The sequence below is a fragment of the Punica granatum genome, chromosome 3 (genome assembly GCF_007655135.1).
Source record: "Punica granatum isolate Tunisia-2019 chromosome 3, ASM765513v2, whole genome shotgun sequence".
Taxonomy (NCBI): Eukaryota; Viridiplantae; Streptophyta; class Magnoliopsida; order Myrtales; family Lythraceae; genus Punica; species Punica granatum.
Window position 1 is genome coordinate 29,140,743 of NC_045129.1, and position 72,089 is coordinate 29,212,831.

A 72,089-nucleotide genomic window follows, 5' to 3' on the forward strand; every position below is an offset into this window, starting at 1 on the left:
TAACATCATCCCCAGGCCGCGATGGAATTGGTAATGGCATATACAACCTAGCATTGGTAGCCGTCCCTTTGGACACGTTGCAAACCCGACACCTTTGCACGTATTTCTCCACCTTTTTACGTATGGTAGGTCATAAATATGAGCCTTGCACTAATTGTAACATCCGATCTCATCCAACATGGCCTTCTCCATGCAATTCCTTAATAATTTGCCAACGGAGGCTGCAATATACATAATTGATTGCCCTTCAATAGAAACCCATCATGCAGCAAAAATTCTGATTTCTCTCCAGCACGAATTTTCCCTAAAACATTAGAGAAATAAGGATCAGTCTCAAGCAAATTACGAAAACAATCAAAACCAGGTACCTCAATACGCTGGTTAATTAAGAAATTGCTCATGCGGCTCAATGCGTCAACCACCCAATTTGTCACCCCCGCCTTGTGCTTCACCGCGAAGGTAAAACGCTATAAATAAGCAATCCATGAGGCATACCGTGGAGACACCTTATCTTGGCAGTGAAGGTGTTTTAATGCTGTGTGGTCAGTATAAAGCACGAACTCCCGATGGAACAAATAATGCCACCAATGCTTGACTGCTTGTACCACCACATAGAACTCCACATCATAGGTGCTGTAATTTAACTTGGCTCTGGACAGCTTCTCACTAAAATATGCGACAAGCCTGTGGTTTTGGCTTAAGACTACTCAAATGCCCACTTTAGAAAGTATCACTGTGTAATTCAAAGGGTTAGGCAAAATCAGGCAAGACTAATATTGGGGCAGTCGTAAGACGCATTTTGATAAGCTGAAATGCCTTCTCCGCTTCCTCCGTCCACGCAAACTTTCCACCCTTCATGCAATCTGTTATAAGCGCTATAATTGTGCTGAAATGAGGGCGACTCGCTCCGCTACTACCACCACCACCTCCAGAACGATTCGCACCACTACTACTCCTTACATTAAAGGAATTCCCGAAATTGCTATTGCATCGGGACTGCTTCTCAATTTGTAGAGCCCTTTGATGTGCTGCCGAGACACTGAGTGGATCAAACATATTAACGGTGTCTTGAATCTGCACCCGTAACCATTCAATATACCTCGCCACCAATTGGTCTTCAGTCTCATGTACCTCATTTCGAACTATAAGTTGGAAAAACTCTGTGGTATACTCATCCGCCGTTCGAGTTCCTTGCCATAAGTTTTGCAGTCGCTGGTACATCAATCTCTAAAAATTGTATGGCAAAAAACTGGCTCGCAAGTGTTTTTTCATCTTCTCCCACGTCTCAATTTTTGGCTTGCCCAATCTGCTTCATGGTTAATTTGACCTGCTGTTACCCTGCCGTGGCTCTGTCTCACAATCTAATTGCTACCAAAGGTACACGTTTATCTTCGGACACTCCTTTAAATTCCAAGATCTCCTTGACTGTGGCCAGCCAATCAAGAAACTCCTTGGGTTTAAGGCTATCATGAAATTCTAGAATTTCAGTTCGCATCCCAAACTCCCAACGCCTCCTATCATCCTCAATAGGACGCCTTTTGTCATCCTCGATAGGACCCCTTTGCTGCCTACGTAGAATATTCGCAAAATAATTATCTCCCCCCGAATCCTCGTCAGATTCATCTTGATCAGGGTTAAGGTTAGGGTTAGGGTTAGGGTTAGGGTTCGGGTTCAGGTTCGGGTTCGGGTTCGGGTTAGGGTTTCTTTGATTCTGGTTCCCCATAAGTGCAGTCATCCTCTTCGTTAGCTGTTCCATCATACGATCCATCCTATGATCCACGATTTGGTCCAGCCTCTGTTCTAGGTGTCACAGGTTGTCACGATCAAGAACATCGTCCACGCGATCCCTTCTCCTAGGTGGCATGGTTGTTCAAGATCAAACCGTAAGCTCTGATACCAACTAATGCAGCGTACACACGAGCAACTGTCATAGATCCGTTGATTTCGCGGAATACCGGAACTACAACCTTCTATCTCCTATTGATTCTTCAAATTCCTAGGAACCGACATCAAACTAAAATCGAATCCAAGAATGGGTGAAAGAGCACGGTAACTCCAAAACTTTATTGATAATAAAAAAAATTGTCATTAGCCCTAGGGCGTACATCGCTTAAATAGAAAAAAAAATTATAACAAAGGAAATAAAATATTTCCTAAAATAAACTATTTCTAAAAATTGTAAAAAAAGACCTAAATAATATAAAGGGTAAAATGCACTTTGCCCCCCGACCTACGCTGGGAGTTTGGGTTTACACCCCGACCTTCAAATTTTTGCAAAATACCTCCTGACCTTACCGGAAAATAAGCAAGATGCCCCCTCAATCAATTTTCGATTAAAATTTCAGCAAAAAAAGGGTAAAATTGTCTCCCTAAAATAATAAATTGGAAAAAGAAAAAAGAAAAAAGAAAGCAGCTCAGCAATTGGAATTAGGGCATCATCTCCTCCAACCTCCCGCGCCTTCTCCAACCTAGCGTCGATTCCTCCACCTCGCACCTGCACCATCTCCGGCGGCGGCGACCCATCCTTCTCGTCAACGAGCAAAGAAGATTGTAGAGTCGACCGTCTCCACGAACCCATCCCATGCGACCCATCTCCCAGCGGCGATAGTCTCCTCTCCCCGACGCAGTCTCCTACCAAGCTTCAGTGCAGTAGCCGCGAGCCATCTCCCCGCTAGACTTCACTGCAGACAACGGGTATGTGCTGATTATCCTGCGATTTCAGTAGTTCCTCTCTGTGTTGAACCAGTGAAGGCAGCTCTGTAACTGTGTTGAACGTGATATGAATAAAAAAAATGGAGAATTTTGCTCCTTCTAAGGAACTTGGGTTATTGAGAAAGGACCTGCTATTGAGAAAGAACCTGTTATTGATTATCCTGCGGTTTTGGCAGTTCCTCTCTGTGTTGAACCGGTGGAGATGGCTCTGCAACTGTGTTGAACTTGATTTGAATCATAAAAATGGAGAATTTTGCTCCATCTAAGGAACTTGCGTGGGTTATTGAGAAAGGACCTGCTATTAAATGAATGGACAACAAGAAGGAATATTTACTGTAGTTCTTCTTCTTGTAGGCACATACCAAGACTCAATCGACAGATTGCGATGGTTTGGAAGTTGAGAAATGGAAAACATGAAAAATCAACTCCCCAATATGGTCAGTTTAATCTTCTTGAAGCTTCCCTTTTTCGTAGAATGGAATAGAAGATGAGAGAGAATATCCATCTCTTATATAAAAAAGAATAACAAAGCTTGTGGTCCTACAAGCTTCCAAAACATAGTAGAAAAAGTGGTTGCGTTGATTTTTTTTTGCTTATCATGGTCATTGAAAAAGACAATGTGCAGGTTTTTTAAATTTTTTTATTGTCATGGTCATTAAAAAGGACAATGTACCTATACTATAATATAGAAAAGGAGAAAGACACTTACTGATCTGTTATTTAGACCATCTTTAATAAATGCATTTTTTTTGGTTGTTGAAATGGGGACTCTGACATAATTGTAATGCTTTACAGCTTATGCAACATGACCATGATGTAATGAAATTGTCCGACTTTGCCGATTCAGAGAGGGTTGTTGGGATTTTTATTGAACATCAAAAGGTAGATAGTAATATTAGTGAAGGTGCATCGGATTTGAAGGGTTGTCATGCTAGTTTTTCTGAGTCATATGAACCCACTGCTGCTGAAGAAATTAATCTGGGAATTGATGCTTCTGATTTACATGAAGAGCCCCTTAGAAATATGACTATGGATGAAATTGAGGATGTTGTTTTGGACAATAATGATAGTGGGGAGGATGATGAAGCTTCCATTGGAGATGATTCAGAGTACTCTGAAGAGCTAGTTGATAGTGATTGGGAACAGACAGATGACGTTGGCTTTATGAACAATATAGACTTTGAGGTAGAATGGGTTGGGTTGGATAGTCAATCAGTTGAAAGAGAAATGAAAGGGAAAAATGCCATGAGAGTTTATGAGAAGATCGACCAAGAGAATACAAAAGCAACTTACAATGGATACAAAGTGTTTAATCCAAAGCTGGACATGGATGATCCAAAATTTGAAGTAGAGTTGTGCTTCACAGATACTGACATACTGAGGGCTGCTATCAGACAACACTCCAGGGTGCATGGAAGGGACATCAAGTTTACTAAGAATGACAGGTTTAAGGTACAAGCTAAGTGCAAAACCGAGACATGTCCTTGGAAGTTATATGCCTCTAAGCTTCCAAATGACGATACGATGATGATTAAGACTCTACACGGAGTCCATAAATGCTACAGAAAGCATAAAGTGATTGCTGCAAACTCTACGTGGCTAGCGAACAAGTATCATGACAGGATAAAAACTGATCCTGATTGGAAGGTGAATTCAATGATGGTGGTGATGAAAAAAGAATGCAGGCTATCATTTAGCAAGTATCAAATTTACAGGGCTAAAAATAAAGTCAGACATATGGGGATCGGTTCAGATGCCCAACAGTATGGTCTTCTATGGAGGTATGCAGCAGAGATCAAAAGACAAGATCCCGAGACAACTGTGAGAATCAATACCAAAATTGTAGGGGATAAAATGAAGTTTAAGCGATTTTACGTGTGTTGGGCAGCTCTAAGAAAAGGTTTTCTCGATGGCTGCAGACCTGTGATTTTTCTTGATGGCTGCCACTTGAAAACATATCTTGGAGGCATACTTCTATGTGCTGTGGGAATTGATGCTAACAATGGCATATACCCCTTTGCATATGCAGTGGTTGAAAAGGAAAAGAAGAACTCTTGGCTCTGGTTTTTACAGCTCTTGATACGAGATCTCGGCATAGAGGAAAGTGGTTTGTGGACTGTAATGTCTGATAAGCAGAAGGGACTAATTGATGCAGTTGAAACTTTGATGCCCAACTCTGAACATAGATTCTGTGTGATGCATTTGTATAGCAACTTTAAGCAGGCACACAAGGGGTTAGCATTGAAAAATATACTTTGGAAAGCAGCCAGGGCTTCTAGGATTTCTGATTTTGAAGCAGTAATGAGGGAGCTAAGAGACAGAGACAAAGCTGCCTTCTCGTGGCTTGCTAAAAGACCAGCTGCAAATTGGTCTAGATCATACTTTTCCACTCAATCAAAATGTGATGTATTGTTAAATAACATGTGCGAGTGTTTTAATGCAATGATTCTTGGTGCAAGAGGTCTACCAATACTTGACATGTTGGAGACTGTGAGACTAATATTAATGAAGAGAATTCATGTTAGGAGGGACCAAATGAAGAAGTATTCAGGGGAGATTTGTCCTGCTATTCAGAAATTTTTGGAGAATCTCAAGGAGAAATCAAATGACTTCATTGTTCATTGGAATGGAGATGCCGAGTTTGAAGCTGAGGATTCTTATGGTGATAGGCTGAATGTCAATTTGAAGATGCGAACATGTTCTTGTAGAAGATGGCAGCTTAATGGTATTCCTTGTGCACATGCAATTGCAGCCATTTTTTACATGGGAGAAGAGCCTGAAGCATATGTTGATGAGTGCTATCACAAAGAAACCTACTTGAGGATCTACAGTCATCTTATGACTACTCTTGATGGATCCGATAGTTGGCCAAACTCTGAGATGCCACCTTTGCTCCCTCCAGAACATGAGAAGTTACCTGGTAGGCCCAAGAAGAATAATAGAAGAAAGCAACCTGATGAAATTGACTTGGGAGGCAAGAAGGTAGTAGATACAGCTAAGGGTAAGTCCATTGCGAATATTGGGAAGATAGGGAGGAAGGGGATTGTCATGACCTGCAGTGTTTGTAAGCAGAAGAAGCACAATTTGAGGACTTGTCCCTCGCTGAAGCACAGTAAGACAGATGAACCAAGCTTGGACATCCCTGCATCATGTCGTGACCATACGGAGAAGAAGAAAAAAAAGGTTGGTTTAACTTTTAATTTTGCTTGCCTAAATTTAGTGTATCTTTTGCCTATAAATATTTTTTTAATTTTTCAGGGAACACAACAGTCTGTTACCGAACCTGTAAGTGAGAGAACAGTGGAATTAACAACCATTGCAGTTAATGAATCGGAGCCAACATCACATGCAAGGAAGAAATTGAAGGTCCGAAGAAATTGGATGGCTTCACAGTCTTCAGTAGCAAGCTGTTACCCAAAGTGAATTTGGAGAACAAAGTGATTTTTCTTTTTGGTTGAATGGATGAATGACCTCATTTTGTTGATGTGAAGAATGAATGATGTAAATGGTGGATGATTTGGAGAACAAAGTGATTTTTCTTTTTTTTGGTTGAATGGATGAATGACCTCATTTTGTTGATGTGAAGAATGAATGATGTAAATGGTGGATGATTGATGTAAATATTGATCTATCTAGCGAATCTGAAATCATTTTGAGTGGTGAGTATTCTGACTTATTTTCTTGATTTTGACTTAAAACCTGCTAATTCTAATTCTTTTGCCAAACAAAATGTTGATAGAATCTGAAGTTCAGATAATCTCATTAGGCAATACTGTTTAATCTCAACGAGTTCAGCATGTTTCTTTCATATAATTTGCACTCAGTGTCATAACTCATAAATGATGAAAATCTCGTAGCTGATACAATTTCATCAACTCCATGGTTGCTCATTAAGAACTCAAAATTCGGGGTTCCTCCTTATACATAACCTATTGCTTAAGCAAGACAAAATAGTACAGCAGTTGAGCTCATAGGCAACCAAGGCGACTAATCTTAACTAATCATTCATAATCTAATAATTCACAGAATGAGTGCAGTAATAAACCCAGAAACACCAGTGACAATGGTAGGGTCACTCATCCCCAACTCAAGATGCAGTTGCTGCAGGATAGGCATCATCTCCAACCTGGCAAAATTCATCAATATGGAGCCCCAGTTTTTGCGCTTCAGGCAAAGTACTCATTGCAAGTAGATTATAGCCTCCAACTCCTGCTCATTCCATTCATTTACTTGCAGGTCCCTTCGCAATAACTCATGTGAGTTTCTCAGAAGGAGCAAATTTAACTCCTGCTCATTCCATTCATTTACTTGCGGGTCCCTTCGCAATAACTCATGTGAGTTCCTCAGAAGGAGCAAATTTCTCCATTTTTTTGATCCAAGTCATGTTCTTCAGTTCGGTAAATTTTTCTTCTGCAGATAAAGTGTAAATTTTCAGCCCCAAATAAACAACTGAGACTGAACGGAATAACTTGCAGAGCTACCTTCACAGTTAGTTTAACGTAGAAAGAAACTACCAAAATCGCAGGATCAACACCTACCCATCAAGCAAGATAATTGTAACAGCAATTTGACATTGAATTGCATAACGATTACATCAAATTGCAGATTGAAGGGGAGGGGGTGCAGGGGGAATAGGATAAATTCAGCAAAGAAATGGGCCAATTAAGGTAGACACCCACCGAAGTTTGGCCGTGCAGGGAGATGGGTCGTCGTGGCTGCTAGGGGAGCTCGCGGGGAGATGGGTCGCACGGGATGGGTTCGTGGAGACAGTCGACTCTGCAGTCTTCCTTTTCTCGTCGACGAGAAGGATGGCTCGCTACCGCCGAAGATGGTGCAGGCGCGGGTTGGAGGAATGGACGCTGGGTTAGAGAAAGCGTGGGTTGGAGGAATCGACGCTGGGTTGGAGAAGGCGCGGGGGGTTGGAGGAGATGATGCCCTAATTCCAATCGCTGAGCTGCTTTCTTTTTTCTTTTTTCTTTTTCCAATTTATTATTTTAGGGAGACAATTTTACCCTTTTTTTGCCGGAATTTTAATCGAAAATTGATTGAGGGGGCATCTTGCTTATTTTCCGGTAAGGTCAGGAGGTATTCTGTAAAAATTTGAAGGTCGGGGTGTAAACCCAAACTCTCATCGTAGGTCGGGGGGCAAAGTGCATTTTTCTCTAATATAAAATTGCCTGTTTGAGGCCATAAACGATGAAATTCAGCCTAAATCTCGTCTTTTCACAGCCAAAAGCTGTGAGTTGTGCTTTGGAGGCCATTTCCCTAGACTTGTCAGAGCATATTTTTCTCGAGGTACCGATTTGCCACTTCTTCTGCCGCATCATTGGTCCTCTACTGAAAAAAATAGATTATGACGGGTCTGTCTAAAGGGAAACGGCCTCCGGAGCACGGCTCAGAGCATTTGGCTGTGAAAAGACGAGATTTAGACCGAATTCCATCGTTTAGGGCCTCAAACATGCAATTTTATGTTATTTGGGCGTTTTTACAATTTTTAGGAATAGTTTATTTTATAGAATATTTTATTTCTTTTGTTATAATTTCATTTTTTTTATATATATATTTAAGCAATGTAAACTCTAGGACTAAAGATAGTTTTTTTTCTAATGATGCGACATAAAAAGTGGCAAATTGGTACATCGAGAAAAATAGGTTATGATGGATTTGTCTAAAGGGAAATAGCATCCGGAGCACAACTCACGGCCTTTGACTGTGAAAAGACAAGATTTAAGCCGAATTCTATCGTTTATGGCCTCAAACAGGTAATTTTATGTTATTTGGACACTTTTGCAATTTTTAAGAATAGTTTATTTTAAATAATATTTTATTTCCTTCGTTATAATTTCGTTTTTTTTCTCTATTTAAACGATGTAAGCTCTATGGCTAAAGACAATGTTTTTTGCATTATCAATAAAGTTTTAGAGCTACTGTGCTCTTTCGAAAAAAAACTATTTTTAGCCCTAGGGCTTATATCGTTTAAATAGAAAAAAATGAAATTATAACGAAAGAAATAAAATATTCTCTTAAATAAACTATTCCTAAAAATTACAAAAACGTTCAAATAACATAAAATTGCATGTTTGAGTCCCTAAACGATGAAATTCGGCCTACATCTCATCTTTTCACAGTCAAAGGCTGTGGGTTGTGTCGCAGAGGCCGTTTCCCTTGAGACAGACTTGTCAGAACCTATTTTTCTTAAAGTACCGATTTTCTACTTCTTCTACCGCATCATTGGTCCTCTACTGAAAAAAATAGGTTATGAAAGGTCTGTCTAAAGGGAAACAGCCTCCGGAGCACGGCTCAGAGCATTTGGCGGTGAAAAGACGAGATTTAAACCGAATTTCATCATTTAGGGCCTCAAACATGCAATTTTATGTTATTTGAGCGTTTTTACAATTTTTAGGAATAGTTTATTTTATAGAATATTTTATTTCCTTTATTATAATTTTTATATATATATATATTTATGCAATGTAAACCCTAGGACTAAAGATAGTTTTTTTTCTAATGATGCGGCATAAGAAGTGGCAAATCGGTACATCGAGAAAAATAAGTTCCGATGGATCTGTCTCAAGGGAAACGGCATCCGGAGCACAACTCACGACCTTCGACTGTGAAAAGACAAGATTTAAGCCGAATTCTATCGTTTATGGTCTCAAACAGGCAATTTTATGTTATTTGGACGTTTTTGCAATTTTTAAGAATAGTTTATTTTAAATAATATTTTATTTCATTCGTTATAATTTCGTTTTTTTCCCTATTTAAACGATGTAAGCCCTATGGCTAAAGACAGTATTTTTTGCATTATCAATAAAGTTTTGGAGCTACTGTGCTCTTTCAAAAAAAAATATTTTTAACTCTAGGGCTTACATCGTTTAAATAGAAAAAAAATGAAATTATAACGAAAGAAATAAAATATTCTCTTAAATAAACTATTCCTAAAAATTATAAAAATGTCTAAATAACATAAAATTGCCCGTTTGAGGCCCTAAACGATGAAATTCGACCTAAATCTCGTCTTTTCATAGTCAAAGGTTGTGGGTTGTGCCCCAGAGACCGTTTTCCTTGAGACAGACCTGTCAGAACTTATTTTTCTCAAGGTACCAATTTACCACTTCTTCTGCCGCATCACTTAGTAACCTCGCGAGTGGGTCTTATATCTTCTCGAGCCTCTTCCTTTCTTCTCTTACTCATTATGACATGCAGGAAATACAAGAAAGAAAGACGAGGAGATGGAACGAGAACCAGAGTACAAACAATTCAATAAAGTCAAGAAGTCATGACATATTTATCAATCTCATCACACAACCACCACTAGCCGCAAGAAAGGGTGGCTTAAGGGTTTATGAATACTAAGAGGGCCTTATTACCCCATATGGAAGACCAAAATGAGTCAACGCCTCCAAACTACATCTGACCAGAGATCAAAAGTATCATAAATCGACCTAAAACAAGATCGGAACAACATAAAGGGCAAGGAAGAGTGGCCCTAAGGCGTCTAGACATGAGAAAGACTTGTTCCATTAAGTAATGGTAACCAAAACAAACATCCAAGGTCCTTATTCATCAATGACCAGCATGCGAAGACACTCTTTAGACGTACATAGTATCATAGTTCATGCTCCAAAGTCGAGAAATTCAAGACAAACGATAACCAACCAAACAAGCGCCATAATTTGACCTGAAGTCACTCGAATGGCTGTCCCATTTCTGAGCCATTCTCCCATGTTATTCATTCGTAAAAATCAAGCAATCGCGATTCTCCAATTATCATGCAATTCCGCCCACTATATAAGCATATTCCCGTCAAACCAAACACACTCAAATCGATTAAAACACCATCAACCAACTCAGCTACGTGCCTCAAACATAATCTTGAGTCATCAAAATCACGTGAAACCATCCGAAATTGTACGAGGAAAGCATCATTCGACTCGGCCCATACAACAAACATGACGTTAATCAGTAAAATCAAGCGCAACATGAGCGAATCCAACAAAGAATCCTCATACAAGTCAAGTTAACCCAAGCATGAACAACTAAGTTAGGGAGGAGGAAGTTCATCTAGCCCTCACTTAGTTTTGCCCTGAGCTGAAAACGATACTGCTCAGGGTGACGGAGTGCTCGATCGGGAAGCAGACCCACTAGGAGGCAGAGGAGCTAGTGGCAGTGGTTCGGAGGTGTATGGCCCGATTTCATCGAGAGTGCTAAGCAGATGAGCTGAGGCTTAGGTCAGTTGTTGTGACGAGGTCTCGGGGTTGAGGGCGATAAGGAACGAACTGCTGGATTTGAGTAGGAGGTCGAGTGGCTGACGCGCCGAGGAGAGAGGTGAAGCTTGACGGAAACAGGGAGGTCGAGGAAGAGCCGAGCCTTGTCTGCTGGTCCTAACCTTGGTGGGTAGTCACCGGAGCTTCGATGGGTTGCAAAAGATAGCCAACGACAGAGCAGAGCCGATACAGCCGGAAAGAGAGTGAAAAAAAAAAGATTGTCTTAATCCGACCAGTTTTAAACTTATTGGCAAAGAAATGAAAAAAGAAAAAAAAAAAAAAAAAAAAGAAGGAACACTTGGCCATTTTCCAAAAGAGATATAAAATCAGTTTGGAATTTATTCTAGTAAAATCAAAATGACCAATCAAGGGCTAATTTATTGGAATGTTTTATTAAATAAGAATAAATTTCTTAGAAATAAAATTATGAATCACTCCAAATTTATTTCCCTCACTCTCTGAGTTTTTCTTGGATGAGAGATTGAATACACAAAAGATAATCTAAATAATTAAAGGAAGCACGGTAAAGGGAAAATATAATTGTGTGAAATATCCATATATATGCACATATATACATACATATATATATATATATATATATATTTGGGATCAAGATCCAGCGTTACTCTTATGAATCAACATCTGAAATGTCCATATAATTTTATATAACCGAGTAAGGGAAACTATCTAGTAGAATTTGGACATATAAAGGCAAGTATGTTTATCCATAAAAATAAAAATTTATTATTTAAGATAAAAAAGAAGGTGTAACACTGTGGCTCATGTCCTTGTCTCTTGACCTAGAGTATTAGTTATTTATGATTTTTTTTTCGTTATATTAGGCCTTGGGCCTCCTTCGTAGTTGAGAAAAGAAAATTAGTCAAGCTTTATTAAGACTTAACAAAAATCACATAAATTTGTTTGTATACAAATCCTGCCATAATGAAGAAAATGAAAAAATTATTATTCAAGCTTTATTAAGACTTAACAAAAATCACATAAATTTATATGAATACAAATCCTGCCATAATGAAGAAAATGAGAAAATTATTATTCGAGCTTTATTAAGACTTAACAAAAATCACATAAATTTATATGTATACAAATCCTGCCATAATGAAGAAAACAGGATATTATTACGAGGGGCAACTCTATGCTCTTCGAGTTCCTCTTAAATATTTTTTTAGATGAGCTCTAGTTTATTCTCTTTTCCATGATTATATAAAATGTCATGCCTGACTAAGAGTTCAAAAATTAAATAATTACAAAAAAATTTCTCTTCTAGTTTTCTTACTTGGTCGCTAGGCGATCTCAGAGACATGCAGGCTAACAAATCGGACTTATCTCATGGTCCAATTCGGAGGTCCAGCCAAATATCTCCGTAATCTTCATTATGGATGATGTTGACGATCTGAATACACAGGCTTGCTCTCCTCCATATAGAGCGGATCAACCCAACATCCATTAACTAAGCTGACAGTTTGAGATAAGGAAATTCCTACTTGAATTGATTCGAACTCCATATTTTCATCACGCACAATGTGACTCGAAACTCTCTAGTCGGAGAGGCAATGAACTGCTGCTTTCTACATTTAAAGAATGCAATTCCTCTAACTGAATGCGCGGAGGGGAAAAAAAGCATGGCCTCGGGGGCATTTTTATGTCTTCAACACTACCACTTAACATCTCCAGCACCAATGGCATCGATGGTCGGTCTCTAGGATTCACTTGAATGCACCAGATACCGACCATTAACATCTTCCTCGATACTAAACTGTTCTCCTCCACCAGGGAATCAGAACACTCGGTATTGATTTTCTCTTGGTTGAGTCTATCGTAGATCCACTCTGGGAAATAAGATTCGCTAGATGATGCATTTGCCTTTATCTCTGCTTGGCTAGTTCTCGCCCCAGCCATCTCCAATAGTAGCATGCCAAAGCTGTAGACGTCAGACTTGTGAGAAGGGTTCCCAAGGTTCCGCATGAATATCTCGGGAGCAATAAATCCATAAGTCCCCCTCGGGCCAGTCACCGTGATGGCACTTCTGTGACGAGAATAAATCTTTGCCAGGCCGAAGTCAGAGATCTTAGGGATGAGGTTCTGGTCGAGCAATATATTTTGGGGCTTTATATCGAGATGCAAGATCCGGGACTCACAACCTCCATGCAAGTATGCTATTCCATGAGCGACCCCTATGGCAATCTCGAGTAATTTCTCCATTCCCAGTTGAAGGCTTGCCCCTTTCTTGCCTAGTAAGTCCGCAAGAGACCCATTGGGCATGTACTCATACACAAGAGCTTGCTTGGGTCCTTGCAAGCAAAACCCAAACAAATTAATGATGTTGAGATGGTGGATCCTACCTATAGTGGCAACCTCATTAATAAAGTCCTGACCTTCACTACCGGACTTATCAAGCACTTTGACAGCAACAACACGCCCATCCAATAGTTTCCCCTTGTAGACGTTGCCATAGCCTCCTTCCCCAAGTTTCTCCTTGAAGCCATTCGCCATCTTCTTTAAGTCCCTGTATGAGTAACCAGTTAACAGGGTCGACCGATAAGTTCTAATGAAGTTCTCTGCATCTACTCTCTCTTTCGAGGGCTGCTCTTTGGCAAAGTACGACTTCCTTGGAACTAATGGAACTTTCTTGTATATGAGCAGATACAACGCTATGATGACCAACAGAGAAGAACTTCCCGATGCAATACCTGCAAACAGGAAACAGCTCAATGAGATTGATATTGGTCGCATAAATCGCAACCTGACTTGCTTTGCAAAAGGAGGGAGTCAAAACACATGGAATCCACCGGAGCCTCATTTTATTGTGTGCTGTATAAACGAAGGAATATACTTTGTTCTAACTTTAGCCAATCCAACATCAGTACAAGAATACATACCAATGATAATTGGTCGCTTACTGGACTTCTTCTGCCTGCACGTTCATTTAAGAGATATGAATAATTCCGCACATATAGCGATTTCATATCAGATCAGCACTAGGAAAATGATGATCACCACAATCGACATGCTACCGGCTGGTCCAACACTGGGGCTTTTGGATCTTTAGATTCTAGCTTCTATTTGAAAATATTTTTAGTTGATATTTTTCAAGAATCTTTTACATTTCATAGCGAGGTCGAATGGATATTTCAAAAATCTGCCCAATGCCCACATATATCCCGCTTTCATGAGTTGTCCATGCCGATTGATCCTTGATGTAAATAGAGGCAATATCTGTGTAATTTCCAGGATAAGTAACACCGATTTGCACGCCACAATGTTAGTGTGACTCCATTTGCTTCGGTCGAGTTGCTGTCAAGTCGTTGGATGACGTTACAGATTTATGCTAATTAAGGAAAATATATATATCCTTTTACCATAAAGGTCATCCTATCCGGGTGAAGGAATTAGGATTTATGTCAACTACATAAAGCAAATTAAATGGTCCAGAAATGTCAGTCTCTATTGTGCATATTTAAGACTTGCAAATTTTAGGTGTAAAATGATTAGAATGAGAAAATTAGGTTTGAGATAATTTTACACTTTCAATATAATAATGTACATGCAAATCTTAAATAATCATAACTCACAATAATGTCACAAGTAAGAACCAATAAATTCGTTACAATTAAATAACAAAATTAGTGATTAACACTCATTCACTTATTGTAATTTAATTGGTATTTTCTCACGTTATATCTAAATGCATTGAAAATTTCTAAGTTTCAAAGCATGTTTATATCTCAATAAAGACTCTCCGTTAATTTCAGCCGAAAGAGTATAAACTTGACTCTGCCGCCTTTCTTTAATGCTATATAAATATATATATTATAATCAGGAAAATATCGAAACAATGCTACTTTTTCAAAATTTAGTTCAGATTATATTGGAATGTATACTTAATATAAAAATAAAAAATGAGAATAATAAGATATTAATGCTACATTTGGTTTCAAAGTAGGATTTTAAAATCAGATTTTGATTTTGAAAAAGTGTGGTATAAATGAAACCCACTCTTTAATTTTGTATGAATTATTTTATTTTGTTGTTGAAAAATAGTGGTATAAATGGGACCCACTCTTTGACTTTGTATGAGTTATTTTATTTTATTGTGGGTAGAATTAGGTTAAAATTATGATTTTAAAATCACACTGGAAAACCAAACGAACCATAATTTTCCTAATACTATCAAAACTTGAAATGTATTGCGACGTTGCTTTCCTAAGCGTATAATATTTAAGATGGAAAGGATCAATCTTCTCACGGAGGATACTTGTGCTGCAAAGAGACAAAAATATATGATATTTACTTTTACTAAGAGAAAGAGCAAGACATTTCGAAAAGAAAAGTAAAACTTGGCGGCTCAAATAGGGAGGTATATGGTATCTATGCATCTATATCATAGCAGTAGGAGTTACAAATTTTAGATATAAAAAATTTCAAAAGTGACAATGGGGTTTTGAAATTGAATTTATAATCTATTTATATTTATATACAAGTAAAATTAATTTGGATGAATAATAAATTAGTTTAGGTGCATAATAAATGTGACTCCGTTATGCATTAAATAGTATCATAGTTGAGTTAAAATGTCCAATTTATAATTATATAATAATAATAATATTTAATTGGATATTATTATATAACTTATATTGAAAAGCAATTAATTGATCATATATATGACTAAATCATAAATTTATGCTAATTTTAGGAGAGGCTTGAGAAGTGCAATAAGATTAACAACCTAGGGCTTGAAGAAGCCGAAGCCATGCCCTTTAGCGAGCCTCAACGCCATTTCTCAACAAATGCTTAAGCACGAGCTCCGTTTCAACTCCTCAGGCCCTAAACTGTCAATACTACTAATTCACTAGAATTACCTTGGATCGCATCTGAGCAATGTTTTTTGATATGCAAGATACTCATAAAAGGCAAGCACGTAGCATGCTTAGGTCACCACCAGCACGGTGGTCTAGTGGTTAAGCATCAAGCGCTCCACTTGAACATCACGAGTTCGAACCTCACTGAGGACGTAGAGCTCACCACTATGTGGGTGTATTATGGGATGGCGGTGGCCTGCCCATAATGCTTGATCCAGTGGGCCTTGGATTTAATTCACTAGTGTGTTGGTAGGGCTACGGTGATCAAGTTGGACTAAAGTCTCAGTGAGCTATGGTGAAATGAACATTCCGTGGTGGTTAGGTTCCCTTAGTTGGGGCAGACATAGCGGGCTAGTAACTCGACCTAGCCTTTTATTCAGCGAAAAAAAAAACATAGCATACTTAGGTCAACTCCTAGTATTGAAGAACTACTTAGAATCCTAAACCCTTAGCCCAGAATGAGAAAACATAGAAAATCATTGAAAGAGAATGTATTTGACATGTTTTTTCTCTTGTCTTCGATTGATTCATTACAATGGAGGAGCTGTCTTTAAATAGGCGAAATTATGTAGAACAAGACGATTTGATATTTACAATTGACCGACAAACGTGGCCAACATCTATGGCCCGTTATTATGACTGAGGCCAACCTAACACATCTTAACATATTAATAGCCTGACATAATGGCTGACACTTATTACTAATAACCTGATGAAACAAACTTAAAACAACTAGTTGAGATAATGGCGAATCTCTACTATTTGCGAAATGACTTATGAGATGGTGACGAGTTGGGATCAGAGTCGCTGTCCGAAGAGTACCACTATGGTTTATTCCATGGCCTCTATTCTTCGGGAACCACATCAAGAGCCTGATTGAGTTCTTCCTCAATCAGACTTTTCCACCAGTTTTCATCATCAGGAGTGTTGGTGGAGGCAAGTTAACAGGGTCCCGCAGATAATTATTGTAAGAGCTTGGTCCTTCTTGGTCTTCAAGGGGGACTGGTTGTTGAGCCGTTGTGTCTATTGGCAAGTTCATGTCCTTGTTGTAGTCTTCAAGGGCCCGTTGGATGATAAGTCTGGTTAGCAAGTAATCTCATCGATACTCCCAAGGGACTTGCATGGTAGCGGGTGGCCAAATAACCCAAGGGATTACTCCATTCCCTTCACAGATCATCCTCTGGAATTCTCGGTATTGGTCCTCGAGGTCTAGGATGTCTTTGGTGAAGGTTCTCCACACCTTAGAGGAATAGGTTCGTTAGAACCCTACAGGTTCTCCCTGTACTCGAGGTATTCTTCCACGCCTTGGAACTATACTTTATGGCTGCTTAAACAGAATGATGGCATGTTTGTGCAGCTAAGGTTGAGAGGGCACACTTCTTGCTTCCTACTCAAAGAGCTCTTTCCATTGAAGAATTGATCGAAACCATTCTAGGAATTGGATGAAATGGGTATCTGAGTTCCTGTTTTCAGTAGGATAGCTAAGTGTTTCCCTTTCTAAGAGACTGCAGCTGAGGAAATTGAGCATCAATTGTAGATGAAATTGAATCTCAATGGTATAACTATGACATAAATACCAAAACAACCATTTTATGTCCTCAGGATATGGGAAGCTGCATGAGTGCCAGAATGGATGGATGAATGGGTACTGAGGATGCATTCTGAAAGTTTGAGGGTGAGACCTCTATGGTGCCGAAAGATCCTATACTGATATTCCTAGATGAAGCTCTTGGCCTTGACTAGGAATGTCTTGTCCTAACTAAGTTTGAGACTTCAGGGGAAATGTCATCCCTAAACTTTCCAGGTGATCCTGACCTCCAGGTATGCTCCTGCAGCTTGGTTTTAGCCCGCAGGGTTGTGAACATGCAGATGACAGGCAAGACTTATGATGACTGCCCTATCTGTTCTTGCTCCTTCCTTGACAAGAAATCAGCGAAAGTATCATGCCTTCCCTTTATATGCACATCAAACTCAAACTTAGAGAACCATTTGGCCTATCTAAGAAGTTGAGGTTGAGGCACTTATTTTTGCTTGAATTGGATCAACTTAAGAAAAGAGGACATATCCATGTCGACTATGAACTTGTGCCCGATCAAATGGAACTCGAATTTCTTTATCTCATTCATAACCGCTAGGATTTCCTTAAAAGTGTTGTTTCGACGGTTTGAACCTGCCACTCCTATATCCACAGATGTAGCGTCTACCATGAAGTTCTTCTAATAAGACGACACCCTAGTATTTATCATTTGCATCTGCCTGGAGTATCCTTTTTCCTGTAGAAGGGATCTGGAGTGGAGGTAGGGACTGCAATTGAGTTTTGAGCCCTTTTACTGCCTTAGTTTGAGTTAGCCCCCATGTTGAGGCGTCATTCTTTAGCATTTTTTCAAGTGGTCGAGTGAGTCGTACGATCTTAGGAAGGAAATCCCTAAGGTAATTCACTGGTTCAAAAAACTGTTGAATTTACTTCTTAGTGCGTAATCCTTGGGGAACTTTAGCAACTCCTGGGCCACATAAGGCTCTGGTTGGTACTGGCCATTTATAAGCTTCATTCCAAGGAACTCGATCTCATTCTGGCCAATGACCATCTTTTTCTTGGAGAGCATGATACCATAATTGGATACTAAGTCCGAGAACTATTGGAATAGGTGAACATGGACCTATTTCGTTGGGTTAAACAAACAAGACTGAAGATACGATAAATAGCTATATGGAATAGCAATGGAGCTATTTTAAGACCAAAAGGCATGACCTTCTACTGGTAATGGACATTCAAGATGCGGAACCTAGTCTTGGGTCTGTCTTCGAGATGAATTCCTAATTGGCAGAACCCAGCTTTTAGGTCAAACTTTGAAAACACCTTGGCCTCGGACATGTTGATGAACAAGGCTTGCTTGTTAGGTTGAATAGGAATGGATTAATCCCTCGGGTTATTTGGCCACCCGCTATCGTCCAAGTCCCTTAGGACTATCCATGAGATTACTTGCTAACCAAGCTTATCATCTAACGGGCTCTTGAAAACTACAGCAGGGACCAAGGTTTTCAGAATCGCGATTCTACCTAGAATCGGTCGAGAGTCATAGAATCGTGAATCGTAGAATCGTATGTGAATCGTAAGATTCTACCTATAATTAAAAAAAGTATATATATATATATATGTATTATACTTTCATGAGAAAAAAAAATCAATCCTTGATTCCTTATATTTAAAAAAGGATCAAAAATCAACAAACCAACAAAAAATCATAAAAACACAAAATATCATTACAAATTATCGAAATTCAAAGTCCAAATCATAATTCAAACTCTCAAAATAAACAGTTAACAATATTAAGTCATAACATAGAATGCCCCTAATTATTTGTGTTTAATTCGAATTACCGTTATTCAATTTAATGGTCAAATTGAATTCTTGAATTTAACTCATTGAAACATGATTTAATTTAATTACTTACCGTTAGAAGTGTAGGCCATTAATTTGATTTAATTAATTCTTTTAGTAATAATAATGGTCATTAAAAATGAATGCATTCCTTGCTGTATAAAATGGACGAACGGAAGTGGTTGTTCTAATTAGCAAATATTCAGAGAGACCATTGATGTAATCATTCAATGCGGAATAATATTTTACTTTCCTCGTATTGCAAACCAAAGTTCAGAAACAAAAGAAAACTCCTGAACATAAGTTAGGCATTTCAACAAACACGTTGGGTGCTGTAAATGGAAGATCAAAAAATAGGAAAGTCGTATTGAAGCCGTATCTCAGCGCTGCTTCGCGTATTACGAAAGTCGTATCGCCCGAACGGGGCATGCTACAAGAGCGTAGGTGAGTGGTAAGCGTAGGAGGCGTGCCCGAACGGCAGCGGCAGCAGTGTGGTTTTAAGAGTAAAAATTGATCAAATAGGCAATTAAGCCAGCGATTTAAGCAGCAAAGAGAACAGAGCAGAAAGGAGAAGAAGAGAGAGGAAGGGAGAAAGAGAGAGAATACCAGTAAATTGCAACGTTCGACTGATGTCACAAATGGGTGATGGAATTGGGATCTGCGGAGCAGCCGGAGCTTCAAGCTCGTCGGAGTCGGAAGTCGGAACAACCGAACAAGAGAACCCGGCACGAAGAATTTAAAGAAATTGTTGAAGCTTGGTGGAGAGTCGGAGGTCCGGTGGATTAGGGCATAGAAATGTCTAGACTGTCAGGACTCGGGAGAAAGTAGGAGCACTGGAGAAGAAAGGGAAAGGAGGGGAGAAGAGAGGGGAAAAAAAAAAAAGGTTGTCGGGCTCAAGGCCAATGGGCTGGGCTTCGGCCCACTCTGGCCTCGCCTTCGCCCAAGGGCCCGAATCAGGCCTGCCCTTCGCCCTAGTCTGGGCTGAATCCAGAATCGTAGAATCGACCCGATTCCGCAATTCCGCGATTCACGGCCCGATTCAGATGCGATTCTACAGTTTCCGATTCGGCCCATTGTATCGAAATTGCATGACCTCCCTTGAATCGTAGAATCGTACGATTTTACGATTCGAATCATGATTCTAAGAACCATGGCAGGGACAACCCAATCCCCCCATTAGACTCCCGAGATCCAAACTCACCAGATCCAAAAGCTTTCATGCAACTGGACCAGAACTCGCCAGTAGACATAATGGCTCAAGATCCAATCCCGCATGAAGACAAATCAGGACCAAGTTCTTGCAATAATTATTTGCGGGACCCTACCAACTAGCCTCAGCCAACACTGCCTGATGATGAAGACTGGTGGAAAAGTCTGACTGAGGAAGAACTCAATCAGGCTCTAGATGTGGTTCTCAAAGAATAGTGGCCACGGAAAAAATCGTGGTGGTACTCTTTGGACAGCGACTCTAATCCCAACATGTCACTATTTCATGAGCCATTTCGCAAATAATGGAGATTCGCCATTATCTCCACCGACTGTTTGAAGATTGTTTTATTAGGCTATTTTTAATAAATGTCGGCCGTTATGTCAGGCCAATAATATGTTAAGTTGTGTTAAATTGGCCTCAATCATAATAACGGGCTATAAATGTTAGCCACATTTGTCTGCCAATTGAAAATATCAAATTGTCTTGTTCCTTTGAGCTTTGCCTATATAAAGGTAGCTCCTCCATTTTAATGGATCAATCGAAGGCAAGAGAAGAAACATCTCCAATACATTTCTCTCTCAATGATCTTCTAAGCTTTCTCGTTCATGGCTAATTTAAGATCTTAAGTAGTTCTTCAATATCAGGAACTGGCCTAATATGCTCTATGCTTGGCTCTTATGAGGATCCTGCACATCAGGAAAAGGTTGCTCAGATGCGATCCGAGGTAATTATAGAGAATCAATAGTATTAATAGTTTAGGGCCTGGGGAATTAAAACGGAGCTCATACTTGAGCATTTGCCGAGGAATGGCGTTGAGGCTTGCTAAATGGCGTGATTTCGGCTTCTTGGAGCCCTAGGTTGTTTGCACTTTTCTAACCTCACCTAGAATTGGTAAGAAATTAAAATATATGAAATTGAGTTAAAATTGTATTAATAAGATTTTTAAGAGAAATTAAAAGGGTTAATTTCATCAAAAAGCATGAACTTCCACATTTTTTCCAAATCTAGCGGAAATTGTTTTCCCTAAATCTAGCAGAAACTAACCGAAATTAGTTCAAATCTACATCCATCCTCTAGTCCGTCAATTTTTTTGACGTGGCAAGGTAACGGCAGGTGACGTGACTAATGATTTTTAAGCTCCAATAAAACGACATGTAGACTTGTAGTCCCACTCACTTTTTTAAAAAGACCCAAATAGCCAGGTCGACCCCCCCTCCCCTCTCCTCCTGTTTTTCAATCAGCTAAGGGTTGAGAGTTGGTGGGGGAGCCCCCAATCAGATCGGCCCCCCTCCTCTCTCCCTCTGTTTCATTGATTGATTTTATGTGGGGGTTCTATAAGAAAATGTTGATTCTTGGTGTGTTTTTCGTGTTTGATTGGAATTGGGTGTTTGATAAGGCGAGCGGAGTGTGCAGGAAATAGAAGTTGGAGGTGAAGCTGCCTTTCGGGCATAGGGAGAGTCTCAACTTTGCGAGTTGGAAGATGGATGATGACTCCACTACCCGTATCGTAGGAAGTGATGGTGATGTGAATGAGGATGGGAGATGGGTGGGGGGATGCGTGAAGAACAGAGGACGAGCATAAAAGGAAGAAGAAGAAGAAAAGAAGAATGTGAATGGGGAAGATGGTGATGGAAGTGACTGGAAGGAGAGGGAGTAGCCATGACTGCTAGTTTGTAGGCTGTGGAGGAGAGAGATATGGCAGGAACTACCATGTTGAATTCCATTAGCACATCATTGCCGTTATCTTGCCACCTTGAAAAAATTGACGGACTTGGGAACGGATGTTACAGTTGGACTAATGTTGGCAAGTTGATGCTAGATGTGGGGGAAAAAAATCATGATAGATTTGGAAAAAAAGGCGAAAGTTCATGATTTTTTATAAATTAACCCAATTAAAAGAATACTGAATAAGTTAATTAGTCAAATTTCATCGAATGTTATTATTGAAAGATTATTGTGTGATATTTTAAACTATTTTTTGTTATATTTATGATTTTTAAGAAGTAAATTATTTTTACATAATTATTTTAAAAAGAAGAATTCGCTTATAATACAAAGAGAGGACCTCAAAAATGAATTAGATTTTCATATAAAAATTCCCCAAAAAAATGATAACAAATCACTAGTTCTACGAACTTATAGTCATATAACAAAAATTGATTCTTATTTTAATAAATGATCTCTCGTTAGTTAGCAAAATTTTAAAAAAAAATTAAGAGAGTCGATTTAATCATGTGAAATTCAATTATTTAATTGGATGTTAACCTAATTTCTATTATAAGATTAAAATTGTTATTATTATTTATGAACTTATGATAATATAAATAATTAAACAAGGATGTCACAAAATTTGCATATTTAAAAAATGAGTAATGAAGTAAATATATATGAACTTATCATAATGATGTAAATATATAATATAATGCTTACTAATTGGGATTGTTTGTTGCAAAATATATATTCAACTATGCAAAATTAGTCTAATTTTATCATCTAATTATCATATGAAACTTTACGTTAATTATTAAAAATATTTTATGGTATTAATAAGCCAATATATTATTCAAATTCAGAATAATTATTATAAAAATGACATATAAATGTTTTAAGCTCATAAATAAAAAATATAATTTTCAAAAAAATTATGGTCTTATAAATGAAAAATATTATGATATAGTGCTATGAGCTTCAACTCATATAAAAAGAAAAAATAAAATTTTAAAAATAAGAATCTCATAGATATTGTTTAAAAAGATGAGCGAAATGAAGTTTTACTCTAATTACTAGACTTCATATGTGTCAATCTATTTATGATGTGCATATCAATTGAAATAATAGTTTCAAAATGTTATTATGATAATTAACTTGCTATGTGGCAAAAAAAATAATTAGCTTACTTTAATTTTTAACAAAAAAATGTTAAGATAAATATTTGAAATTAGAATTAATATTGAAATCTTTATTATTTTTAATTAGAATATTTTTGCTCCAAAACGTAGATAATTACAATAAGAAATGGTATATAGGAATATTTTCATTACTCTTTACTATATCTTACATTCTTTTCATCTATTACTGGAAATAATTATTCTAAATAATAATATCTATTATACAATAACTTGTGCAACGCACAGATAATATAACTAGTTTCTTCGTAAAATTACCTGCTACAGCCGCGTGAGCTTTTTCTTTCCCCTCTAGTGCTCTTTATAAGAGAATACTAGACACTCAGTCACTTTTAACTAGAGCAATACATTTGAAAAATTCATAGATTTGATTCGCATAAAAATTTACCTTAAATAGTAATATAATCAACTACAGTTTAAATAATTTACTCGACCATCCTGTAATTAAATTTAAGAATTCTAGTGAAATGGGGCTCAGTGTGTTACATATGCCATCGCCTATGAATCAATAGAATTCGAGTTTGATTATCATCAATTGGACTATTTGTACATCTTTGTTTAGATTTCTATTTCCTTATAATTATATTAGATTTACAGGTCTCATTTGTAATCAGAAAAGATGAAGGATTTTGTTGAATATAACTTATTTAATGGACTTATAAAAAAATAAATAAAAAATCTTAACAGATCATATAATCAACTTTAATATGATGGCGCTATGACCTTGCAAAACTAGTGGAAGTTTGGAACTTACCCACAGCCGTCCTCACAGAGGCAGACAACCTTCCCCAACTCGTAGCCGCACCGTCCCCCTTTCGACACACAAATCTGGCACTCCTCCTGCTGCGACCATACGAGCTGGAACCCGTTGCTCAGCACAGTCAATAGCTGCTCCCATTGCTCGCTGCTAGTATTAGTACTACTTGTATTCAGCAGCTGGCGGACTGTGTAATTAACGGAAACTGGCAACCCCACGAGTTTGCATCCCTCAGGGGCTGCTACCACGCTTTGGCCCAGCCTTGTGATGTTCACCATTAGGTAGACCTCTCCGCCTTCTCTGCAGCTCTTATTAACCACCACCTGTTAGGAGAGTTGAGGAGGTGCAGAGGAACAATGCATGATTATAACTATGGAGGGCTTGACTGAAGAATCACAAAAGAAAAGGGAGCATCTCGAAAAAGCATGAAAGATTAGGATTAAATGTCAAATCTCACCCCAACGTCCAGAGAAGTTGTACAGTTAATTAAATTATATCAGAGAAGTTCGGAGGCGCGCCTAACCTTATCGAGAAAGTCAGGAGGGGGCGATGACTCATTGGAGCAGCGGAAGAAGGTTAAGTTTACATTCCCCTGGGGAAGGCTGAGATTCGCAACCCTTATCGTAAGGTTTTGGAGCGACTCGCACGAGCCGGCTCTCAGATCACTGATGAGCTGAGTGTCGGTCACGGTGATGACCCTGTCGTCCGGGTCTGGGAAGAAAGTCTTGAGCCGGTAGAACCGGCCGGTAGAGACCTCGAGGCTGGGGCCGGAGTTGGTGTCGCAGGAGATCTGGTACTTGGGCAGGCCGCAGTCGATGGGACTGGAACCGAACGCGGTTGAGTCAGAGAAGGGGAAGGTGAAATTGATGCCCCCACATAGAAACGGGGCGCATAGGTTATAGTAATACGACGGGGATGGGGATGCGGCTCCTGATGAAGATCCGATCAGGCCAAGGAAGGTAAGGAAGACGAAGAACGACGAGTTGAGAGTACTGATGATTGAACACTTGAGGTGAGGAAGGGGATGAAGTATTGGGTCCATGCCATTTGAGCAAATTATTAACGAACAATAACACTTACTATTATTGGATGAGAGTGAACCTCGTTCTCGACATGGGGCAGTGTTTGAAAAGTCCTCTCTATATATATTGAAAAGTCCTCACTATCATCCTCTTAGTCATAAGACAATTCTTTCTTGACTAATGCCTTGTACGAAATATTTTTATATTTGAAGAATAATATTTTGTATAACAAGAAAAATATTTTCCATAGAAATATTAATAGGACATATAAAAAAAATTAAGGCAAAAGTCAAATAATAAAATACTTCAAGGGGGGTTGTTGCTTTTTTAGGGGCAGAAGTGAAGATTTTACAAATTCATATATGAAATTGGAAAAGTCAGGGGAGGGGGGCAATTGCCCCCGCTTGAGCTTTTGTAGTTCCGCACTATCCAATTAAGGGCTTGTTTGGTTTGTGGATGAAATTTTAAAATCACAATTCTAACTTAATTCTACCCACAACAAAACAAAATAATTCATACAAATTCAAAGAGTGAGTCCCATTTATACCACTTTTTTCCACAACAAAACAAAATAATTCATACAAAATCAAATTGTGAGTCCCATTTATACCACTCTTTTTCAAAATCAAAATCTGATTTTAAAATTCTACTATGAAACCAAACGCAGCATAAATATTTAGTCACTGAATTTAAGAATTTTTCCTTAATCATAATCATTTTCTCAGTTGTATATTACATTAAATCCGATCTCAAAAAATTTTTTATATCAAATTGAACCTTGAGAGATTAAGTGTACATTAAATCCGACCTCAAGAAATTTTTTACATCAAAATGAACCTTGAAAGATTAAGTGTATATCAAATTGAACCTTGAAAGATTAAATGTACATCAAATCCGACATCAAGAAATTTTTTACATCAAATTGAACATTGAAAGATTAAGTGTACATTAAATTGAACCTTGCGAGATTAAGTGTACATCAAATTCGACCTCAAAAAATTTTTTACATCAAATTGAATTTTGAAAGATTAAGTGTACATCAAATTCGACCTTCCATCAAAATGCCGTCCAAAAATGAATGGAAAAATCCGATTTGGCATTCAACAGCTGATGTGGTATTGTTTGATTATTTTCTTCCATTTTTTTATTATTCCTTATTTATGTCTGGCTTAAAAAAATATTTCCTATAGTTTTCTCACTTTTTAGTCGAAGGCGGGAAAAACTTCTTCCTCCCGGCGCGTCTTCCTCAATCGCTAATGCTCTCGGCGTAGACTCGCCAATTGTTGTCGCTGTAATTTCTCCGAGAGCAACAGCGTTGAGGAAGATGCACCGAGAGGAGGAAATTTTTTCCCTCTCTAACTTAAAAGTGAGGGGACTATAGGAAATACTTTTTTTAAGCTAAAAAAAAATAGGAAATAATAAAAAAAATAAAAGAAAACAATCAACAATGCCACATCAATTGTTGAATGCCATATCAGATTTTTCCATCCATTTTTTGACGACATTCTGACGGAAGGTCGAATTTGAGGTACATTTAATCTCTCAAGGTTCAATTTGATGTAAAAATTTTCTTGAGGTCAGATTTGATGTACATTTAATATCTCAAGGTTCAATTTGATATACACTTAATCTTTTAATGTTTAATCTGATATAAACAAATATTTGAAGTCGGATTTGATATACACTTAATCTCTCAAGGTTCAACTTGATATATAAAATTTCTTGAAATCAGATTTGATGTATACTTAATCTTTCAAAGTTCAATTTAATGTAAAAAATTTCTTAAAATTAGATTTGATGTAACATGTATTTCTGGAGAACCAATTTATCAATTTACTCCCTTAAAAATGACAATGGCCAAGTCAGGGTGGGTATTTAAAATGTCTGGATCTAGCCTGTGCCCTCAGGCCTCAGGCCCGACCTGGCCTGTGACCTGGCACGTCAAGGTCATGTATACCCGGGCCTGCCCTGTGAGGGTCATACCTGATCTGCTCCGCAAGACATGCATAAATTCATAGTTAATTGAAAAAAAATAAAAAATAAAAACCTGCATCTCAATTTCTCATTCGCTCGGAGAAACACACTAAATTAAAGTACATAGTATAATAATCGATAACAATCACAATACAATACAAACCCAAAGCGAGAGCACCACAACCGGTAGAGATGCACTGATAATAGAGAGCGAGCAGCAGTGAACAACCAGAAGCATGAACAGAAGTATTTGCTCCAAAGACTAATCCTAAGCCCGTCTATAAGTTGTTCAAGACTAGTAGAATAGTTAAATAGTGACGTTGAGGAATGTATTTCAATCATCACCATCTTCAAATAGCAAGAGCACCGAACATTGAGTGTTTCTTACCACAACGGTTAACAGCTTAATGCAGTTAGACGTGCTGGTCGTTTGACACTTTAAGAACCAATCACGGCTTTTTTGTCCCTCATTTCTTCTCCATCAAATCTCCCCATTTCTTCTCAAGCGCCCTAACTTGGATAAGGGCCAGTGTAATCCCCAGCAAGTAGAGCAAAAGCCCCCCCATCTCTTGGCAACTTCTTGCACCTCTTCAATCCTTCGGAGTTCTTGCTTCCATAGGAATCATCTTTGTGGTCAAGTCGGACGATAACATTCTTTCATCAAATATAATGTAAAATTTCCGTTAAGATTATAATCTATTGGGCACATCTTCAATTCAAAAACTCAAGCTCATCGTTTGTAGTAGTCATACTCATGTGAATTAAATTAATCATGAGATCATTTCACAAATAAAAGGGTTAATAACTCAAAAAAGTATGAAGTTTAGTCTCTTTTTCAATTTTGACATAAATTTTATTTTTGGCAAAAAAATGCACGAACTTTGATTTTTTTATCATGTTAGGCATCTATGCAACTTTCCATACATTTTGCTGACGTGGAGAAAAATAATATCTATGTGGCAAACAGTGTCACGCTCCATCAGTAAAAATAATAATAAAAATTTTAAAAAGGGAAAGGCGGGTCACTGGGTACCCGAATTGAGGGGGCAGTGGCTGGCTAGGACCCCCCACCCTTTCTCCGATCAAAGCCTTTCTCTTTTTTCTTTTCTTAATTCTTTTAAAATTATATTTGCTCACGTGGCGTAACACCATTTGCCATATAGGCAACGTTTTTCGCCACGTCAACTAAATGAATGGAAACCGACACATATGCCTTACGTGAGAAGAAAATCAAAATTAATATATTTTTTTACCAGAAAATAAAATTTGTGTCAAAATTTAAAAAAAAGGACCAAAGTTCATATTTTTTTTTGGTCATTAATCCAAAATAAAATGATAGAAAATTTAGACCCTTTCGACATCGTGTTCCCATGACAATTATTGATGTCGTCCTTATATCTCACAATAACTCCAATAGATTTTATTTGTGGTCTGTATTTTTGGGACCAGTTTTAGGATAGGTTGATGGCTACTCCTAGTGGTCACATAATCCAACGCCGATGTTTCATGCACATGGAGCTGTTCGAGATATTATTGGGACTAAACCGTTGGAAAATGAAATGTGAAATAATTGATTTTATTGGCAAAATGGGACCTAGAATCATATATAGTAAAAGAGGAAGTTACTCGAATAATCTCATCCCGAGTGACAAGCTAAGTAGATGCTTCCTTAGCTTTACTATATTGTCAAAAATTATTATTTTGGACCAATATGGATTGGTTCAAGCGGTTCAACACTTGTTCCAATTAATGAAAGTCTCGAGTTCGAGTCATTGTAAATGCATAAAATCCATAATGGAAGAGCATTACTTTTTCGTGGACCGACCCGACTCGACTGGATTAGTCTAGACTCAATTGAGCTTTCAAATATCAAGTTTCACATCTAAAAAAATTATTATTTTGGGAATATTGAGAAGGACAATTCATTTTTTTTTTGAGTAAGGGAGAAGGACAATTCATTTTTTTTGGTGTTAAAAGCAAGTTTTTATTCGTTTATCAAATTGAACCTTGAGAGATTAAGTTTTTATTCGTTTATCAAATTGAATTTTGAAAGATTAAGTGTACATCAAATCCGACCTCAAAAATTTTTTTACATCAAATTGAACTTTGAGAGATTATGTATACATCAAATTCGACCTTCCATCAAAATGCCGTCCAAAAATGAATGGAAAAATCCGATTTGGCATTCAACAGCTGATGTGGTATTGTTTGATTATTTTCTTCCATTTTTTTATTATTCCTTATTTATGTCTGGCTTAAAAAAATATTTCCTATAGTTTTCTCACTTTTTAGTCGAAGGCGGGAAAAACTTCTTCCTCCCGGCGCGTCTTCCTCAATCGCTGATGCTCTCGGCGTAGACTCGCCAATTGTTGTCGCTGTAATTTCTCCGAGAGCAACAGCGTTGAGGAAGATGCACCGAGAGGAGGAAATTTTTTCCGTCTCTAACTTAAAAGTGAGGGGACTATAGGAAATATTTTTTTTAAGCTAAAAAAAATAGGAAATAATAAAAAAAATAAAAGAAAACAATCAACAATGCCACATCAATTGTTGAATGCCATATCAGATTTTTCCATCCATTTTTTGACGACATTCTGACGGAAGGTCGAATTTGAGGTACATTTAATCTCTCAAGGTTCAATTTGATGTAAAAATTTTCTTGAGGTCAGATTTGATGTACATTTAATATCTCAAGGTTCAATTTGATATACACTTAATCTTTTAATGTTTAATCTGATATAAACAAATATTTGAAGTCGGATTTGATGTACACTTAATCTCTCAAGGTTCAACTTGATATATAAAATTTCTTGAAATCAGATTTGATGTATACTTAATCTTTCAAAGTTCAATTTAATGTAAAAAATTTCTTAAAATTAGATTTGATGTAACATGTATTTCTGGAGAACCAATTTATCAATTTACTCCCTTAAAAATGACAATGGCCAAGTCAGGGTGGGTATTTAAAATGTCTGGATCTAGCCTGTGCCCTCAGGCCTCAGGCCCGACCTGGCCTGTGACCTGGCACGTCAAGGTCATGTATACCCGGGCCTGCCCTGTGAGGGTCATACCTGATCTGCTCCGCAAGACATGCATAAATTCATAGTTAATTGAAAAAAAATAAAAAATAAAAACCTGCATCTCAATTTCTCATTCGCTCGGAGAAACACACTAAATTAAAGTACATAGTATAATAATCGATAACAATCACAATACAATACAAACCCAAAGCGAGAGCACCACAACCGGTAGAGATGCACTGATAATAGAGAGCGAGCAGCAGTGAACAACCAGAAGCATGAACAGAAGTATTTGCTCCAAAGACTAATCCTAAGCCCGTCTATAAGTTGTTCAAGACTAGTAGAATAGTTAAATAGTGACGTTGAGGAATGTATTTCAATCATCACCATCTTCAAATAGCAAGAGCACCGAACATTGAGTGTTTCTTACCACAACGGTTAACAGCTTAATGCAGTTAGACGTGCTGGTCGTTTGACACTTTAAGAACCAATCACGGCTTTTTTGTCCCTCATTTCTTCTCCATCAAATCTCCCCATTTCTTCTCAAGCGCCCTAACTTGGATAAGGGCCAGTGTAATCCCCAGCAAGTAGAGCAAAAGCCCCCCCATCTCTTGGCAACTTCTTGCACCTCTTCAATCCTTCGGAGTTCTTGCTTCCATAGGAATCATCTTTGTGGTCAAGTCGGACGATAACATTCTTTCATCAAATATAATGTAAAATTTCCGTTAAGATTATAATCTATTGGGCACATCTTCAATCCAAAAACTCAAGCTCATCGTTTGTAGTAGTCAATTTCTTATAAATCCAAGAATTTGTTTTCAATTTTCCAACGTGGAATTGACTCTTATCATTAACTCAACACAAGTAATATTCTGAAATAAATTGAACCCAATTTTTATTGATCATTCAAACGTATATTTACTTACAGAAGCAATTAGACAAAAACAAGCATCCACAATTCATCAATTGCCACTCAAATATCACATAAAGGAGGAAGATGGGGTCAGCTTCAAAATTAGAGATAAGAAACTACTCAAAAAGTTGTGAAACACTGGAAAGGGTGAGCTGTGTCACGACGCATTCAGCTTCTCTAGCTTTGCTTTGGCTGATTCAAGTTGGTCTGCGAATTTATCAAGCATTAGCATCAGACTAGGATTTTAACATAGGCAACTGTTGCCAATAAATGGGAATGTTGCAAGTTTGAGACTCCTTACTCTGCTCCAATGCTTTTGCCTTTTGAATGTTTGTCCGGAAGTATAGGTTCCCAGTTTTCACGTACACAGCCTAATCCAATGAAAAAAAAAATGTGAATAGACTTTGTGAGCTGTCCAAAAAATAGGCCAACAGCATAGGAAGTATTTGCTAAATGAGCTGACAAAATACCAGATCAGGGTTTTGACAGGAAATATGCTAAGACTCAATTGGCCCAACACTAAATCACTTTGGAAAGCAGGCCAAAGTAATCAACCCAACATGATTGATTTTCAGCAATACTAATCCACTCTGATAAAGGGCATCATATGCAAGATGCTCAGAAGCTGATGTACCAATTGGATGTTAACTAATTCCTAACGATGTATCATTCAATGACCATCCAGGCACTAATCTTTCAGACTAACAAGTCTATAGACCTCAATTCGATGGAAGCTCAGCAGTTTTCCTCTGAGGTATGTTTTTCATTTTGTGCACCTTGGACTATCTCTTGCTTTAAATTTTTTTTTTTTTAAGGGCTTCTAACCAGGGAAAAAAACAAATTTTATTTTGAAAGCCGCTCTAACTTACAAAGAACCCCAAGATTAGTTCTATTATCTCATGTAACATCACATTCCAATGTGCCATTTAACAGTGACTTTTCCAGTTCAAGCCACCGTGTTTACATCTAGTCACAACATACCAAAATTCAACTTGATGTTACTTGAAGTCAAAGTCATTAACAGCAAAAAATTGAAAAAATAAGACGCATATGACAAGAGTCCCTCTTTTTCCTCATTTTTATGATGATAAGGGTCAGCACAAAGAATATAATGCTGTCCTTGAGAACAGTCAATGAGTTTTCAATGCAGTAATCTTGTATCTTATGAAATGCCACTCTAGCCTAGGCCTGCTTTTAAGAGTAAGGTAACTTCGATAGCAAACCATGGCATATTTAGCATTCCAGCCTTCTAGATGAACTAGCAATCCAGTATCACGGTACAATAACTTCAAAACCACATATCAAAAAACCCCCTTTACCAAAAATTCAGTATGCATCTCCACTCTCATTGCAGAAAAGGACTTAATTTTCCCTTTTTAGCCAATAACGATAGAACAGGATCTCTCATTAATAAAGAAATATGGCTATCAAGAGATTAGAAGACATATTTTTGGTGAAAATACTACATTGACATGAACTACAGCATTCACTAATCTCAACATCTCAACACTAATAAAATAGCAAAAGGAATTATTTAGTGCAATTGATAATGGGGCTTTTATACTTACCCGAGAAGAGGAGAGGTTGCTCAACTCCGCAATTGAAACTTCATGGCTTATTACCTAGATCAATTCATACCAGTTGAGTTCACCCATTGCCAATAAGACTCTCCTTCTCTTCAGCAGATTAAAACCTAAAAATATTCATTCTATCTACGAATGGGGATACTACCTGTTTGCTCAGCGCTGTTTTGGGGCCTTTGACATCTGAGGATGGGGCAGTCGACGCCATAAGCAAGCTCAACCTAATGAAATTAAGACGGTTTGACACAGGTTACTGATTGATAACAGAAAAGGGCAGCGGCAACTAATCCTTGCAAGCATTTCAGTGATACAAGCCTCACTTATGGCAACCCACCCTACATTCTATTCTAATAAATTCACCCAAATGTCAATGTAATGACAGAGCTCACTTCGAAGCAACATACTCAGGGGAGAAAACTCCAAATACACCAACATTATCACCATATATCCCTAGTAAATTAATGCCTGAGAGTAGATCATCAAACACGTACACGAGTGATCGCATATTATTTTCTGAAACATTTTGTCTTACCCACAACATTTTGACATCCAACAATCATCCGGGAACAAAATCGTACCCACAACTTCTATCTATAACACGGATGACATGAAAAATGCGATTCAGTTACAGATACTGCCCCAATTACCCCCTATTTCAATTTATTTTCCCCGCTACCAAAACGAGTGATCCCCAAAGAGATTGATCAGCTCCAGAAACTGATTAAAAATTGCCAAGAGTGATAGAACTAAAAAATTATGCCAAAAGAATCATGCGAACTTTTCATAAGCCGCCTGTAATGGAGTAACTTACCGATCAAAATCGAACAATTTTCTGGGTTACTCTTTCATCAAACTCATCACAAGCATGTTTGGAGTAACCAAATTGAGCATATGCATATCAACAGACACATCCAAATCAAATCGCATGAACTCCTCATCTCATCCAACAACTCATATTTGCGGGGAGGGATTCGTTACAAAATGAAAGAAAAGAGCGAGCAAACTCACTACCGAGTGAAGAAGAAGATCGAAGAAAGAGGCTGAGACGAGAGCCCTAGGGAAGAAGTAGAAGGGCCAGCTCGAGTCGAGGCCGCAAGACGAGAGGATTCCGCGTCGTCGTCGCTCGAATGAAAGCTCACCCCCTGAAGGAACCGGCGAAGTTGAGCACGGCCGGCCGATAGCAAAGCAAGTTCCGGCCGTGGAACCGAGAGGCGGAAGCACTCGGAAGGGGACGAGAACGCTTGACACGGTAGGAAGCGGAGGAGACAGAGAGGCTTGCAAGATGGGATCGGGTCGCGCGGGGGTTGCTGCCGTGAAGGGAACAGAGATAGGCTTGATTAAAGCACGGGCGATCGAATCGAAGGGAGCTGCTGCTTACCGTCGAGAGCCGAACCAAAGGGGACGGTGTTTTGAAGAAGAGGAAGAAACAAGAGGGGAGGGAGTCACCCACGAGGCGCAACTCAATTGATAACGCTCTCGTATTCCAAGTATTAAATCGGGATTAGGTCCGGGTGTGCATGGGTACCGATGATATCCGAAATCATTCGGAATCTATCATAACGGATAGATTTCGAATAACTCATATTGAAAATAAGATAGAATTCAAATATTATATCAGTTTCGATTTTTACATAAAAACCTAGAATCGAAATCTAAACCGCAACTTAGATCCAGATAATAAATTTCCCCATTATATATATAGTTATATTTAAAAATATAGTCACTAATTTAAAAAAAAATTTAAATCTATATCAACATTCTATTTTGCGCTATTACTTATTATGGATGACACATTTTCGGTTTTATTTAGCCAAATAAAAAAATTTACAGGTTCCAACATGGTACAAAAAACCTGTGATATAATACAGGTTCCAGGTAACTTCCGGTTCCATGACTCAACATGGTATTGTTCAGTTCCAAAATCTTGGAATATGTTCCTTATAGTATAGGGTTCGAATATCGTGAACAAAACTGGGTATCCAGACCCGCACACCTCTAATTAGGTGTAAATATGGAGGAAATGTTTCCTTATTTGTTATGCAACCAGTTTAGTATAGGGTACTCCTCCAATACGCGGTGCCAAACTTAGGCTCTTGGATTCTCATGCAGCTATGTTTCAAATTAAATATTTCGCTACAAGATTCGAGCCCATATAATTAAGCCCTATGGGTTGCTACGCTAACAGACTCTTATTCCTTTTACTTATTAAAAAAAGGAAAAATTACAAAAATTCCCTTGTGATTTGAGCTTGAGACAAATTGGATCATGTGATTTTTTTAGCTCGCGCATAAGCGCGAGTTTTACATCTAATAATATGTAAAATGATAGATAAATATCGGAAAATAAAGCGAAGAAAGATTATGAATTTGAAAATATTTAAAATGAAAAAGAAAAGTTGAAAACAAATAGTAAATGTCAAAAGCCAATTTCCCCGACATATTTCTATCGAGAAAAAAGCATATGTACATATAAAAATGGGAAAATGACACTGTATATCACAGTTTGAAAACTCATTTTCACGATGCATCATATTTTGAAAAATTAACATGATGCATCACGAAAATTTTGAAAATTTTCACTGTGCATCATTTCCGTCAACTGATGGACGGAAAAATGACGTGGCACGTGAATTGGACGAACGGTGCCAATGTGGTCGTGCCAATGTGGTCGTGCCAACTCAGTTTGTGGGTCCTACTTCCTTATTTTACCCAGCCTTAATTTTTTCTTTCCCGCCCTTCTCTGGAACAGAGTGTCTTTTCATCTCCTCTTACAAATTAAGAGCAGAGTTTATCAAAACCCTAAATGTTTAAGGATCGGAGGAAGGATCGACGGAATTCCGAGAGAGAAAGCAGTCGATCGTTGGCTGACGTGGACTACTTGCGAGAAGAGGAGCAACGACTGGTAATGTAGGAGCAGATACAAGGATCAATAACATGTACTGTCTTATTCCATTTGCATCTGGACGATCTGAGTTGGTGTTGATGATGGCATTATAGTTCATGATGGTACATAAAATCATTTCTTTAGTTGCAAGAGGGGCAAAACTTGGATAAAGTTGGTGACTGGGAGTAGTTGGGGGCCTATCAGTGAATCGTGTCTTTCTTATCCCAACAGAGGAAGATAATGTAAGTTCAAAATCATAACTTGATCAACTAGTTTGGCATGATTTATTTGTCTGATGCTAGAATAAATGGTGTTTGTTGTTGAGTCTATACTGTCAGTGAACTTTCTGTTTTGTTATTATCGGGTGGGAACTAAATTTGGTATGCAACTATACTACGAAGGCCACATGAAACTAACTCCACCAGTTGAGTACATAGGGGGTACATGTTGTATATTAACCGTGGATGTTGATACAATGTTGTAGCATGAGATGAAGTGACATCTAAATGACTTTGGCTACAAAGAACCAAACAAAATGTGGTATTTACTTCCTAAAAGTAGTTTAGATGCTGGTTTGGTTCATATGAACACTGATCCTGAGGTGATGCCTATGGCTGAGGTTGGATTGAAATATGGAATAGTTACTATGTGTACTGAAGCAAATAGGATGGAAGATGGTGGTGATGATGGTATGGAAGCAGGGGTAGCAGGGGATGGTGATGAGGATGACACTGATGATGATGTTTGGGAAGTAGAGGATGGTGAAAAGGATGAGACTGAGATTGATGACTCTGAGTTAGGTGGGTATGAAGGTGTTAGTGATGGAGAAAATAAAGAGCTTACAGATGTTAGGGAGAACAGGCAAGCATTTAAAATGCAAACTAAGCAAGGGATGAAGAGATAGAGAATAAGGTCGACTAAGGAACAAACAGATCACAGTGCAGCAGAAAGTAGTATAGGAAAGGGGAGGAAAAAGTACAGACCATTCAATCCAAATTTTGATATTTTCAATATCACACTAAGTGAAAATGTAATATTTTCCAACGATGATTAGTTCAAGAAAGCTGTGAAGAGTTATGCCATTGTAAATGGCTTTGAGTTAATGTGGAAGAGGAGCTGTAAGATGCATATTGAGGTTCTCTGCAAAGAAAAACACTGTCCATGGAGAATTTATGGTAGTCGGACTCGTAAAAGAGAATGATATACCAATGAGCACACATGTTCTAGAGTTGCAAGGAATAAGGAGGCAATATATGAATGGTTGTGAATACATTTCATAGACAAGGTTATGCAAAATATGAACTAAAGGGTTTTAGACATAATGCGAGAGGTTATTGTCCAATTTGGAATCCAAGTGTCCAAAGTTACTTGCTACAGAGCAAGAGCACATGCAAGAAATCTTATGAGAGAGCACTATAATCTGCTGCCTACATATCTTGCTAAGTTGAAGAAAATTTATAGGGGAAGTACATTTGAATTAGTACTTGATAAGGATGGGCCTGACTGTGCAGCTAGGTTTAAGAGGTTATATGTATGCTTTGAGAGTTTAAGAAAGGGGTTTGTTGATGGTTACAGAGCTGTCATTAGTGTGGATGGATGTTTTTTAAAAACTCAACTTAAGGGGCAGTTATTAAGTGTTGTCGGGAGGGATGGAAATAATCAAATGTTCCTTGGGCTGTGGTAGAGGGTGAGAATGAACATTCGTGGAAGTGATTTTTTTGAACTCTTGATGAATGACTTGGGAATTAGAGATGGATTCGGGTGGACATTGATTGGTGATCAGTAAAATATACTTTTTTTGTTCAGTCATTCACTTGCTTTATACTCTTCCTTATCATTTTGTTTAATGATTGTGACCACTTTGATTTGTAGGGATTAGAAAAAGCTGTGAAGACACTTCTTCCACATGTTGAACATCGAGTTTGTGCGCGGCATGTGTATGCAAATTGGAAGAAGAAGCATAATGGAGTTGCTTTGAAACATCTTTTCTGGAGGTCAGTAATGAGTACAACTGAGGCAACTTATCTTAGGTTAATGAGACAGATGGAAGTTATTTAAAAAAAAAATAGCTGATGCATTTAGACATATTGATGTTATGAAGTTTTGTAGGGCTTATATAAATGACTGGAATGCATGTGAGGTTATTGATAACAACATGAGCGAATGTTTTAATGATTGGCTACTAGAAGCTAGGACTCTTTCCCTTATAGATATGTTGGAGTCTATTCAAACATCAATCATGCAGAGGCTGGTTGAAAAAAAAAAAGAATTGTTTACTAGTTGTAATGAAGATATTTGTCCTAGACCTTTAAAAAAACTTGAAGAGGCTAAGTTACAGAATAGGGTTTGTGTGACACAATATGGGGGTAACAGTAAGTACCAGATTGTTGAATATGGGGATAGATATGTTGTAAACTTAGATAGATGGACATGCTCATACAGAAGGCGGAATCTCACAAGAATTCCTTGTAAACATGCGGTTAGTGCTATCTACCATCGACGTGAACAACTAGAACACTATGTCAATGGGTTTTTGAAAAAACAAATGTACTTAAAGGCATACTAGCATCTTATTGAACCATTGAATGGCCAAAATGAATGGATAATGGTTCAATTTGATACTGTATTTCCTCCTACTGTTAAAAACCTTCCCGGTAGAGCAAAGAAGTCCAAGAATAAGGACCCACATGACAAAGAAGACAGGGAAAAGCAAATAGCTTCATCATCAAGTGGCCAAGTAAATATTGATTTTATTAATTCATGTGTATTTAATGGTACAGATTTTGTCATGCTTACTACGATGTTGAACAAGCTAGGAAAATAATGAAAAAGGGCATGGATGAGCATGTTGTGCAAGAGGCCATGAATGAGCATGTGGATATACCATCAACTGGAGAGCAAGCATCGCCATCTGAACTTGAGGTGATGACAGTGGCGTCCATGCATACTCTTTTCCAATATGTGCAAGAGGACCTGATGATAATAATCTGTGCAAGATGACCTGATGATGGACCCTGCTGTGCAACCACCAACTAGGCAGCCATTATCATCATCCCAGCCCTCATCAGGATCGAAGCCCACAAATTATATCAGACATGGTTCTGTTGAAGGTTGGAGACCACCAAAGATACAGGCAATGGCAACACATCTTAGCTCATACTCCTTTCTATTTTAAGTTTACTGGTTTTATAAGTTATTTTACATGTTCAAAAGGCAAAACAACCTACTATTGAGCAACAGATATTCAAAGAACTTAACGTAGCTCAGAAAGGGGTTGGAGTACTGTATGGAGATAGTGGATGTAAGCATTGTTTAATTGAGATATCATCATTGATTGTCTTTTACCTATAATGATGATGTGCATAAATGTGAATCAAGTGCTTGGGCAGCCATTCAGGACCAGTTATGTTAGCAAGTATAGTGGGCAAATCTCCACAGGAAGAGACGAACAAGTCCATCAACCTAGAAGACCATTGACCATAGCACAAAGAAAGCCATTGGAGTCAGCCTCTACTAAGGATGACCTGTGCAAAGAAAAACATGATTAGCTTCAGTTTGTGTGAGATCATTTTGTGTAACTTATTGTTGTTGTTTATAGGACAAGTGGATGTTTTGATTTAGGCTAATTTGTGTAAGTTTTTTGTGTGGTTTCTGGAACAAGTGGATGGCTTGGTTCTAGCTATTTTGTGTAACTTTTGTTGTACAGTTTATGGGAGTCGTTGATGGATTGGTTTCACCATCTTTTCATGACTGTCTTTGTTGGTATATGAATACTTAATAGATTAATAAAGTCTTTGTTGTGTCCCTTTTCATAACTGTTTGTCTCTCTTAATATGCCAATATTAATACAGTTTTTATCAGTAGTATTGTTTGAGGAATGGATGAAACTTCACAAGTACCTATTGGGCGGACCAATGGTACAAAAAGAGGCATTTTATCCATTACAAATCAATACACAAAGTCATGAACAATAGTACAGAAAATACCAATTTATACATTTTTCCAACAGTACACAAAGTTGTCTTGCCAATATTGGCAGCACATACACCCAAACCAAACCAGTACAATCAAATCAATACAATCTTCACTACATTAGAACAGTACTTTTGTCACGGCAAATATAAGGATTTTTCACTTTTCATGCCTCCATAGACCTAAACCAATACAATCATACACATAAGCATGATCAAAAGTGCAACTTTCATCAATCAAATCTTGTTCCAATTTGACTTTGCATCTTCTAGTTGCAACCTCATTCCCATGATCTCTTTCTCCATGTTGTTATTTCTCCATTTCAATGCTTCCACCTTATCATCAACTGTCGATAACTTAACAAGTAAAATCTCATTCTTTTCTTTTATTAACTTTAGCTTTGTTGCAAGGCCTTCATTCTCTTTAATCAAACACCTACTAACATCATTTGTGTGCTTTGTGTCCTCATGATCATACCATTCGAAATATTTGCAATCATCATGCCAAAACAACCAAACTAGCAAACTCATCATCATATCATGATGCATTAAACCAAACTCACAAACTCACTATCATATCATGATACATTATACATAACCTTCCAGCATAATCGAGCTCGGGAGAAATCGAATCGAGCTAAGGAGAAATTGATAAATCGACAATGCTTACAAACCTTCCAAAATTTGCACTGCAAGAATCTTCTCCCCGGGTTCTTCTCACTCCATGAAGTCAGCATTATAGCTTTAACTCCATGACGACATTCTTTATCACCTCGAGACACACTGGACGATATTGGAGAAGACTCCCTCATCTCAATCGATCCACTTGAGACCATTTCTTTGACAGCAATTATGCTCTGTACTATGCAACAACTAGCAACAGATGAAGCAAAATTAATATTAGAAAACGCAAAGGATCAGTCATCACCACTTCTTTTTCCCAATACCAGATGAGAAAGACAAATGGAGCATCGACCTCAGGATTACCCATCACCACTTCTCTTTACCGATTGCACGTGAAATCAGGGGAAATGGAGATGCAAACAAAGCACTGAAAATGAAATGAACCATATCAGCTGGGGAAGACAAACGAAGCATCGATCTCTTTGTCGCCGATTACCTCTTCCCTGAAATTGGGGGGAATGGGCGATTTGAACTGAAATTTGAGAAAATTGAACCATAATTGGGGGAAATGAACCCTAATTGAAGGAATTGAACCTAATAAGCATTGAAATGAAAATGCACTATACCAACTGAGGAAGACAAACGAAGCATCCATGGATTTGCCGCCGATTATCTCTTCTCTGAAATTGGGGAAAATGGGGGAATTGAAGTTCAATTTGGGGGAATTGAACCCTAAACGAATCGAACCTAAGACCGTTTAATTAGGGCGGGAGAAAGAAGGGATTGGGACCGAGATGCTGAGTTGGTACGACCACATTGATACCGTTTGTCCAATCAACGTGCCACGTCAGCTTTTCGTCCATTAGTCGACGGAAATTATGCATAGTAAAAATTTTCAAATTTTTCGTGATGCATTGTATTAATTTTTGAAAATATTATGCACAGTAATAGTTGTTTTCAAACTTTGATATGTTGTGAAATTTTCCCTATAAAAATTCACATCATCTTTTCCGTCGCGCCCTTCTTCTTTGTTTTTTTTTCCTCCTCCAAATTTCAAAAGCAAAAAAAGGAAAGAAAAAGAAAGGAAACCCTAGCTCGTTCCTCCTCCTCCTCCTCCCTTACACCCCGAAATTCCATCTCCTCGCGTGTTTGATTCTTGTGAATTGTTGCCATTCGTCGATTCTCGCGTTTCTGTGATCCGATGCTTCGAATTGCGTATCCCTCTCAATCCACGTAAAGAATATTATCTTCAATTGAGCCCCGTTCAGCTCGGATTTTTCGCTCCTTTTTTGATCAGCTTCGAATGACGATTCTGCTGGGACCTTGATTGATTCAAGCAATTGGCGAGGTTTTAGAGAGCGGAATTGAGAGAGGGAGATGGGTTCGAAGCTCGAAGGGCCATCCGCTCCGGCGATCCGGCGAGACCCCTACGAGGTGCTGAGTGTGTCGAGGGATTCGACTGACCAAGAGATTAAAACTGCTTATCGGAAGCTCGCTCTCAAGTAAGTGCCTTCCTTTCTTTCATTATTACATGTTCAAATTATTCCTAGTAATTTGTGTCTTTTGATTCAATTGATCGGTCGGAAGTGGGATTCTGAATCTGAATTAGGAGCTTAATCTTTTCAATGTGCGTGTCGGCATTGATTTCGAAATTCAGGGTCCAACTGTTTAGTCTTTAATAGTGTAGTTTACGATAGCAAGCAGTGGCCTTTGTGGTCAATTAGTTGCATTTGGTGTATGAAGCTTTCTGGTGTATATAGTCGATGGGCGGGCACTGCTGATAGAGCAGCAGACTCTTTTCAGCATTATGCTGTCGTTTTGAACTTTCTCATGACAAAATGAGCTTGCATTGCGGGAGGTTCAATCATAGATGCATAGTTAATTGATCCCAAATTTCACAGAATGGTCCCTATAGCTCCACCGCCTTCAGTGAGATTTGGGGATTGTTCTACCACTGCTGTTGCTGCAAAGGCCTTATCTTGTTGGGAGAGATATTTTATCGTCAGGATATTGTTGTAAAGTGAAATAATACAAAATGACATACCACATATTTGCAAATATGAGGAAACGGCTTTCCTTTATTGTCCTTATTGTTTTTTAGGATCTCTAGTTTTTTCATTGATACCCTCTCCAAGAACATTACTTTTTGATACTTAAGCACCAGGTTTTGCTTTTCCTTTTTCCTATCTGGAATTTTTTTCTGTGTGAATTTATTTTTCACAAATATGCTCTTAGCAGGAGATGAACAAGCATTTCTTTACATTTGAAAAACTATAGCAGTTGCATCTAGTGATCTAGTGGTGATTGAGTTTCCGTCGTTGTATACTTTTTATTTTTTTGAAATTCCAATTCAGTACGCAAATGATTGTGACTATTGCGTTGGCACTGTGATATACTTAATAAAGCATGAATAAAATCATAATTTTTCTTTTGGAGAAATGAAGCACGCAATATGTCGTATTATCTGTACGTGTGGTTGTTTTCCATCGCTTGTGAATATGGCGGTTCATAGCACATAAACAAAAGCACAGAAAGTTATGCAGAATCAATATGACTGAATGTTATTTCTTTTCACTAATTTAATGTCATTCCTGAGTTTTGTCCTTTTTACCGCATTAGTCTTACTTATCCGCACTTAGGTTTCCTCAATTTTTGTCCAGTGGAATCTTAAAAAGATTTGATGCAGTTTTTATATATTTTTTGTGGATAGGTATCACCCAGATAAGAATGCCAACAATCCCGAGGCTTCGGAGCATTTTAAGGAGGTTGCGTATTCATATAGTATCTTGTCTGACCCTGAGAAGAGAAGGCAATATGACAGTGCAGGGTTTGAGGTATTCTTTATTTCTGCCCTTCTCTCTTGATAATATATCAGAGTTTGGCACTAGGAGATAGAGCTTTGTAAATGGTTTCTGCTTTTAATGAAAAAATGTCCGGACATTCATATCGATATGTTTGGCTATTGGAGCTTCATATGCATATGGTGTTATATATCCGTTTCCTAATGAAGTATCATAAGACTTCCCTAGGTTTATATGGTGGGGTCTCTATGTAGCTTTCTAGATTTTGCACTTTTTATTAGGGAGAAAAAGGTTGACAGTAAATGTGTTTCAAGTTGCCATGTCTTTCACTTTCTTCAGACCATGTTCTAGTGGGATAAGAAGCATAGAAATTGGGATTAAGGTTTGAGAATCATTCCACAAGCAACTTGTTATCCCAGGACTGATAAGTTGGTAGGATTGCATCTTAAGGGGCTGATAGTTCTCCGACGATGGTTTTATTATCATGACCAATGTGGTCTGTATCTGTATCATTTCCTTAAAGAATGGGATACTTTTTTGTAGTTTACCTAATTAGTATAAGATATTTGATTTGAATGTCATCTTTCTTTTGATAGGGAAAATGTAAATATCTTGCTATGACATGTGTAGTTTTCTTTGCTTAAGAAACCCATCTATTGAATTATGCATGTCTAGTTGCCTAGGAAAATAGCATAATGCTCATTTAGGTTGTTCTTCCTGAACTTGTTATATGAATGACGATTACTAGCATAGTCAACTCCATTGAATGGATGCTAATGGTATGCCATGAATGGAGGGATCCATATTTCAAGCATGTAGTTTCCCACTTGAGCTGTCTAGAGGATGATCTTGGTCTCTGATAAAGTTTAGGAAATTTGCCTCTATTTTGGACATCAACCTCCATTACTTGGAAAGTTAACTCTCTTCTTGCTTAAGGATATCAGCTTTTCTCAATCTTATCAATATTGATGAACTTGATCAGGCTCTTGATGCTGAAGGCATGGATATGGAGATTGACCTATCTAACCTGGGGACTGTCAATACAATGTTTGCGGCATTATTCAGGTAAATTATCTTATGGTATAATTTTGTAGTCTTGTATTTGGTAAAATTGTAAGTTGCACTCCCTTTGATTTGCAGCAAGCTTGGTGTGCCCATCAAAACAACTATATCTGCTAATGTTCTTGAAGAAGCTATGAATGGAACTGTAACCATTCGGCCCCTTCCAATTGGGACATCTGTTAGTGGAAAGGTGCTTGTCCTGTCCTTTGCTGTGTCTGTGAAACGTTTTCTGATGGGTATATAATCTGATTTACCCCTGATTTCTTTTTATTTAGGTTGAGAAACAATGTGCACACTTTTTTGGTGTAACAATCAATGAACAGCAAGCTGAGGCTGGAATAGTGATAAGAGTCGTATCCACAGCTCAGAGCAAATTCAAGGTTGTGCAAATTCGTTCCTTCTCTGCATGTTAAAGCGAAGAAATTTATCAATATTTTTCTCTGAATCTAATGTGGAGTTATCATTTCTTGTATTTTGGCCATTCAGTTGCTCTATTTTGAACAAGATGCCCATGGTGGTTATGGCTTAGCCTTACAGGTACAAAACTTTCAGAAAATTCTCTCTCTCTCTCTCTCTCTCTCTCCCTCCCCTTTTATATGAACTTGCTGGGACATCCATGTACTGCTCTGACTGTTCGAATTGTCTAGTTTGTTGATCGGTAACTTAGAACTCACCTTTATTTTCCCTCAATATATTAACAAACCATATTTGGAACTTTTTGCATCAACTGGAAGTGGGTGTTCCTTGTGGATTTATTATGCAGTTTTCACAGAAACGGTCATTAATTATATGTTGAATTATTTAAAACTGATTGCGTCGCTTATCTATTTAATATCAATGGTGATGCATCTTTCTGTTCTGTAATTCTCTCAACTTTATGCTCCAATTTTTTCGATTGGCATTTGTTGGAATTTATTGTTTCAGTTGGAGTAATATTATCCATGGTGTATATAGGAAGACAGTGAGAAGGCAGGCAAGGTCACATCAGCTGGGATGTATTTCTTGCATTTTCAAGTGTACCGACTCGATTCAACTCTGAATGCAGTGCGTTTCTTCTATTGCCTCTTACTTGTTAAAGTTCCTCAAAAGGAAAGCTGTCTCTTTTGTTTGCTGAAGAAACTCTCTATCATCATTTGGCTCTGCAGTTGGCGATGGCCAAAGACCCTGAAGCTGCCTTCTTTAAAAGGTTGGAAGGTCTTCAACCTTGCGAGATTTCAGAACTGAAAGCTGGAACCCATATTTTTGCTGTTTATGGTCAGTTAAAAAATATATTCATCCGTCCAGAGTTCTAAGTACAGTCATCCAAAATTCTGTCTTTATACTGTCTCTTTTATTGACCTTCAGTGGAAATTTTCAGGAGACAACTTTTTCAAGACCGCCTCCTACACAATCGAGGCTCTTTGTGCAAAATCCTATGAAGATACAAGTCAGAAGCTTAAAGACATTGAAGCTCAGATCTTAAGGAAGAGAACTGAGCTGCGCCAATTTGAAACAGAATATAGAAAGGTTTCTCTTCCTTCCTTCCTTCCTACCTATTCTCGATTTTAGAATAAATTTTGCGCTTATAGTTTGGCGGTACTTATGTTTAGGCGTTGGCACGCTTCCAAGAAGTAACGAATAGATACAGCCAAGAAAAGCAGTCTGTAAGTTTCCTTGCTTCACATATTATTCAGACATCTGATTAGATTGCTTTGCTTCTTGTTCGATGTCTTTTCCTTTGGATAGATATATATTGTTGCGTTTGATTCGCTATCTAGAGTGTTAGACTAAGATTTTGAGCTTCAGAGTATTTTATTCTCTCTTCAATCCAGGACGCCACTTTTTCCCCTTTATACAATGCATGATTTGCATGTGTCACGAACTCGGGGGCTTGGTTTTTATGTTAAGCCGCGTTTTGTTTTTCCTGAAACAAGTTAACAGCTGACCTTGTTAATTATATTTACATTTCATAGTTAAAGGATACAATGTTTCTGGATGGCAATTCCATGCTTAATTCAACCAAAGTTATATCTTTGGTTTAGTAGGTGCTTTGTGCTTCCATTTTTATTGTATTCATTCGAACAAAATGAATATAGGTGGATGAGCTGCTGAAAGAGCGAGACAGTATCCACTCTTCATTCACCGTGGCCAAAATACCCAGCAATAGTGGTCCTGCCAGCCATCTAAGTAATGGAAGTAGTGGTAGTAGCAGCAGTAGTAGGATTCCAGGCGAAGAAAGTCCTGGTGAAGACGGAACTGCTGATGGGAAGGATAAATCAGGCAAGAAGAAATGGTTCAACCTTAATCTCAAGGGATCTGACAAAAAGCTCGGGTGAAGCTTCTTCAAGACATTCTTATAGCATGAGAGCTCCTTATATTACAGCATTCAAAAGGTTGTCGGCCCTCTCTGTCTCTCCAGCTGTTTTGCTGTTTTGAAGCCATGCCTTGTATTTCTGATGCAGTTCCTCTCTCTCGTGCATGCTTTCTTGGTTTGTATTTCCTTTGCCGGTTCTCCATTCTTTGTTCATATATCTCATTGTATCTCGAGCTACCGCTAAAGGTGCTATTCAGTGCTTTGGTTTAGCATGTGCATGAGAAGATAAGGGAATGGTTAGTTTTGTGCCATGAGCATACCGGCTTCAGCATGTAATGTTGCTCACCTTCAAAGTCATTGTAGCATATCCTCAATATGTGGTAATTATTAGACATGTTGCATATTTATTTATTCTAATGCAGATTTTGGTCTAGTGTTTTGCCTTCGTGATGAAAGGATGCAAATATTGCAAACTAAATTTGGTGCAAAGAAAGATAGCGATGTTGAGGATCTGAACTCTGTAGCATTTGCATTTTCTTTGGTGAATGATGTTTCAGGTCGGACTCGGCAGCAGCTTCCGACCATCATTTGGGTTTTGAGTTTTTGAACTTCAATTTCCTGACCTGTACTATTCTAAGAAAACATGATTCGGTTCATTTGGCCTCGGAGATGAAAGTTTACTCCACTTCATTCTAACCTAATAGGGGCAAAAGTATATATTATATAATATATGGGAAAATTTATTATTAAAAGATAATGTAATAATAGTTAGGAAGAAGTAGATAGAAGAAATTATTATTAAATAAGAAAAAAGATAAAATTATATATGTATATATATATATGGATGTAAAAATATATGGAAAGTTTATTATTATAAAATTGATTGTAATAATAATTAGTAAAAAGTATGAGCCTGAATTTTTTTTAGTGGGTTGACTCGACTCGGTTGGATTAGTGGAGATCCAATTGAGTTTCTGGATATTAGGGTTTATATAATAAAAGTACAAGTACAAGTGAGAATTTATTATTAAATGAGAAAAAAGATAAAATGGTAATGATTATATTGTTAAATTGTAGTAATGATAAAATAGAGTAGAATATTGATTGTGAACGCCAACGTCACCTTACATGCTTTCTGTTATATTATAATGTGTACTGGTTATAGACCTATGCTTTGTGCAGAATTTGTGCATATTATTGAAAAATTTAAAATTTATGGGGGAAAAAAATTATATTTAAGACCAATATATTATTTACCCTTCTCATTGAAAAAATGTATCATCATAGAGCCTCTTAAAGCGCATCATCATCATAGAAAATTGAGCATATTTGAGACCCCGTTTGGAGAAAAGGGAAAAATCGGGCTTTGGCCACAATGTTTACCGGAACAAAATGAAGATAAAAGGGCGGGAATTCCCTTGAAGAAATCCAACTATGAGAGAGACGGAGGCATGCAGATGCCTAATGATCAATAACCTCATGATCAATCAATCCGCATACTAATGAGAATATTAATTATTCAAATGAAAATTGAAAGTTGATTATTTTGGTTCTTATAGTGTATAAGGAAGTTAATATCAGCATAATGATAACTTTTTTTCGGGTGATGAAGAATTTGTACATGCCATTAAGGTCAAATTTCTTTACATTTAATCATTTTTTGTATTTTTACCGAAAAATTGTATTCGTATTTTAAAAGGATATTTCATCTCCTTTGTCAAAGATATAAAGTACGACTTTACATCATGGTGATTATTGTTCTTCATATCCTCTTTTGCATTCCACGCTTTCGATTATTTTTTTCCTTCTATTTTTCCACTTTTTCTTCAAAATCCAAGTTCCTTTTTCTTATCCACTTAGAAAAATTACTTTTTCAAAAGTAACTATTCCTCTCCCAAGTACTAAAAATTAGTTCATCTGATTTCTTCTCTAGATTGGCTACCTCAATGCCGGTCCCTTGGGAGACAAAATGGCATTTCTTCTCTAGAGAGCTACCTCATGTCGTTCCTTAAGGGGAAAACGGCAACAAAAAGTTTTTTTTTTAATGTAACAATAATTTCTTAGTTCTAGATTTGAAATTTCAACTTTTACTCACTCTTTTGAAATTTCTTCTCTCAATTTTTGGTTGAAAATCCAAATATTTCTCAGTATGTCGTTCTGTTTTGGATAATGTTTCTCACTAATATATGCAGGTAGCTGAGCATATTCTAATAAATGGCATATATAGTTATGGATATGTAGTACGCCACTAAAATTGATTATTCTCCAAGAGTAAATCAAAAATAAGAATAAGAAGTAATTTGTTTTATTCTCTCAGGATTCAAGAAAAAATAATTTTTTTTAATATGCAATACAACATTAAAAGATGATTCTTTGTGGGTAAAAATTAAAAAACCACTTTAGTCCTAGGTTAGAATTCCTTAGCCAAAATATATATTTGTAAGTTCAATATTCATGCAACGGGTGGGTTACATAATAAATAATTCAATCTTAATTGTTTGGATAAATTACACTGGTAATTCAAAAAGTTTTAATAATGTATCAGGTTAATTCAAAAAGTTTTTTTTGTTACATGATGGTACAAAACGTTTTAAAGTTGTAACATGATAGTACAAATTGTCATCTTGCCATTGACGCCGTCAAGCCAACACTGATGGTGCAAAACCGATTTTTGTGGGATGTTACATGATAATGCAAAATGTTTTGAAGTTATAACTTAATAGTACAAAATGTTTTACGTAAGTTACATGATGATGTAAAATTTACAGTCTTGTAAATGATGACTTGATGGCGTCAATAGCGAGATGACGGTTTGTACAATCATGTTATAACTTTGAAACATTTTGTACCATCATGTAGCAAAAAAAACTTTTTAGACCAACCTGATACATTATTAAAACTTTTTGGACCACCAATGTAATTAACCCTAATTGTTTTAGTTATATTTCAAAAATTTCATGAAAAGATATTCCTTTCTTCTATAGTATACTAATTATATCCAAATATCTTCAAGAATTTTGATCAATTCATATATTACAATAATGTTGGAGAAGCAGAAGAAAAATAGTGTTGTAACGTTTTAAAATTATCATTTTTCAAACTCGATAAAAAAAATAATAACTATAACTTTTTTTCATTTCACTTACTTTCCTGTTATCTTTTATTGTTGTGTGTAATCTCTTCAGAACTCGATCTCTTTGTCGTACTCTATAATATTCTCTTAATTTAGCTTTCTAATGAGTTATCAAAAAACAAAGTATTGAGGATAATTTTTATTTCTTAAAAAAAATCAAAAGTTACCATATGTTGTATTATTCATAGTCAAATCTCATATATTAAATTTCGTAAATTTGAATAATTTTAGCTAAAATGAATCATTATTTCCATTAGAGATTTACTTAATTGAAATTTTATAAGATTTAAAATAGTTTTAAAACATTATGCAATAAAATTTAAATTCTTATAATTATAATTTTTATTTATTTTTGTAATATTATGAATATTTATTTACTATTGAAATAATAATAATGATTTGAATTAATGTATTCTTCATTTTCATATGTGCTACCGTTATTTATAATAATATGTCTTATTAATGAATTTTTATTTAACATATTAATCTATGAATTACAATATATTTACATTTTACCCCATTTATTATTCAACATTGGCGCGACAAAATTTACAATGAATTGGCATTGATATTGATAGTAAAAATACTATTATGAGATCATTTAATGCAAACAATTTGTAGATTTTATCTTTTATAACCGATTTATTAGAGTTGAGAGGTGGGAAAATGACAGTTTAATAAAGAAACTTTTAAATTGAGATTATCAAAATTGAGATTCTTTCTGTTTTTAATAAAGAAGTTCCTTCATTTTTTTAAAACATATGCCTTATTTATATTTTTTTAATTGTAAAATAAAATATCTGTGTTTTTCTTTCAATTTTCGAACTTTTAATTTAAGGAACTTTTAAATTTTCTAATTGAAATGCATATACTAGACTCCTACCTATTAATTGCATTGGGATGACTCAAATTATTATTATTATTATTATTCTCTCTTTTTTAATATATACTAAACTTGTACTCACGTTATGAAAGCATTTTTTATTTTTAATTTTGAACATTGGCTTATTTTGTGATATCTTCTATTACAAATACAATAAACTTTTATAATATTTAAAAATGAAGATCTTTTATAGAAAAAAGTTTCAAAGTGTTTTAATTACAACTAAATTAATTGGTAAATTGAATAAGAAAGAAGAAAAGAGAAATGCGCGAGCGAACTGAGAGAGATGAGATGGGGGGGGGGGGGGGGGGGGGGGGGGGGGACAAGGGGGTGGGTTGTGGGGATGCTGGCTTGCTTGGGAATATGATTTAACTTAATTTAATTTTAATTTACTTTTCTAACAATTCAATAATATGATTATTACTTTTTAAATTTTTTCTTCAATTTAATAATAAAGGCGCCACAGACTTTTCTTAGCGAGGATTATAATTAATTTTAAATACAAAATTGGAACTATTCATTACTTTTCACTCAATTCAACAACACAATTATTACTTTTTTAATATTTTCTTTAATTTAATAATAAATTCTCGGACATTTTTTTCATATATATTATTACAATTAATTTTTTAATACTAAAATTTTCCAACTATTCATTAATTTTCACTCAATTCAACAACACAATCATTACTTTTTTATTTTCTTTTTCAATTTTAATAATAAATTTTCTCAATTGCTTTTATCTTCATCCAGTGAAATTAAATTAAATCAAATTAAATCAAATTCTATTCTATTACCAAACGCAACATTAAATGAAATTACAAATTTATCCTAAATCTAATGGTTATAATTAATTGGACATTACATGTTCTGCGCAATTCGAGAAAACGGAAGTTAGATCAAAGGAATTCTTCCCCTTTTATAATGTGATTAATTAAATGTTGTGTAACTAACAATATCTCATCACAAAATTAGAAAAGAAAATTTTTTTTTATTCGAATCTTATCATAATTTTTTTTAAAAAAATCTTTTTATTAAAATTATATAAAAATTTAAAAATTTAAAAAATCGAGAAAATCTCATTTAACTATCCAGCATTGGCCGAGCTCACCATGTTTCTGCTTTCATATATATATATATATATATATATTCAGCATCTAGCTCACAACAGTGTATTAATCAAAATTATATAGGATATATGCTTAAGAAGTTACGATATTTATTCAAAATTGAGGCTACTACTAAAGCCTTCGGCGAAGGCTGTTCCTCCCTTTCAGCTTCAGGGGAGTTGCCTTTAATTTCTACGATAGGATTTTTTTGGTCCGCCTATGAAGAACCCGACCCGATTCGGTCCGAGTTCGGAACCCGACTCTCTCTTGTGGATTGAATATGTCGACCGGAATTATTCTCCCATTTGATGTGTGAGAATAATGGCATTCAATTGCCCGTTACAAATCACTTGTAACTCCCGGAATAATTTCACACCATTAATCTCGATTAATGGTAACTATTGGCAGCACAAAAAATATTTAGTCATAAATGCTACTATACTATGCGGGTGCATATATGAAGGTGTGCGGCAGTGTGTGGCAGTGCATGCATGCGTGCGTGCATGTGGCAGAGCACCGTTGAGAGAGAATCGTGCGGGTGTGTGTGCTCTTATTAGAGAGTTCGTGTAAGTCTGTACTTGTGCTGTGGAATATGATTAGTTCCCTATGGATTTCGTAGCCCGGATCCATCGCCCGTGCCATTTGTATTCGTTCTTATAAGTTATTCGGTACTTGATCAAGTCCATGAGACATATTCCTGGAAATCCGATAAAAACACATAGAGATAATTCGAATTTTATCTCGGTTAATTATTTCGAGTAATTAACATTTGGATCATGTTTTCCAACAACTACTGTTTTAATCCTTTTTCTTCCCCTTTTTTGGCCAAAACAGGGGGAAAAAAAAAGAAACAGAGAGAGAGAAAAAACTAAAGCTTTTCTTATTTCCGCTATTGCGGGGTCGAGGGGCTCTTCGACTTCCGAAGGAGCTAGGCGATTATCCTTGAACTTCATACTAGTCCGATCATGTCATTAACAACAGCCACATATATATATATATATATATATATATATATATTCATTAAGATCAATTTAACGAACTTTTAAGATTATCCATTCAAACTCAAAATCACAAGCTCATATTTCAACTGTTAAAATCACAGGAGAAGAAAATTAATATCATACTCATGTAATATTTTGTTATGAATTATCGTCTGAAAACATATACGTATACACATGTTTGTATATACGTTTTAGACCCATTTAATTAATATTCATGTGAATTTGTTTTATTAAACAATTAGTATATTATATTCTTTTGTTCATGTGCTCCTATCTATAGGGACAATATGATCAGCAGTCAGCACATTAATTATCTTATATATATTATTATCTAAAAGCCATTATGGAGAATAAATTTCAAAAATAAAAAGACACAAACATCGTGTGTGTGTGTGTGTGTGTGTGTGTAGACAAGATTCCTCTCTGTTGCAAATTAATAAACTAAACCCGGCAAGGACACGAAATAAATGATTTCTTTCCGTTGAAATCACGGATGGGGCCACCCCCCTTATACATTAACTGAGGCTATTTATCATTACGGTGTCAATTGATTCTAGTCACGACATGGTTTGAATGAATCTGAATCTCTGCATTGCCATGAAATCAGTCCTTTAGAATCTCAGTTTACCAATGAACTGAACCAATATCTTGCAGTTAAAATATTTGTTCTATGTACCCGGATATCTGAAAGCGTATCGGTCTTCGACTACTTTAGTTTGAATCGGATTGGTCTCTGTTAAAGGGTAAAAATCTCATAATATAAATTTTATACAATCACAAAACTCAAATCCGATCTAGACCTTATTTAAAAAAAAATAAGTGGTCGACTATTTGAATGAATGGACATTAATTTGGGCTTAAAATATTTGTCATGCCCGTCTATACCTCTGATCGAGATGGTTAATTTGCTTCGCGCACATCCCAACACCAAGGAAGAAATACTTGCATTTGAGGGAGGGAACATGTCTCAAGAAGCACACCGTCAGTCTAAAAACCTTAATCTGATCCAACATGGGAGACCACACCAAAATAAAGGTCTCATTAGCATGATATTTCAATTAATATTGTTGCCTTATCCGTACTTGGCTAGCTAATTATCAATTCTTCCTGATTATCTAGTTCACTACTTTGAGAACATGGAAAAGCTAATGCTTCTCATGTAAACCCAAAAGCCCAAGCTGATCTCACCCAAATCGCCCAAATTATTCGCGTTCGGGTATGGCCTCGAGTTTCAAACTAGGAACTGATCATTTGACCAGACCCAATACAAGGATTTTTTTCCCTGTGACGAAGGAGGTTCAAGGCCTAGCTAATACGATGAAAGAACAATTCTAAATAACAAATAAAGAAACATTGATAGTCCCATGAGATATCGAACCTGCGATCTCCAGGTGAACAGACGAAGATATGCGCCACTACATTATACTAGATTTCTCTTTGATACAATATGTATATATATTGATATAACTATCATGCAATAAAATAAAAACTCTTGTTTTAAATTAGATTGTGGGGCGAGTAGAGTGCGTTTTCTTATCCTCAGCCACCCTCCTTTTTTTAATATATTCTTTGAATTTGTATTAATTTTAATTATTTTTTTCGTACTTAATATTCGGAAGTTCACTAGATCCGATTAATTTATAAATATGTGGTGGCAAGTGGGATGGATTTTCCCACCCTTAGTCACACACCCTCTTTTTCTTTTTGTATTTTATATATATATATATATATATATATTAATTTTTATTATTTTAAGTATATAATTTTCTTTGAGTGTACATACTTTATATTCGGAAGTTCACTAGATCCGATTAGTTTAGGTTCGAGCGACATTGACCTACTAAAGGATAAATGCATGGATTGGCTGGCGAATTTTGCTCTCTCATTGCCTCTAGAGGTTCATAGATATGACAACTGTCCTGCTAGACTTGACCTTGTCATATTTGGAGACCTTGTTGGGACTACCATGCCTTGTCTTTGTATTTCTTAACTACGTTTAATTTTAAATGTAATTGGGCTTCGACCCCTAAATTCATCCAAAAAAGGATAAGCCTCTCTTGATCGTTAAATCTAATATTTTAACATAGAAGTATTGTTTATTGCACAAAATATTATGATAAACTAAACAAATGATGAAAAAATTTTCGACTTCCAGCAACGCGCGACATTGCACCCTAACATTCTTTCATGTTAGTTTCAGTTGTTTTGTTTCTTTCTCGCCTTCTATATCATCTTCATTCTCATTTATATGACTCTTTGTGAATATTTTTTCAGCTATGAGCATATGTTTGTATTATGATTTGAATTCGGGCTAATGGAAAATCGACCCAAAATAACTCGATCAACCAAGGGTTGGTTTTCTCCTTCAATTCGGTAAGGTTCTCAAGGATGGATTTTGAGATCGTTGACTCAAACAAATCGGTCCTCGGAATTTTTTTCTCCAAACCTGCTCATACTCAACCAGCAATGAACCTCTTTTTTTTTTTTTTTCCCGAGTTACAACGCGGCCTGTGATTCGTCTGGAAGGAATAAATGGGAGAGCAATATAAAGAAGCGGAGAATTTCACTGATAAAAATCAAACCCATGAAAATTTCAAGTCGAGGGTGATGCTGACGATCAATGCCACTTTAATAAGTGATTGTATGACTGGAAATTTTGAAGGGAGCGTTTGGTTTCAGAGTTAAAGTAACTTTGATTTTGATTTTGATTTTAATCGTGGAAAAAGACAAATGAGATAGTATTATAAATTTGATTTGGGAAACGTGTGTTTTTGTTGTGTAGTGGGTAGAGTTAAAATCAAAATCATAATTTTAAAATCTGATCATGAAACCAAACATGCCCTGATCAGTCACCAAATTTTGCAGACAAGTGAAAAATAATCTCACTAATAGATTTTGTATGTAACAGATATACCACGTGATATTATGTCACAAGGCACATAAAAATTTTTATTTTTATCAACAATATAATTTTTTTATATTTTTGTGATAATACTAAAAACCAAAATGATAAATCTTAATTGACTTGTAATATTGACACCTGATATAGTAGTTACATATAATATTTCTCAAAACAACTGATTTACAACTGACTTATTATTATTATTATTATTATTATTGGTGATAACTAAAACAACTGATTTACAAGTTTGTCCCTTTTCATCCTTTTTATAAATACCCCCCGACATGCAACGCTCGCTTTGCATAAACCTCTGTGTCTTCTCTTAATTAATTCCTTGATTAAAATGGCAGACTTCGAGTTTCACTTCCAGTCCAAACCCAAAGGAAGAACAACCTCCCCGAGCCTGAAGCTCTTCGGCTTCGACGTCTCCCGTGACGAAGACGATGAGTCTTCTGCACCTCTTCTAGACCGTAACGACTCTGCCAGATCAGCAACAGTCGCCTCCGCGTCCTCTGAGTCTGGGCGTGCCATCCCTCCCTCCACTGACCGGCAATTCGAATGCCAGTACTGCTACCGAAAGTTTGCCAACTCCCAAGCCCTAGGGGGCCACCAGAACGCCCACAAGAAGGAGCGCCAGCACCACAAGCGTGTGGTTGCCGCTGCCTCGTATCTGAGGTCGACCAACCCTATGGCCTCAGCCTTTGCACCCCCGCACCACCTACTGGCGGCTGCAGGATCCACATCCCCGCGGTGGCTCAGCTACCAAATCCCACGACAAGCGATGGCACCGCCTGTCTGTGTGTTGTCACATGGCTGTTGCTTTGCCGACCCAGTTGGCGGGGGAGGGCCAGGTGTTGGTGCAGCGGTGAAGTCGCTACATGCCCACAGCCGGCCCCAAGTTTGGGCCTTTGACAGACAACCTTTGGGGCGATTTGGTGGAGAATCCAGACTCGGTTTTGACGATGCCGCTGGTGTTGACCTGCATCTGAGCCTCGCACCAGCCGCACCTTAATATATATGCAGCTAGCTCGAGTGGCTTTGGATGCACGGTTAGATTGACCAGGCTCAGCTCAATATGGCCACGGGCTAGCTCCATGGCTTAGCTCAGAGAGGGTTTCTTGACTGTTTTCTGTTTTTCATAGTCTTAGTCGCTTTAATCATTGGACTCGTACATTTTCTGTGCAAAAATGAACTGATCATTTGATTGTTCTTACTCAGGCCAAATTAGTTGAAAGAGGAACTGTGTCAACTTCTCTTAATTCGAGCGCGTCGGCGAAAATGAACACTGCTTTCATATTGTTAACACCTTTTTTTTTTTCCCTATAGTAAAACTATGGCCAAAGCAATAATTCGCAATTCCCATATACCACCTTACTGCAGGTCGTAGGTGATTTATAAGTTGGGCTACTTTAAAAATCATAAGCTATAGCAGGCGCGCAAAGCATGTATTTGTTGATATCCGTGGAGTCCAAATTAATTTAAAAAAATTAGTTTAGCATGAAGATGATAAATTATATATATATATATTACATATATATATATATATGTTTTTATATGTATGCCTTCATGGGTCAAAAATGGAGTGGCTCGCAAAAGCGTTGCGGCTACTTTAAATCGTTGGTTGCATTAGCGTGATATTTTTTTAGTCAAATTACGAGCATTCCAAATCTATTGATTGAAACTAATCCTGCTAAAATCTCAGTTTAGTTTTGGCCATAAGGCACTTCAAGTGAATTTCGAACATCTGCATTGCAGTGAAAGTCAGCCGCATTGTTATTATTATCTCTGTTTTCATAAAAAAGAAGAAGAAAGGATCACAAAAAATGATGAAAATGACCTCTATTTTGATGTGTGGCGTTCTGAGCATCCTAAGAGCCATACTGTTAATATTTAAATAGATAATAAACTACATATCAGATAAGCTTGGGCTCTATTGTGATAATTGAAAATTTTCACGTGATATTGAAAGCCTGTTCTATCAGTAGATATACCTTTTATTATAGTAATTCCGGATGGATTTTAAAAACTGTTCCAACCGAAATGAGATTGATCATCTATATAAGTAGATTAATTCTTTAAGTAAACCGTCACGACAATGTCAAAATTTTACAAGATGGGGAATAAAAAGAAGATCTCATTCGAATGGAAAAAAAAAAGGGGTAAGCAGAGAAACTGAGAAATAAACCGATTTTCCATTTCTCTCTCTCGACTTGCTTCACTAATGGGTGTCACACTCCCTGTTTGTATAAAGTGACAGGGGTTTATCTCTTCGCTTCATTCCTAGTCACCTTTCCCTATTAATTAATTATAATAATTATTCCACTTTAAAAATAAAATTACTAAGATTGGCAGATTTATGGAGAGTTACGGGCAGTAGCTAGGTCAGTAGCTTAGCTTAGCTAGGGAATCAATTTCATTGTACTGATCATAATTAAGAACTGATTTATGGATTTGTTTTTCCTTTCTTTGGTGGAAAGCACGTGACGAATATGTATGTTTTGTCAGGAGCATGTATGTGGATAGACATAAAGATTGACACGAAGGCTCTCTTAACTGAGAAAAATTTCCAGGTTATAAGAAACAACAAACCAAATTACATTTAGTAATACTAATAAACTGATTACGTACTTTCCCATGAAAATAATATAATTTGATAAATTATTTTGCATCGTTTTCAACAAATAGATATTAGACATTATGTAAGTACAAGAATCATTTAATTTTTACTTTTTAAATAAAAGTTCCTATTTGTTGATGCACTTACGCATTTACAAATAAACAAATTAAGGCAGCTCATTTACAGGGAACAGACCGTCGGGTTCAGACCTTGGTGTTGTGTAGTGGTATAAGTCAAACATTTGGCCGCTTTTCGAATCATAACGATGATCATATATTTGCTTTATAACTGATCAATCCCTTGAACTACAACTCTCTCTGGCAGGGCATAGGTTTCTAAATGCGCAAAATCTCCACAGTCGCCTCTTCCGGTTTCCCCATTCCACAGAAATTCATCCGGGGTCTCGTTACATACTGAGAGGATAACGGAGTAGAATTGGTGGGACCAAAGACGAACTGAATACGTAATCAAGGCATAAAACTATAGCTAGCTGGCAGTTCAAACGGGGGATTTTCTACTCTTAATCGTGAAGATATCCGCTTTTCCTCTATCCAAAACTTTCAAGATCTTAGACATCTTAGTTACTATTACTGAGGCTTTAATGTTCTCCATTAATCTAATTTCTCATGTGTATATAATTCCGCAGGTCACAGTGAGATTAGCAATTTTGCTGATTAAAGGTTGCTTTAATCCATGGGAAGTGGACCGGGAAGAAAAGCAACATTAACTTATTCGGCTTGTGAATCGGTGCATCGCCTTTGACACTGAATTAAAAACTTGTGTGCATGAGTAGAGCTGAAAGGTATTCTAGATCATAAGAACGCATTGCTCTATTAGTATCCTAACATTTCTCTTTCATATCTCAATCACAAACCTACCATGTACCGATATTTTCTTTTCAAAGATTATTGGTAAACTGTTAATTCTAGCATGTGCGATGAGCTATATGCTATATGCTATCTGCTACTTATTGGTAAATTAATCCAAATTAAACTTGTTTTGGGTTTATGATAACCTTTTTTTTCTAAAAACCTTTCTTTTAAAATACATGGGCACTTGATTTTTTTTTGCTAGGTAACATGGGCACTTGATTAACTATATACTACATCACATATATATATATATATATATATATATAAATATTTATTCTATTGTAAATTACTGCGACTCTTGATAGAATTACTGAAATGGACAACAAGTCCACATCTAGTATGCAGAAGCAAAAGGTACATCTTTGTTTGGTTTTACAATCAATTTTTAATTCTACTCCACATAACTTCACTTACATTCAATTCAACAATACAATTATTATTTTTTCCTTTTCTTTCAATTTTTTTAACCATTCAATTCAATTTTTAATACTAAATTCTTTCAACTATCAATTACTTTTTTCACAATTCAACAGCACAATCATTACTTTCTCTCAATTATTCATTACATTTTCACACTTTTTCTCATAATTCAACAATACAATCATTACAAACCAATTAAAATCAAAACTCAACTCAGTTTAACTCTAAACCAAACACAACATTAGAATCTTATTTTCCTAACTCCTGAGGCAAAGCATATTATTAGAACACTTCTATTTCACCACTTCAAATACCTCCAAATATCTAGTAAGTAGTAGCTGTAACCCACAGTTATTGCAAAATCATAGACATTTCTCCATGAGAAAAATTCGGAGGACAAAATCATCATTCGAATATGAGTTGATATGATTTTTCAACTTTATTATTCTCATGATGATGCTGCACAATCCGAATTTGGCAAGGCCGAATGTCTCACAAATGACATTTTTGCAGTCAATGAAAAAAGCAGCGGCAATTTGTACTTGAGTGGCATTTGGAGTAACATCCTCCAAACATTTTCGGAGGAAGCTTTGTTTGGTTTATGAATAATAATTCAACTTTACTCAACTCAATTCTATTCTTCCCCAAATTTAATAATGTAATATTACTATTTTGTCATTTTCTTCATTTGAATAATACATTCTCACTCATACTTTTTCCTAATCATTTTTAAATTTTTATTTAATAATACTTTCTCACTTATCCTTTTTTTTTCTAATCATCATTAAAATTAATATTTTAATAATAAATTCTTTATCTACTTTCATATCTATATATACATACGTATAAATATTATCAGACAACAATATATTTGTTAACAATTGCAATTGTTATACAAAATCAAGTTGAGTTAGATAATTTATCCAACTCGAAAACCAAACAATAAGTTTGTATGCTTGTTGCTAGCTTGTTAACAATGCTTAACTCAGAACTTTCATTCACTATATGGGTACTACAAGCTTGTTGCTAGCTTGCTGATAGAGATCAATTGATCATTATTTAACTCCTTCCTCACTACTGTCAGCTTGTTGGCAAGTTGATTAAAAAATTTAGTCATCGTGCAACATCAACCATATCCAACTTCAATAACCAAATCCAACAACAAATAAGTAGTCATTATATTTAGTAATCGATATCAAAGTACCAAATCCAATATCAAAGTCATTATATCCGATAAAGTTGCAAATATTTCAAAACACATCACACTTATAAGTGTGATTGACTGTAAATGAAACTTAGAAATCCCTAAGTCCAATCATTACATCCAAAGTCAGATATCTTTACGTCTGCACTCTTAGTCATGTCGGGTGGGGATGTTCACTTGAAAGGAGGCACGAATGATACAATCAAAACTCTATATTGTCATTGAACAAACGATACTCATCTATAAAGCAAAAGGATATATACCTCCCTAACGTCCAACCGATCACCAATTTGCCTCAGACTTCCCATAATTTCCTCCTTCATCACGACCATTTCATTGGACATTTGATTCATTCCACTATGCAGTACTTGATTGGACGATCTACCTCCATTTCCACCTTTCTTATCTAGCAATACGTGGGCATACATATTTGGGACAAGTTTATCTTATAAATAACAGCTGTCACCTTTCAATCTGTTCCCCCATCATGTACAATGTACGCAAACAATTGGCCTACCAGCTCATCCCCAAAATCTACATTAAAATGCATCATAATCTTCGTAATGTTGTCCATGTAAGATACATGACAACTCATCCTATAAAGAGGCCTCTTCATATGTCGAATAATGAGTTGCGGATGGTTAATGTGAATTCTATTTTGAATGTGCCACAATAATTTGGCATCTTCAATCGATATTAATGTGCGACGTGAACCTCTCAGGAACAGACAATCAACTATAATCCGATGAATGAAACAAACATGATCATCTTCATCTTCTTCTTCCATATTGCTATAAAACACTAGGACTAAATTCTCATAGTCCGCACATTCTATTCTAGCAAGGACATCCACCTATTCTTGTTTTCACTGAAAGTTCGAGTCAACTTAATGTCAATACCATCAAAATCACTAAACTTGATAGTCTCGTTCAACATCACTCTTCTTGTCGCATAGTGTGCAACATAGTTATGAAGCATTGCATCATTTAGGAAGTACGAATAGTCAACACGGTTGTCCTCGTCTCCCACATTAAAACCACCATTCTCCTCATCTTCCATTTCTTCCTGTTGAGGAAGTTCACGATCTCGAACTCTACGTCAAGGAGGCATTCTGATGAGATTTTGTATTTTGGGAGATGCTAATGAGAAGGGCTGATTTGATGAGATTATGTAGCTAAAGAAATCTTTGAATTGTTGATTTTAGGTAAGAAGTTTGGGAGGCTCTTAGAAGCCGATAAGATTAGGTTGTCATCTGAATTTATATGCACGAGGTTGCTAATGAGAAAAATTATATAGTTTTTGAGCTCACTATAATCTGAAAAATTAAGTTGCTATCTGAATTATTATTTTCGCAAATTTAGTCAAACAACTCAATTAATAAATTCAATTGATGGAAGTTGAATTATGATAGAGCTCAATTATGGTCTCTACTTTTATTGATTTCTTTTCCAAATTTGGTTGGTAATGTTTGTGGCCTTGAGTGAAGTCCCGCTAATTTCATTGATGATTGATTTCTTTATTATTTTATAGTTGTAATAGTAGCCCTTCATTGCTTTTCCTTCTATTGTTTACTTAATTTTACATATAAAAGATAAAAGAAAGGTTGGACTGGAAATTGCTGGGTAAAAAGAGTTTGAACTTTTATGTGTTTATGCATATTTAACTCAGAATGCCTTCTCGACGTAGAGCTCGAGATCGTGAACTTCCTCAACACGAAGAAATAGAAGACGAGGAGAATGGTGGTTTAAATATAGGAGACGGTGACAACCGTGTTAACCATTCGCACTTCCTAAATGATGCAATGCTTCATAATTATGCTGCACACTATGCGACAAGAAGAGTGATGTTGCACAAGACTATCAAGTTTAGAGATTTTGATGGTATTGACATTAAGTTAACTTGAAGTTTCGGTGGAAACAAGAATAGGTGGCTAACATTGCTGGAACATAATGTGCAGGCTTAAGAATTTAGTCCGAGTATTCTAAAATAATATGGAAAAAGGAGATCGATATCATCATGTAGCCACATACATTAGACGTAGGGGTCTATCATTTCGACTGCAACTTCTCGGTCGAATCTTGGAAATCCTAGAGGGTAGACACGATGAGTATAAGATCTCCGAAGAGGAAGCGTTTAAGTTGTTTCCTGTCGAACCAAGAGAAGCCAACCAAACCACTTGCTAGGCGCGTTTCAGAAGGTAATTCATTGGATCATTGTTGATTTTTTGCTCCCAAGGAGTTCAAGTCACACATTGATATCGATTGAAGACGCCAAATTTATTGGGGCACATTCAAAACAGAGTCCACATTAACTTTCCGCGAATCATTATTCGACATATGAAGAGGCCTCTTAATAGGTTGAGTTGTCATCTATCTTACGAGGACAACATCATGAAAATTATGATGCATTTTAATGTAGATTTTGGGGATGAGGTGGCAGTTGATATCCATAATAGGTTGCCAATTGTTTGCATACATTCTACATGATGGGGTACATATTGAACGGTGACAGCTAGTACTTATATGATAAACTTGTCCCCGATATGCATGCCCGCATATTCCTAGATGAGAAAGGTAGAAATAGAGGTAGATCATCCAATCAAGTACTGCTTAATGGAATGAATCAGATGTCCAATGAAATGATCGTTATGAAGGAGGAAATTATGGGAAGTCTAAGGTAAATTGCTGATCGGTTGGACATTAGGGAAGTATATATCATTTTGCTTTATAGATGAGTATTGTTTGTTCACGACAATATATAGTTTTGATTGTATCATTTGTGCCTCCTTTGTATAAATGTGATGTGTTTTGGAATATTTACAATTTTTTCGGATGTAATGACTTTGATATCGTATTTGGTACTTTGATATCGACTTCTAGATGTAATGACTACTTATTGTGGTAATTGTTGTTGGATTTGGTCATTGTAGTTGGATATGGTTATTGTTGCACAATAACTAAATTTTGTCATCAACTTGCCAACAAGCTAACATTAGTGAGGAATGAGTTAAATAATGATCAGTTGATCTCTGTCGGCAAGCTAGCAACAAGCTTGCAGTACCAATATAGTAAATGAAAGTTTTGAGTTGAGCATTGTTAATAAGCTAGCAACAAGCATACATACTTAATGTTTTGTTATTATTGTACGTTTCTCTTCTGCCTAACAGATGTGGACTTATTGTCCATTTCGGCAATTCTATCGAGAGTGAGAGTAATTTACATTTGAAATAGAATAAATAAACATATGTATATATGTTATGTAGCATATAGTTAAGCAAGTGCCCATATATTTTAAAAGAAAGGTTTTTAAAAGAAAGGTTATCATAAACCCAAAACATATTTAATTTGGCGACACGGAGGATTTTCAGCCCATATCTGTATCAACAAGCCCTATCCCAAAGAAGCATATGTTGGATATATCAAGGAAATATTCTTGTGATGTGGAAGGGGAAGATGAGATGTTTTGATCCATAGATTGTGAATATTATTATTTTAATTAGGTAGTATATTTAATTTAGATAGAAATATATTTAGAATTATATACTACTTGCAATTTTAGTTCGAGTAAAAAGTCTAAAGTTTTCAATTTTGGAATAATTACTTGTTTTGTTTTAGGAAATTACATAGTAAGGGCCTATATTCTAATTTCCTATTTTAGTTTCTTAGTTTTCTTAGGCCTATATATAGTCCATCTAAATGTACCAGAAGGGAGAACTAGATATCTCATAAACACCTATTGATGAATGATACTTTGAGTTTGCCATAACTCTTTGTTTTCAGCATATCGTTAGGGTTTAGCCATGCGCTATTCACTTCGAGTCTAAATTCGGATTTAACTCGAACTAAAATTGCAAGTAGTATATAATTCTAAATATATTTCTATTTAAATTAAATATACTACCTAATTAAGATAATAATATTCACAATCTATGGATCAAGACATCTCATCTTCCCCTTTCACATCACGAGAATATTTTCTTGATATATCCAAGATATGCTTCTTTGGGTTTGGGCTTGTTGATACAGATATGGGCTGAAAATCCTCCGCGTCATTCTCCCCCACTTGTGAAAAGCTCGTCCTCGAGCTTTCGACGTGCTTCGAGTATTGTAGTCACTGTGAAGTTGAATCGCTCGTATGGATGGATCTTCATTCACTAAAGCTTCAAATTCCATATGTGGAAATGTTAATACCGATGACACCTTTGGGATCTTCTCTTTATAATATAAATTCTTCATAATCAACATAGGCAACTCATGTGATTCTAGAGTTAACTCGTTCTTCACCTCGATATCATCTTCCTTTTTAGGACTCTCAAAAATCTTGGAAACTTCCTTAATTTTCTCCTCATCGCAGTCGATTAGCATTGGTCTCTCGTATTCCTTTTTGTTTCCATGGTTACTGTTCGGAATTTTCTCTTCCATTGCTGGATGAATATTCGCCTTATCACTAAGATTTACCTTAGCCCTTTCATGATGATGTTTGGCAAAATTAGCAAAATTTTCTCGAGTTTTTGTTCTAATTTGTTCCTTGAATTGCAATTCGGCCTTAAAAGCTAAGCTGCAAGTTTCAGATAAAGTCAAAATCACCTTGTTCCCAGTTCTTTCCTGTATGTCAGGATTTAGGCCTTTTAGATAACACTTGATTTTGATATATTCACTTTCCACTAGTAGAACGCATTTAGCCAAGTGAAGGAATTCCATGGTATATCAAAGATATGTTTCTTTGAACTTGGGCTTGTTGATACAGATATGGACTGAAAATCCTCTGCGTCATTTGGATTAACTATTTCCCAATAATTAGCATACAATATATAGTTCATCATTCTCGTCTTCTAAGATTGCTTCTAATATAGTGTTATACAAATCCCTTGGACTTGTCTCTATAACATGATACCATATCTTATTCTTACTATCTTCCACATAGAAAATATGTTTTGCTTTGTCAGTGCTTCGTTTTGGTCCACCGGCTTTTGGGGACCGTCAGTAGGGCTCTCGACTTCGACTCCCCGAAACTCTATTAGAAGATGGCCTAGCAGACTCTGGGTTACTATTCATAACTGGGTCAATAGGGTTAACCAGATGACTCCAAAGCGCAACCATGCAGAGAATCTCAAGAGTTCCCCACATATCCTAGAGAGCAACCGAAGAGTTCGAACGACATGTGATCTCTGGCTAGCAGACAGCTTCCAACAACACTATTACTGTCGGTTCGCCGAGCTATCAGAAGGTATTCAATATGGAACTCTAAAAATCCCTCATTGTGCCAAACTGAAGCAGAGCACCTCCTAGCACATTCCGCAAATCATCTACTTGAGTTAGAGCACTCCCGAGTAGTCGCAGACGATTTCCAACAAGGCTTTCGAGTCACTGATCGTGTGAGCCCAAGGTCAGGCCCATCCAGTCCTAAGGGTTCTCAAGACCATGGAGCACTCTTCAGACTATTCTCCGAAAATCATCTTCACCTCACGAGTGACTCCTGAGCAGAATAAAAGGGGCCCTTACAGTGAGGTTTCCGAGCCACCGGCTCATCAAGTGCAACGTTAACAACCGAGGTCAACCGGCTGGTCCTAGTGACCCCAAGTACCGGGGGGACATTTCAGATCGGATTACATAAATCATTTAGGCTTTCTGAGTAGCTCTAGAAGGGTCCCAAATGTCGTCCGACAAACCTTCGGAGTCTGATTTCGAAAAACGAAGAACACAGTGAATTTCAGACCTTATGAGACACTCAAGAAATAGTTAGAGAAGTTCAACTGCAACTTCGTTAGTTGTCCCCTAATTGTCATTTCTACCTGGGGCCATGGAGTCAACGGTTTCGCCCCGATAGCAAAGCATATCAAAACGACCGGCATAGAATGCTGACATGCGGGGAGTTGATAGAAACGGTTAACTTCGCTTGGATCACCTGAATCGATTAAAAGCGACTCCAGAACCTCCGGACCCTGAAGTTATCAAGATAAGCAAAGCACACCAATGTTGGGCTCAAGAATCTTCTCCTTGCCGACATCGACAATGTGTCGTCCATTCAAGTCATAAAAATCGAACACGAAATCAACCGAAACCTAAACTTCCCCGACTCCCCATGGACCCATGTGTGGACCCCACGGCTCAAGGCTTGGTTGGCCAATCCTCTCATTCCGCTTCCTTCCTTTGCTTTTTCCTCATTTTAAAGGAGCTTGTTCCATATCTTAGACACCTAGGGACCATATCACATCCATCCCTTCTCCCTTCTCCATGAAAAATGGATCTCGTTGCCCTGTACTTCCCATTGGTTTCAACAAGCCATCCTTGTGAGAATCCATTCATTTGATTTTCCTTGGCTTCTTGAAAGGAATATATAAGGGGAAAACAAGAAGGAGATGACCACTCTCTAGAACACACACTCTCTCTAAACTTTCACTTTCTCTGAACTCTCTTAAGCTTCAAGCCCTCTCTAAACCCTCTCGTTTTCGGTGGAGCTGCAGTAGCCCTCATCCCATCGGAATCCATCTCTATTTACCGGGAAACCATCCCGATTTTCCGACGATCGCTCCCTGACCCAACCCGAACTCAAAACAAACTTCATATCCCACACGTACTCGACATCTCAAGTCCATTGGCGATGTTCAATTTTCCATTTGATGCCTTCTTTAGCCCGTTCTAGCTCTGGACAGTCACGATTTTTCCAGGATTTTCCCATTTCTCGACGAATCTTCTTCCTTCACAACTAAGGCGAGTCATGCCTACATCCTTTAACAGGTTACCTACGGCCCTCTCTCTTCCCCGTGACAAGAAGGTCAGTTCGAGAGCCTCTCCACCGTGCACAGCCCCGCCCGTGCTCCTTCTCCTCTCGGGTCTTTCTTTATCTCCCAGGTCTTTCTTTCTTTTCAGGTTAGCTCGAGAACCAGCGGCTTGAGCACCACCTCTCGACATCAGGATTTCATTAATTAATTATTAATGAAATATAGAAATATGAAATAAAAATATGATTTTAGAAAAAGGTCATTTCATAATTATATGAAAATAATAGTTGATTTTACTATAGGAAATGTCAAACAAGTATATAACAATATAAAAATTTTCATGATTTTTTTTCTTTATATTACAATCCTAATGTCAACATCAAATACACTTTATGTGTGATATAAGTACATAATCCCCTTTTTCTTCTGAATCAACCACTAGATATTCATAATATGTTTTTGGATATTCAACTACGTTATAATTAACTTGCAAGAAGTTTCACTAATATTGAATTATCCATTGGTAAAAGTTCACATATAATACAAGTTTTTATTTTATTTTATTTTACTATTAATAAGTAATAGTAAAGAAAATAACATGCTTAACGTATTGAATTGGTAATGAATATTAAGAGATAATATATAAATATATAACTGTAAATTAGAAAATTTTCATTTGTACTTTATAATATATAATCTATAAGTATTTTTTCCTATTTATTTTATGTGATTAAGAAAAATTAGTTATCGTTGCTTCCCCCAATTATTTCAAAATTATTCAAACAAAGTTTCTCTTAAGGTGGCATTGAATCATATCACCAGTAATCCACATTACTAGCGGATAGATTCTTCCTTTTAAATTACTGGTAATCTACATTACCATATTTGATGTGTGCTATTAGCTAAACCGATAATCTTATGTTTTTAATATTTGACTTTACAATGAATAATAAAAAAATCACATAAAATTTCTAAAATGCTCATCCCACATCATTCCTTTACTCCTCTTCTCCTCCCTCTAGTACAGTAAACCTGTTGTCCTTTTTTTCTTCCAAAAGAATAGCTTGTCGCCATAGTAAAAAGGCCTCATTGATTGGAACTTGCAATACAAAAGATAGTGTTTTGTCCCAAATTAATCAATTTTTCTTGGGGTTGAGATGAATGGAGTGGTGACAGCGTGATGGTGGCTGGGTCTTACAGGTTTCAACCTCTAGGCTTCCAATTGAAGCAAGAGAGCTTCGATCTGATGCCTCTGTGCCTCGAAATCGAAGCTAAGGTTGGGATTTTTGTGAAGGTGAGAAGGAAGAAAAAGAAGAAGATGAGAGAGTCGCGATGGTGTCTGAGACTACATTGGTTGTGGTTGGGAAGGTGGCGGTCACATGGCAGCTATGATGGTAGTGGCTGAACATGTGTGCAAGTGGAAGGGCAATATCGAAATTCGCAAAATTTAAGATTACCACTTGATTCCCACCCCTTTGGTGGGAATCTTCATCCCCAAGTGTGGGAATGTAGATTGCCATTGCCTGAACAAAGTGGTTTAACCAAACGTGGGAATCTAGTGGGCTATGGGAAAATAAATCTATATTCCCAGGAATATGATTAGATTCTCACGTACTAAACACACTCTAAAAGTCAAGAGACAACTAATTCTACTAAAAATTGTAAAAGAAACTAATTGTTATGATCTTGTTTTTCTTCAACCTTTAGTTCAACTAGGTCTTTCCTTTTTTCTTAATTATTAGGGCAAATTATAAAAAAAAACCCAAATTTTGTAAAAAGTCTCAGTTTTGTCTTAAATTTTGTTTTGTAACAAAAAAAAACCATAAGTTTTCTAAAATATCTCAAAAATGACATCCGTTATTACTTCCGTCAATTTTTGCTGCTGATGGTGGGTCCCTTTAACAGTCCACATAGATTACACGTAGGCAAAAATTAACGAAAGTTATAATGGAGGTCATTTTTGAGACATTTTAGAAAACTTATGGTTTTTTCTGTTACAAAACAAAATTTAGGACAAAACTGAGACATTTTACAAAACTTGGGTTTTTTTTGTAATTTACCCTAATTATTATTATTATTATTATTTCATAATTAGAGGAATTCACTAGAATTAATTTAAATTATTGGTTTTCATTTATTTGTGGGTTAATTGTATCGGTGGTTCAAAAAGTTTCATGAATGTTTCAGGTTGGCCCAAAATATTTTTTTGGTAACTTATTGGTACAAAAAGTTTCAAAACCGTTTCAATGTAGTGCATTCCATCAATTGCCCGTGACGCCGTTAACATTTTACTGACGTGACGTGTCTTATGTGTCACTTTTGTTAACATGAAACCAATCATAGTGCGCCACGTCATTTAAGAGGACATAATATTTGAAAAAAGTCCAATAAATATACAAAAAATAAAAATAAAAATAGTAAAAATTTAGAAAATTAATAAAAATTATTTTAAAAAGGTTAAAAACTTTTAAAAATAATTTTAAACTTTTAATTTTAATTTTAGTTTTACTTTTAAAATAATTTTAAAATTTAAAATTTAAATTATTTTTAAAAACTTTTAAAAATAATAATTTATTTTAAATTTTAAAAACTTTAAAAATTTTAAAACTTTTAAAAATTTTAAAATTATAATTTTTTTATTTTTTTCTATATTTTTAGTATTTTTATGTATTTTTTAGTATTTTTTTTATTTTTATTGGACTTTTTCAGATTTTATGTCATTTTAAATGACGTGGCGTACTATGATTGGTTGCACGTAACAAAAGTGACACATAAGACGCGTCACGTCAGTAAAATGTTAACGGCGTCATGGGCAATTGACGGAATGCACTACATTGAAACGGTTTTGAAATTTTTTGTACCGACAAGTTACCAAAAAAACATTTTGGACCAACCCGAAACAGTCATGAAACTTTTTGGACCACTGATGCAATTAACCCTTTATTTATATATAATCTGTCTTTATTCGTGAAAAAGCACATTTATTTAATTTAAATTACAGCTATATAGATATAATAAGATTTTTAAATAAAAAATTAATTTTTTATCAATAGCATAACTTTAATGTAAATGAATAATGGATGATAAGATTCTATAATGAGAAATTTCTTAAACAAAATTGAAAAAACAAATCTCACGTAACGTGCAGGTTTATAGGCAAGTTATATCTGCTCACTAAGTGAGAATAAATTATTTTACTTTCTTTTTCGGTTATAAGGGAGATCGAAATCCTAGTACAATGAAAGATAAATTCTACATAACTAATAAAGAGGTACGAGTAATCTTACTAAATGTCGCTGTTTATATTGGACTATTGAAAATATCGCTGTTTTATCCAAAAGAAACCATAGGTCAAGAATATATTTTTATAAAATGATAGAAAAATACTGCAAAAATGATGTCTCGCTTCATCTTATCCTTGTTATTATTATACTATTACTTAAGGATAAATTTGATTTTGGAAACTTACACTCGAGTCAAATTGCTTTGATGTTGCACTTTATTATAAGCTCATTAACCAATTTATTCTACTGCTTTTAAGGAGCTAAAAGAAAAATTTCCCTATAATCCGGCACATGAACAAGAAACCATCACCCCACTCTTTATTGTTTATAACCGCTTGTTTTTGCTCTCAAGTTAATCTGCACAAAATAAAAATTAAGATAATCATTCCCGATATTCGAATTTTTTTTTTCGGTAAGTTAACGGGGCTAAGCCCTATAATGAGTTAAGAAGATGTACAAAAACGAGGAGTAGTTACTCCCAGAACATCGCCTAATGTCAAAATGCCTAAGCCATTAGGTACAGACAGAGGATAAAACATGAATACCAAATGTGAGTGACGTGACTTGACAAATTAGCCAATCCGCACCGTAGTTCCCTTCGCGCAATACATGATGACCCGAAACTTTCCATTCGCGAGCAATAAGGGACCAGATATCATCCAACATCCACTTGAACAGAGGAGAACAACGCATCCTACCAAGGATAAGATCACGAACCACCAACGACCAATATTCAAATTTGCTTGAAGGAAAAAATTTGTGGTGGTGGGGGCTAATGTCGGCCACCACTACCCATCCCTGCAATCTCTCTTCGCACCTCTAGTTTTTTATTACTAATTTGGTCAAAACTTTTATTGCCAAATTAATTTCAAAATTTATTTTTATGTAAATAAATACATTTATTTTAGCGACATCTTGGTCGTTTCTTGTTCATATGCATTCTAAGACTTAACATATATCAAGCACCTAATTAGGATATGAATATTCACGAGATTTTGATTCTGTCCCCTTTAAAATTAACTGTCTCTTTTAATAAAAGTTAAATTATTCGAAACATGTTCTAAACATGATGAGAGTAGCTAATGGCGTGTTATCCTGGTCTATTAACTTATATAACCCATAAAAAGGGTTCTCTTTGCATTGGGGCCCAATCAAAGGTATCGACTGAAATCAGCGCTACTGTAGGCATTGCTTGAATCCCACGGCGACCAATAAGTCAACCTCTTGACCCTATTCCCTCCCAATAAAAATCTATTGGCCTCATAATATATTGACATATATCTTTTAATATAATACGATGATATATTATACTTCCGCGAATTATAAGCATTTAGAGAGGCATAAATGTCAAATCAAAAGTAATCAAGCCACGGAGAATCTCAGAAGAATCTCTGAATTCCCCAAATACCCCCAGATTCCTTTAATTTGACTGTTATTCGGTAGCGGGGGTCCCACATTGCTTTTCTGGTTCTGATATTCTTTATTATTATAAATGGACCCTCAAACTATCTTTGTTTTGAAAATTTCTTCAGCTCGTATGAACTGCTCCCCTATCTCCTCCAATGGCGAATGTTGGATTGCCAGGACGACACTGGTGATGTTTACACACCCTATAAGTGCACAAGCCGTACAAGTAGTAGAGTGATGTGTATAGATCATTTCCACATAGACTCGTACTAAAAACTTCACTAG

At 36.5% G+C, this 72,089-nt stretch overlaps 4 protein-coding genes and 1 long non-coding RNA gene across 8 annotated transcripts; 2 read left to right on the plus strand and 3 right to left on the minus strand.

The window, feature by feature from the left end:
* Positions 1 to 12,009: 12,009 nt before the first annotated feature.
* Positions 12,010 to 25,230, minus strand: LOC116200277 (LEAF RUST 10 DISEASE-RESISTANCE LOCUS RECEPTOR-LIKE PROTEIN KINASE-like 2.1). Of its 2 annotated transcripts, XM_031531114.1 has the most exons (5): positions 24,632 to 25,230; positions 24,106 to 24,431; positions 13,877 to 13,911; positions 13,373 to 13,687; positions 12,010 to 13,288 (listed from the first exon to the last, which is right to left on the minus strand). In XM_031531114.1, the coding sequence occupies exons 1-5, from the start codon at positions 25,148 to 25,150 to the stop codon at positions 12,510 to 12,512; spliced, it is 1,974 nt and encodes a 657-aa protein (XP_031386974.1). In that variant the 5' UTR covers positions 25,151 to 25,230; the 3' UTR covers positions 12,010 to 12,509. The 2 variants fall into 2 exon arrangements, with proteins under 2 accessions (XP_031386974.1, XP_031386973.1); XM_031531113.1 differs by having other exon boundaries at positions 12,010 to 13,687; positions 24,632 to 25,229.
* Positions 20,870 to 24,099, minus strand: LOC116200278. The gene is made up of 3 exons (XR_004155706.1): positions 23,610 to 24,099; positions 21,234 to 21,327; positions 20,870 to 21,131 (listed from the first exon to the last, which is right to left on the minus strand). It is a non-coding gene; the product is annotated as an uncharacterized LOC116200278 (long non-coding RNA).
* A 4,992-nt stretch (positions 25,231 to 30,222) lies between the features above and the next one.
* Positions 30,223 to 34,093, minus strand: LOC116201323. Of its 3 annotated transcripts, XR_004155860.1 has the most exons (6): positions 33,626 to 34,093; positions 32,766 to 32,838; positions 32,603 to 32,656; positions 31,336 to 31,405; positions 31,155 to 31,241; positions 30,223 to 30,817 (listed from the first exon to the last, which is right to left on the minus strand). XR_004155860.1 is itself a non-coding variant. In XM_031532526.1 (5 exons), the coding sequence occupies exons 2-5, from the start codon at positions 32,823 to 32,825 to the stop codon at positions 31,192 to 31,194; spliced, it is 234 nt and encodes a 77-aa protein (XP_031388386.1). In that variant the 5' UTR covers positions 32,826 to 32,838; positions 33,629 to 34,093; the 3' UTR covers positions 30,992 to 31,191. The 3 variants fall into 3 exon arrangements, 2 of the variants coding, with proteins under 2 accessions (XP_031388386.1, XP_031388385.1); XM_031532526.1 differs by lacking the exon at positions 30,223 to 30,817 and having other exon boundaries at positions 30,992 to 31,241; positions 33,629 to 34,093; XM_031532525.1 differs by lacking the exon at positions 30,223 to 30,817 and having other exon boundaries at positions 30,992 to 31,241; positions 33,626 to 34,092.
* A 7,023-nt stretch (positions 34,094 to 41,116) lies between these two features.
* On the plus strand, positions 41,117 to 46,761 carry LOC116199511 (chaperone protein dnaJ 15). The gene is made up of 11 exons (XM_031529879.1): positions 41,117 to 41,597; positions 42,806 to 42,929; positions 43,879 to 43,961; positions 44,037 to 44,148; positions 44,234 to 44,338; positions 44,445 to 44,495; positions 44,913 to 45,002; positions 45,104 to 45,212; positions 45,316 to 45,464; positions 45,548 to 45,601; positions 46,034 to 46,761. The coding sequence occupies exons 1-11, from the start codon at positions 41,473 to 41,475 to the stop codon at positions 46,271 to 46,273; spliced, it is 1,242 nt and encodes a 413-aa protein (XP_031385739.1). The 5' UTR covers positions 41,117 to 41,472; the 3' UTR covers positions 46,274 to 46,761.
* Positions 46,762 to 55,622: 8,861 nt separating this feature from the next.
* LOC116200507 (zinc finger protein GIS3) lies at positions 55,623 to 56,463 on the plus strand. The gene has a single exon (XM_031531356.1). It carries the CDS (start codon positions 55,623 to 55,625, stop codon positions 56,289 to 56,291), a length of 669 nt encoding a protein of 222 aa, XP_031387216.1. The 3' UTR covers positions 56,292 to 56,463.
* The last annotated feature ends 15,626 nt before the right edge of the window (positions 56,464 to 72,089 follow it).

Excerpts from the sequence above, each read along its gene's own strand:
- LOC116199511 (XM_031529879.1), top strand. The coding sequence starts at position 41,473 with ATGGGTTCGAAGCTCGAAGGGCCATCCGCTCCGGCGATCCGGCGAGAC. Across the intron at positions 42,930-43,878 it reads ATGACAGTGCAGGGTTTGAG|GCTCTTGATGCTGAAGGCAT; the intron begins GTATTCTTTATT and ends GAACTTGATCAG. Across the intron at positions 44,496-44,912 it reads GTTATGGCTTAGCCTTACAG|GAAGACAGTGAGAAGGCAGG; the intron begins GTACAAAACTTT and ends TGGTGTATATAG.
- LOC116201323 (XM_031532526.1), bottom strand. The coding sequence starts at position 32,825 with ATGGCGTCGACTGCCCCATCCTCAGATGTCAAAGGCCCCAAAACAGCG. Across the intron at positions 31,406-32,602 it reads GCAACCTCTCCTCTTCTCGG|GCTGTGTACGTGAAAACTGG; the intron begins GTAAGTATAAAA and ends TCATTGGATTAG. Across the intron at positions 31,242-31,335 it reads GGCAAAAGCATTGGAGCAGA|ACCAACTTGAATCAGCCAAA; the intron begins GTAAGGAGTCTC and ends ATAAATTCGCAG.
- LOC116200277 (XM_031531113.1), bottom strand. The coding sequence starts at position 25,150 with ATGGACCCAATACTTCATCCCCTTCCTCACCTCAAGTGTTCAATCATC. Across the intron at positions 24,432-24,631 it reads CTCCTGACTTTCTCGATAAG|GTGGTGGTTAATAAGAGCTG; the intron begins GTTAGGCGCGCC and ends CTCTCCTAACAG. Across the intron at positions 13,912-24,105 it reads CTCTGTGAGGACGGCTGTGG|GCAGAAGAAGTCCAGTAAGC; the intron begins GTAAGTTCCAAA and ends ATGAACGTGCAG.
- LOC116200507 (XM_031531356.1), top strand. The coding sequence starts at position 55,623 with ATGGCAGACTTCGAGTTTCACTTCCAGTCCAAACCCAAAGGAAGAACA.